Source organism: Arachis hypogaea, chromosome 19 (genome assembly GCF_003086295.3).
Source record: "Arachis hypogaea cultivar Tifrunner chromosome 19, arahy.Tifrunner.gnm2.J5K5, whole genome shotgun sequence".
Classification (NCBI taxonomy): Eukaryota; Viridiplantae; Streptophyta; class Magnoliopsida; order Fabales; family Fabaceae; genus Arachis; species Arachis hypogaea.
The window spans coordinates 129,462,253-129,534,341 of NC_092054.1; the positions used below are offsets into that span (position 1 = coordinate 129,462,253).

At 36.7% G+C, this 72,089-nt stretch overlaps 1 long non-coding RNA gene across 1 annotated transcript; it reads right to left on the reverse strand.

The window, feature by feature from the left end:
* Positions 1 to 26,179: 26,179 nt before the first annotated feature.
* On the reverse strand, positions 26,180 to 28,803 carry LOC112780150 (uncharacterized). Its single transcript, XR_003191006.3, has 4 exons — positions 28,440 to 28,803; positions 28,297 to 28,352; positions 27,225 to 27,626; positions 26,180 to 26,396 (listed from the first exon to the last, which is right to left on the reverse strand). It is a non-coding gene; the product is annotated as an uncharacterized lncRNA (long non-coding RNA).
* Positions 28,804 to 72,089: the final 43,286 nt, after the last annotated feature.

Sequence of the window (72,089 nt, forward strand, 5' to 3'; positions counted from 1 at the left end):
CAGTTTATTTGGTAATAAGACTTGGGAGGATGACCCCCTGATGAAAGGATTTTTACCAGTAAAGAGATTTATAGAAACAGTTGCGTTGTAGATATAGTCTCTAAACCGACAAAAATTCCTTCATACAAACATTTTGGGTGTCACAAGTAACAAACCCCTTTAGAAATTGTTAACTGAGTATTCAAACCTCGGGTCGTCTTCTCAAGGAACTGCGAGGAAGTATGTTCTTACTATTGGCTATAAAGGTTGTAATCGGGGTTTAGAAGATGAGAAGCAAGTAATTTAAATGACAAGTAAAGTAAATGGCAATTAAAATAAATAAATACTATAAAGCATACTTTTGGCAAGGTAAGAGAAGTTGGAGGTCCAACGTAGTTATCTCTCTCAACTATAATGAAAGTTGAATCTAAACTCCACTTGATCAACCTGTACTAGGACAAGGGAAAGTCAAGGGACTAATTAAATTGACCTTTGAATCCTATTTATTTCCTAAGAAAAGGTTGGGATTACTCAAGTTCAGCTCAATTAGCAAGATAACGATTATCAATTATGTTGAGTTTAATAACTGTTGAGTTACTAAATTCTTATCCAGAACCAAAAGGGGAAAAAGTAAAATTGCTGGAATAATAAAAATATCCTTAGATGGGAAGCAATGGTAACTTAAATCGAAGAGAACAATCATGAACTGAAAATACCTCAATTATCATTAATTCAAATAACAGTCTGTAACATGGAAGAATTCTTAAATCAAATTATAATAATCAATTCAAATGTTTGAATAAATAAATAAAAGTAAAACTAAAATAAAAGAACATTAAACCTAGGATCCAGAGTTACTCTTAAAACAAGAAGAAATCCTAAATCCTAAAAGAGAGAGAGAAGATCTCCCTCTCAACTAAATCTAAATCATTGAAAAGTAAAATATGCGAGCTCTCTTTGAATGGGTGCATTCCCACACTTTATAACCTCTGGTCTATGCTGTCTGTACTTGGATCTGGGCCAAAAAGGGCTTCAGAATTCGCTGGGGGTGCATTCTGTAAATTCTGATACGTGGCCCCTGTCACGCGTCCTCGTGGGTCACGCGGTCGCGTCATTTGGAGCTTTTCCTTGCCACGCGGTCACATCAGTCATGCGACCGCGTCATATGCGTTCTGCTTAAGGCGCACGATCGCGTCAGTCATGCGGCTGCGTCGCTGCTAATTCGTGCTTGGCACGTGATCGCGTCGTCCATGTGATCGCGTGGATACCAGTTTCCTTAAAGCTCCGTTTTGCTTTCTCCTTCCATTTTAGTATGTTTCCTTTTCCATCCTTTAAGTCATTCTGCCTTAGAAAATCTGAAACTACTCAACACACTAATCACGGCATCGAATGGAAATAAAGGTAATTAAATTAATTAATTTTAAAGCTTAGGAAACATGTTTTTCACAATATGACATAATAAGGAAGGGAAAGTGAAACCATACAATTAATGTGAATAAGTAGGTGAAGGATTGTATAAATTACTCAAATTAAGCACAAAAGAACTCATGAAATATGGGTTTATCAACCCCCCTTGTTCACCAATGAACTAAGTGCATTGATAAGGCAGACATTGCCTCAGAAGAAACCAGATCCCGGAAAGTTCTTCATACCTTGTACCATAGGCACCATGACCTTTGAGAAGGCTCTGTGTGACCTTGGGTCAGGGATAAACCTCATGCCACTCTCTGTAATAGAGAAATTGGAAATCTATGAGGTACAAGCTGTAAGAATTTCACTAGAGATGGCAGACAAATCAATAAAACAGGCTTATGGATTAGTAGAGGACTTGTTAGTAAAGGTTGAAGGCCTTTACATCCCTGCTGTTTTCATAATCCTAGACACTGGGAAGGATGAGGATGAATCCATCATCCTTGGAAGACCCTTCCTAGCCACAGCAAAAGTTGTGATTGATGTGGACAGAGGAGAGTTGGTCCTTCAACTAAATGAGGACAACCTTGTGTTTAAAACTCAAGGATCTCCTTCTGTAACCATGGAGAGGAAGCATGAAAAGCTTCTCTCACTGCAGAGTCAACCAAAGCCCCACAGTCAAACTCTAAGTTTGGTGTTGGGAGGCCACAACCAAACTCTAAGTTTGGTGTTGAACCCCCACATTCAAACTCTAAGTTTGGTGTTGGGAGGTCCCAACAATGCTCTGAACATCTGTGAGGCTCCATGAGAGTTCACTGTCAAGCTATTGACTTTAAAGAAGCACTTGTTGGGAGGCGACCCAATGTTATTTAATTATATCTATTTATTTTCTATTGTTATTTTATGTTTTGTTTAGGTTGATGATCATGTGAAGTCACAAAAACAGAATGAAAAATAGCATTAAAAACAGCTCACCCTGGAGGAAGAGCTTACTGGCGTTTAAACACCAGTAAGAAGCATCAAACTGGCGTTTAACGCCAGAAAGAAGCATCAAGCTGGCGTTAAACGCCAGAAACATGCACCAGACTGGCGTTTAACGCCAGAACAGAGCATGGAATTGGCGTTAAACGCCAGAAATAAGCTGCAAGCTGGCATTTAACACCAGACATGCATTCTAAAGGCGTTTTGCACGCCTAATTGGAGCAGAGATGCTAAGTCCTTGACCCCTCTGGATCTGTGGATCCCACAGGATCCCCACCTACCCTACCTCTTCTTCTTTCCTTTTCACACCTTTTCATAACTCTCTTCCCCAAATACCCTTCACCAATCACCTCCATACCTCTTCCCTAAATATCCTTCACCACTCACATCCATCCACTCTTCCCCATAAATCCCACCTACCTCCAAAATTCAAATTCTTTTCCCTCTCAACCCAACCCTAATAGCCGAAACCTCTCCTTCCCCCCACCCCTATATAAATACCTTAACACTACTCCATTTTCACACATTACAACCACCACTTCTCCCCCTTGGCCGAATACACCTTCTCCCTCCATCTCCTCTATTTTCTTCTTCTTCTACTACTTCCTTTCTTCTTTTGCTCAGGGACGAGCAAACCTTTTAAGTTTGGTATGGTAAAAGCATTGCTTTTTATTTTTTCCATAACCATTAATGGCACCTAAGGCCAGATAAACCTCAAGAAAGAGGAAAGGGAAGGCAATTACTTCCACCTCTGAGTCATGGGAGATGGAGAGATTCATCTCAAAGGTCCATCAAGACCACTTCTATGAAGTTGTGGCCAAGAAAAAGGTGATCTCTGAGCTCCCTTTTAAGCTCAAAAAGAGCGAATATCCGGAGATCCGACAAGAGATTAGAAGAAGAGGATGGGAAGTTCTCTCTAATCCTATTCAACAAGTCGGGATCTTAATGGTTCAAGAGTTCTATGCAAACGCATGGATCACTAGGAACCATGATCAAAGTAGGAACCCGAATCCAAAGAATTGGCTTACAATAGTTCGGGGGAAATACTTAGATTTCAGTCCAGAAAATGTAAGCTTGGCGTTCAACTTGCCAATGATGCAAGAAAACGCACGCCCCTACACTAGAAGGGTCAACTTTGATCAAAGGTTGGACCAAGTCCTCATGGACATATGTGTGGAAGGAGTTCAATGGAAAGTTGACTCAAGAGGCAAGCCGGCTCAATTGAGAAGACCGGACCTTAAGCCTGTAGCTAGAGGATGGTTGGAGTTCATCCAACGCTCAATTATTCCTACTAGCAACTAGTCTGAAGTTACTGTAGACCGGGCCATCATGATCCATCGTATCATGATTGGGAAGGAAGTGGAAGTTCATGAGATTATACCTCAAGAACTCTACAAGGTGGCTGACAAGTCCTCCACTTTGGCAAGGTTAGCCTTTCCTCACCTTATTTGCCACATTTGCAATTTGGCTGGAATTGACATAGAGGGAGATATCCTCATTGATGAGGACAATCCCATCACTAAGAAAAGGATGGAGCAAACAAGAGATCATGGACCTCAACAAGAGCATGAGGAAATTCCTCACCATGAAATCCATGAGATGCCTCAAGGGATGCACTTCCCTCCACAAAACTGTTGGGAGTAAATCAATACCTCCCTAGGAGAATTAAGTTCCAACATGGGACAACTAAGGATGGAACACCAAGAGCACTCCATCATTCTCCATGAGATTAGAGAAGATCAAAGAGCTATGAGGGAGGAGCAACAAAGACAAGGAAGAGACATAGAGGAGCTCAAGAGCACCATTGGTTCTTCAAGAAGAGGAAGACACCACCCTCACTAAGGTGGACCCGTTCCTTAATCTCCTTGTTCTTACTTTCCTGTTTTTTTATTTTTAAGCCTTATGTTTTATTTATGTTTGTGTCTTTACTATATGATCATTAGTGTTTAAGTGTCTATGTCTTAAAGCTATGAATGTCCGATGAATCCATCACCTCTCTTAAATGAAAAATGCTTTTAATTACAAAAGAACAAGAAGTACATGAATTTCGAACTCATCCTTGAAATTAGTTTAATTATCTTGATTTGGTGACAATACTTTTTGTTTTCTGAATGAATACTTGAACAGTGCATATGTCTTTTGATATTGTTGTTTATGAATGATAAATATGTTGGCTCTTGAAAGAATGATGAAAAGGAGAAATGTTATTGATAATCTGAAAAATCATAAAATTGATTCTTGAAGCAAGAAAAAGCAGTGAATACAAAAGCTTGCGAAAAAAAAAGAAGAAAAGAAAAATGGCGAAAAAAGAAAAAGGATCCAAGAGCTATGAAAAGAAAAGAGAAAGAAAAATTCAAGGGTAAAAAGGATCCAAGGCTTTGAGCATCAGTGGATAGGAGGGCCTAAAGGAATAAAATCCTGGCCTAAGCGGCTAAACCAAGCTGTCCCTAACCATGTGCTTGTGGCGTGAAGGTGTCAAGTGAAAACTTGAGACTGAGCGGTTAAAGTTGAGGTCCAAAGCAAAAACAGAGTGTGCTTAAGAACCCTGGACACCTCTAATTGGGGACTCTAGCAAAGCTGAGTCACAATCTGAAAAGGTTCACCCAGTTATGTGTCTGTGGCATTTATGTATCCGGTGGTAATACTGGAAAACAAAGTGCTTAGAGCCACGGCCAAGACTCATAAAGTAAATGTGTTCAAGAATCAACATACTGAACTAAGAGAATCAATTACACTATCTGAATTCTGAGTTCCTATAGATGCCAATCATTCTGAACTTCAAGGGATAAAGTGAGATGCCAAAACTGTTCAGAGGCAAAAAGCTACTAGTCCCGCTCATCTGATTGGAGCTAAGTTTCATTGATATTTTGGAATTTATAGTATATTCTCTTCTTTTTATCCTATTTAATTTTCAGTTGCTTGGGGACAAGCAACAATTTAAGTTTGGTGTTGTGATGAGCGGATAATTTATACGCTTTTTGGCATTGTTTTTATATAGTTTTTAGTATGTTTCGTTAGTTTTTAGTATATTTTTATTAGTTTTTAAATAAAAATCACATTTCTGGACTTTACTATGAGTTTGTGTATTTTTCTGTGATTTCAGGTAATTTCTGGCTGAAATTGAGGGACTTGAGCAAAAATCAGATTCAGAGGCTGAAGAAGGACTACAGATGCTGTTGGATTCTGACCTCCCTACACTCAAAGTAGATTTTCTGGAGCTACAAAAGTCCAAATGGTGCGCTCTCAATTGCGTTGGAAATTAGACATCCAGGGCTTTCCAGCAATATATAATAGTCCATACTTTGTTTGAGTTTAAATGACGCAAACTGGCGTTCAACGCCAGCTCTCTGCCCTATTCTGGCGTTAAACGCCAGAAACAGGTTGCAAAGCAGAGTTAAACGCCAGAAACAAGTTACAAACTGGCGTTTAACTCCAAGGAAGACCTCTACACGTGAAAGCTTCAATGCTCAGGCCAAGCACACACCAAGTGGGCCCGGAAGTGGATTTCTGCATCATTTACTTATTTCTGTAACCCTAGTAACTAGTTTAGTATATATAGAACTTTTTACTATTGTGTTAGGGATCTTTTGGGATCATTTTCGAGATCATCTTTTGATTATTTTAGATCTCTAGACCTCCATGGGAGGCTGGCCACTCGTTCATGTCTACCCTATTTTCACTTATGTATTTTCAACGGTAGAGTTTCTGCACACCATAGATTAAGGTGTGGAGCTCTGCTGTTCCTCATGAATTAATGCAAAGTACTATTGTTTTTCTATTCAATTCAAGCCTATTTCTTCTCTAAGATATTCATTCGCACACAAGAACATGATGAATGTGATGATTATGTGACGCTCATCATCATTCTCACTTATGAACGCGTGCCTGACAAACACTTCCATTCTACATGCAAACAAGCTTGAATGCATATCTCTTAGCCTCCTGATCTACGATCAGAGTCTTCGTGGTATAGGCTAGAATTATTGGCAGCCATTCTTGAGATCCGGAAAGTCTAAACCTTGTCTGTGGTGTTCCGAGTAGGATCTGGGAAAGGATGGCTGTAACAAGCTTCAAACTCGCGAGTGCTGGGCGTAGTGACAGACGCAAAAGGATTACTGAATCCTATTCCAGTATGATCGAGAACCGACAGATGATTAGCCGTGCGTTGACAGCGCATTTGGACCATTTTCACTGAGAGGACAGGATGTAGCCATTGACAACGGTGATGCCCAACATACAGCTTGCCATGAAAAGGAGTATGAAGGATTAGATGATAGCAGTAGGAAAGCGGAGATTCAGAAAGAACTAAGCATCTCTATATGCTTATCTGAAATTCTCACCAATGAATTACGTAAGTATCTCTATCTTTATTTTACATTTTATTTATCTTTTAATTATTAAAACTCTATAACCATTTGAATCCGCCTGACTGAGATTTACAAGGTGACTATAGCTTGCTTCAAGCCGACAATATCTGTGGGATCGACCCTTATTCACGTAAGGTTTATTACTTGGACGACCCAGTGCACTTGCTGGTTAGTTATGACAAAGAATTAAGATTATGAACGCGCGTATTAAGTTTTTAGCGCCGTTACCAAGGAATGAACGATCACGATTTCATGCACCATAATTCAATCCATAACCAGCCAATTTATTAACAATTACAGCCCATCGGCTCATGGCATATAAGGCACTTCCACCACTATCCTCCGTATCTCATACGATTCTCTTTGATCATCATTGATCATTAATTCTCCCCTTTCTTCATTCACAAATTACCACATTTTCTAACTTCTTCCCATTGCTAGGCTTATCATAATGATTTAAGACATAAGGGGTGAGATCGGAGGCTTAGAAGTTTGAAATTTGACTTTGAAAACTCAAAAATCAACTTTGGAATGAAAATAGGGTCACACGTGAGTGTCGCCCACACGCATGCGTAGAATGCATCAAGGTACAGCGACGCGTACATGTCCCTCCACGTGCACGCGTCGATGGGAGAAAAGCCAAGTGACGCCTATGCGTCAGCCACGTGTATGCGTGGGTGCGTTTTGTGCCCCAAGCATAAAACCAGCAGAACTCAGGCACAACTCTCGGAAATTTTGGCTGGGCCAATTGAATTTGCTCATCGACGCGTACGTGTGGGTAGTGAAACTTTGAAAATGACGCGTGCGCATCAGCCACGCCTATGCGTGGGAGTGCATTCTGCCAAAAATTTTACTAAGTTAAAAAGCTGCATAATTCACAGTTTCAAACCCCAATCTTCCGACAGACATAACTTCTCCGTTTCAAATCATTTTTCACCAATTCTTCGAACGGCATAAACATCCCGGATCCAATTTCATTTCTAGACAAATTTTGCACAAATCGGGGATCAGGAGTTCAAGTTATGCTCCGTCAAAATATGCCCAAAATCACATTTTCATACAAAACCACAAAGTGCCATTTTCAAAACAAACCAATTCCAACCCTTTTTAAAATCAACCAAAACATACCAAAAATCACTTCAAGCCTCCTCAACTCATACATTAACATTTTTATCAAATTATAACCATCAACCCATCATGTTAACCAAGCTCATCAATTGATCCAATTTCAAACACAATATCATGTCATATGTATTTTTCCTCATTCCAATTTCCAACAACACCATTTTCAATCAACCACCAATACTTACAATCATTACCATCCTCACTCTCAACATGGTTTCACCCACAAATCTACCTCAACCAATCATTAGTCATATATCAAAACATGCATATCTTTCATACATCACACCATCAAAACATCAATATTCATAATCACATATATGACCACACAATTTTTTTTAACCATTCAACAACATTAACCATTCAAATCCTATCTTAGGGCCTGTAGCCTAAGTTTTTACACCACATTACATTTTAGATATAGGAAACTGAGACCATACCTTAGCTGCTTTTCCGTTTAACTCGGAACACCTCCAAATCACTTTTTCACAAGCTCACCAAGCTTTAACACCTCAAAGAACATATTTTTAGTACACCAAAGCCCTTTTCCAAGCTTTCCAAAACCTCAATCAATCTTCAATATTTACATACACACTACCTAAGCCACAAATATCACATTCAAACACAACAACTCAATACCCAACATCATAAACCAACAATTTCCACTAGGGTTGAGAATTTTACCACACCCAAGGATAAAGGAGACAAGATTACACTTCTCCTTCAAGCTAGTTGGGTCCTATAACATCAAAGAGCCCAAAATCTCAATATTTTTCTCTATTAATTAGAATTTAAGGCTGAGAAAACTGGACCAAAATCGTAGCTTGCCTCAAGAACAAAGTAGTGGGTTTTGTAGAGCTCGTCACGGTGAACGCATGGCCACAAACGGTGTGACAATCGGAGCTCCAGATCAAAAGTTATGGTGGTTTGAAGATCAAACAAGGGTAGAACTTTGGAGAAGTGTTCTTCCCCCTTTCATTCTCATTTCAGTGTGTTTTTAAGGATTTAGAGGAGAGAGAGAGTGCTGTTTTTAAGGTTTTAGATTTAGCTTGATTGGGCCAAGGGCCCAATATGGGTCCGGTTGGCCTAGTTTGGCCCGTTCGGTCCAATCTTGGACCGATTTCTATAAAATTGGTATCAATATTCTCATTTTAATCTCCTCTATCATGTTAAGCTATGAAAATCACATTTTTGGCTTTCTAGAATAAATTCTCATTTATGGCTAATCAGCCGTTAATTAACCGGGTTTTACACCATCAAAGGGGAGTTTTTCTAATCCTAATCCTTCAATTCAGTTTAATAATGTTTGTCATCAAGGGGGAGATTGTTGAGTTTGGAAAACTTATGTTTAATTAAAATTATGATCAAATATTATTAAAGTATTAATTAAAAAATTATTAAATTGTTATTTGCTTCCACTGGTTTGTTTGATGTGTTTGTTAGTGTGCAAGAAGAAGAAATTAATTTTCTATTGGGCCAAAAAGCTAGAGCAACACACTTTGATCAATAAATTAATTTAGGTTTGTGCAAAATTAATTTAAACATAAAGTGGCTGAACTTTGAGATTGAGACAAGCACAAGTCACAAGCCCATTTTGATAAGACAAAAGAATGAAGGAAATGGCCCAAGAGTTTCTAGCATGTTTCGGTTACTTTGGTAACTTGAAGTTGAAAATTCAAATTGGTTGAATCACATTAAAAGATCCATACGTTACACTATGCATTGGTTACGGGAACTCAAATTCCAATTTAGTTAAATACATGCATAGGTAATCGAAACTCAAAATTAAATTGAGTTTAATAGTGCATTGAAAGCTTTGTTTCTTCTCTCTCCTCTCTCTCTTTGCATTCGGTCATGTCAATCAGAGAAAAGAAGATTGAAAAAGTTATCAGAAGAAAAAGGAGTCACAGTGAAGCCTATGGAAGAAAGGCTATGAAGAAAGATCTGAAGAAAGGCAAAGCAAGATCTTTGTCATTAAAGGCATGATTTGAAGAAGAGCTTCAAGATTTTCGAAGCCAAAAATAGAAACAATCCGCCTCTATCAGAGAAGAATATATCAGTTGCAAAAATTCACTTCCATTCTTGTTCATCAAAGAAAGAAGGTAGCCGTCGAGCTACACATAGGAAGAAGCAAAAATGGAATGCAAGAAACTGTCCTAGGTCAGAAGATCATCAAGGGTCCGAATCCTTTCTTGGAGCCAAAGACAAGATCAAGGGTTCAGATTGAAGGAGCTTGATGAAAAGGGTTGAGAGAGGTACATGCATGTTGGTTTTTGGTTTTCTCTCTCTCTTCTCTCTGTCCGAACCGCTGCTTTTTTGGTTAGAGAAGAAGTTTCTTGGTTGAACCGGTTTCAACCTTGGAAGCTTCCCCTTCTATATTAAGGGTGAACGGCCAAGGGTTGAGATCAAGGAGAGAAAGTAAAAAAGCACAGAGTTCTCATAGCTACCCAAGCTTCCTGAGTTCGTCTCCTTCAATGGTGTGTTATTTTGTTTTCTTTTTTTTAGTATTGTCTGTCTGAGTCTAATGGTGAAAAAGGCAAATATGGTGAAGTTTGTAAGAAAAACTAGTGAGAGGAAAAAGGCAGTGATCAATATTAGAGAAAAAGTCATAAGATGTCTCAGAGTTTCTTTGTACATCTGTATGTTGTGTTTCATGATCCTGTGAGGATTCTCTTGCAAGTTGGGTTAGCACTTTGCGGTTGAAAGCTAGGTTTTGAGTCCTAGTCAAATTCAGATTGGGTGTAGAATCTGGATTTGTCCCAAATAGGAATGGGTAGTTCCTAGGGAGAAATTGGTGTCTGTAATATTGTGAACACATAGTGAAATTCCATCATTATTATGATAGAGACTGGATGTAGGCCACATTGTACCTAGTAGCTGAACCATGATATATCTGGTGTTAATTCTTCTTCCCTACTCCTTTCTCTGTTTCTATTTATCTGGAGACAAAAACAAAAATATCTCTCAACTCGATACGAGACAAAACAAAAGTGTCTCTCAACTCAACATGAGACAAAAAGTAGAAATATCTCCTGTAGTTACTTTAAAAGTCAGAAATTAATATTCAGAAAAAGGGATTAAGATTCAACCCTCCTTCTCTTAGCCACTGATTACCATCACTCTTGTTTAAAAATATTATTTGTAGGATGTAGTAAATTTTTTATTTTATCAAACATATTTGTCTAATACATAGACTAATTTCTTTGTTAAAGAAGCATTCATTTAGAACAAAGTGTTCTATTGCTTTTTTTTTCTGGATATTTTTCTATATCAAAAACGAAATTCAAATTATCACTATGTTAATTACAAAATAAGATAATAATTAATTTTTGTTAAAATAGTTCATGATTTTACACCGAACTAGCACATTATTAAAGGTTAATTATAGTGTAAAAATGTAAATTCATACGGAGAATACATATATTCATTTTAAACCATACAAATTATTATTTAATAATATTAGTGACACTGTTGATACACTGTTTTTAACCACAAAAACATAATCTGTATAAAATAAATCTTTATAGTAGTGTTTTTCATTATTGAATATTCAAACAATTCTCATTATGTAAGAATTTTTTTATTTTATATATAAATATTTTCTGTTAAACAAATTTTTTCATTTATGTTATCATTGGGTTATTTTTTTAGATATTAAAAAAATTTTAATATAACACCTAATTATTGAGTTATATGGTGTTTTACAAAATTTTGGAGACAAGACAAATTTATAGGAGTGAATTGTTGCAGCAGAAATTTTTTTATTTTTTGAATAATACGCAAGGAACGTATCAAATTTTTAGATATTACAACATGCAATACGCAAATAACGTATTGTATTATTTTAATATTAAAAATACAATACACGGAGATGTATTCACAATACACCTCCCGTATATTGTACTTTTTATTAAAAAAAATATATAACTAAAGATGTACAAAAGAAAGAACAAATTGTTAATTTACTAGATTCTGCTTGTATGGTATGAACTTATAAAAATGTATAAAAATTACAATAACAATCTTTCATTAAAAGGTCAATAACAATTATAAAAATTAATTAATAAATATTTTTTTCACAAGCTTGGTATATTTTTTAACTTTTTTTTTATATTCTGGAAAGGGTATATTTATTTGTGTTTTTGTATGATGGGTTAATCCTCAAGTTATATTCCTTATTATAGACATCTAGAGTATGAAAACTTTTTGCACTATCTACACTTTTCGCACCTTCTACACCACCTACATGACAACAACAACCACAATAATAAATACATTAATCCAGCAATATCAACATTAACAATAATAAATACACTAATTTAGCGGAATCAACCTTAACAACAATAATAAATGCATTAATTCAGCAAAACCAATCTTAACTAAACCAGTAAATAAGACTAATATTAACATAAATAATTAATGCATCATTACCTAAATTGTTATCATCATGGCTCTCATTGCCATTATCTTCCTCGGCTCCTTGCTATCATCATTATCCTCAGCCATTGGCGGTTGTACTTGAGGAAAATCAACAAGAGTACTACGACCAATTTCTCTAGCGACACTCTAGATTGAGTCAATAAACACTTTTGGCCCAAAGCGTAGAGAGGGACTACGATGTCGTAGTCTCAAGTCCACAGATGACTGACCCAAAACAATTCAAGAAATTGCCGACTAGACTGTAGATCCTGCTCGTCAACTTTAGAATGTTATGATTAAGATTTCTGCACTTGCAGGTGAGGGTTAAAGAACAAATCATTCACCCATTGCAACGTGTCTGTTTCAGACACCCACTAATACATCTGGTGGTTTAAGGATTGCTCAGCTACGTTCCTTCACTTTGACATAGAGGATCAGTAATATGGTTGGTAAGACATCATGTAGAGTGAGAGAGTCAGAAAATAATTGTGTAAAGAATGATGAGTTAGGCTCAGTGTATGGGTATGCCAGTTGGTATGGGTGCATGAAGGACTGTGGCTGTAGCTGTGGTTGTGGTTGTGACTATGGTTGTGGAACATTACTAGTCAACCACAGATGAACACTATATACCTCACTATACATTACGTATACTCATCAGATACTTGATAGTGCAGGAAAGAGTCACCAACTAGAACGAAGTTCCTACGATTTGTCCACATCATAATGTATATATATAGAATGCTTAGGTCTCTAATCTTTGTTCTTTAGTCCAATCAGAACCACATTGTGAGCTTCTATAAGATGAATGGGTTGTCCATGGGCTTCTTGTTGCAAAACGAACTAGCTCTTATCCTATTTGATGCATGTCACTCAATGCACTCAAAAGATATTAGTGACATGGTTGTGCTCCATATTGCGTGATGATAGAATGCCATTTGGAACTACAATGTTTCCCATACAATCATGATTATACGAGTTCTACATAAATTGCAAAAACATATAATTTCACAAACATTTCAATAACCTAATAATTTCTAAATTCACAAACAACAAGGTCTTTATAATTTTAAATTTCTAATAAACATAATCATCAAGCAAGTATTTTGTAACAAAATAATTCAAAAAACATTTTCCAAACTAAAATAAACATTGTTTAAGTTTTAATCAATCAAACAATGTTAAAGTTATAACTTAAAAGTAAAATGAATTATGTTTATGGGTAGGGTATATTATGCTGGGTTGATTTTATAATATTAATATTTATAAGAACTTAAAAACCAAAACAAAATGGAAGTCCCATTGGGCAATCTCTCCATGTCAAAACCCGCCAAATAAAGTTTATGGGTCAGGCGAGTTTTTTTTATTATAGCGGTCTAAAATTTCTAGTCCGATCAGCATTTTTTTATGAGTTATACAAATCGATCTGGTGAGTTTTAGCCCATTTGCCACACCTAGTGCGAAGTAAGTTTCTCAAATTGAAATAAGTAATAGAATCTACTATCTCGTAATTCTACTTCAACTTTGGAATCATGCATATTTTGGTAGAGATGTTTTGATTCCAAATTTTTTAAACTTTAAAACAAATCAAAAAATCAATTCATCATCATCATCATCATCATCAACAACAACAACAACAACAACAATAAATAAATAAATAAACAAATATAAAAAGTAATAAGATATTGAGTAAAGTATCGTTTTTGTTCCCAACGTTTGGGGTAAGTCATATTTGTGTCCCTAACGTTTAAATCGTCCTATTTGTATCCCTAACGTTTATAAAAGTGATTCAATGTTATCCTACTATTAATTATACTAACAAATCAGATTATATTTTTCAATTATTCTCACTTGGATGTATTCATTCTCAATTAGGCCTCACTTGGATGTGTTCGATTTTAATATTATATCCACTATTTGTGTTTAGATTCAATTATGTTCTTAGAAAAGTGAATTACGTAAATGTTGTAGGAATTAGTTTTAACTTTTGATGAGTTATTTTTCGGAGTGGATCATCGATTCTATCCCAGATATTTGTATTCTAACTTCAAGAAGAGATTTTTAAAACTCAAACTAAAGTGTTCATGATGTTTAATTGACGGCAGGATAACATTGAATCACTTTTACAAACGTTAGGGATACAAATAGGACGATTTAAACGTTAGGGACACAAATAGGATTTACCCCAAACGTTGGGGACAAAAACGATACTTTACTCTAAGATATTTAATAATGTGATCTGCAGAATATATAATGTCATGAACCATTGTCTGATTTTATTCTTACCCGAAACCAAAATATAATCAATTATATTATAATCTATAATATATGTTTAATATACAATATAATATAGGTTTCTTCTGTAACATTAAATAAATATATTAAGATATATTTAAATAATAATACAAATTATGTTTCTAATTCCTCTACTTTCTAAAATTTAACATATTTAAATGTATTTAAATGTATGTTCAATTAAAATATTTTAAATAATTTAAATATTATACAAATATATTTAAATTCAAAATATATTTAATATTTGTGTGTTTGGAAGGGATAATGATAGATTGTTATCAACTGTCTTTATTTCTGTAACTCTAGCCGACCTAAATTTCGTGGGTCGTGGCTAGTGGCTATTATACATATTTATATATATTTTGCCTTTACTCTATTCTTCCTTTAAGTTTTATTTTTACCGCACTTATCCAAACGTGATACTTTCGATACGTGTGTTTCGCCCGCGATTTTTTTTTATTCGTTTTCAAACTTCTCGTTTAATAATTCCTTATATATATATATATATATATATATATATATATATATTACTATTCCACCTTGAGTCGTACCACCTTAGTATCATTGACTTATGACTCGAGTATAAGAATTTGAATGTTAAGGTGTTACAAAAAATATCCTACAAAATATGTTGGGTGCATCATATAGGATAATGGAGACATTGAATAGGATGTAAATCATAGATCCAAGCAGGTTTGTTAAAATGGTGAGATGTGTCTGGTTTTATATGTGATAAAAAAAATGCCTTTAAAACTTAAAAGTAAATTCTATCACACTGCTATCAGACCGGCTATGCTTTATGGTACAGAGTGTTGGGTGGCCAAAGAGGAGCACAAACATAAGTTAAGTGTGGCAGAGATGAAGAAGTTAAGATGTATAAGTGGTTATATGCGATTGAATAGAATAAGGAACGAACGAAGATATAAGAGAGAAAGTTGGAGTAGTACCTATTGTGGAAAAGATGGTAGAATCGCCTCTCAAGTGGTTTGGAGATGTGAGAAGGAAATTGATAGAGCACCCAATCAGGAGGGTGTATGAGATGGAAGATGGATAAGGGGTGAATGACAGAGGAAGACTTGGGAAGACCATTTACGAGGTGGTCAAATAAGATCTACATGTAAATGATCTCTCTGTAAACATGATATATAATAGAATTCAATAACGTCGTTTGATCTATATAGCCAATCCCACCTGGTGGGATAAGATTTCATTGTTGTTGTTTGTTACATATCATATTAATTTAAAGAAAAAATATAAAAATAGCTTTGATGTTTGTAATAGTTTTGCGCTAAAGTTTAAACATATTTTATTTGCCATCAATAATTTAATATTGATTCATTTCTATCCAAAAATTTAAACAATTTTAATTAGAACTAAAGTTTTAGGGACAATTAAAATTTCTTACAAATACTGGTTGAACCTTTGCACTTTTTCTCTTTATTTAACAACTAGAGATTTATAAATTTCATTTAGTGCTTGAAGAAAAAAATAATTTTTTTAAATTAGCCAAGTGTTAGATTCTTCTAGACAAATGATTTGTGAATTATAAATTGCATGACCTATTGATATTTAAAATCAATGCAATTGTTTTATTGAAAAAGATAAAAGATTTAATTGTCAATATAACCTAGTTTTTTTTTTAAGAAAGAATCTACATGTCCTTCCTCTAATTTTTCTTTCATACCCTCTTAATGAATATATATAAAATTGATCAACATTTCTCTGACCAAAGTTCTTATGCTTTAACTATTTTTAATTTCAGTAGGTTGTTTTGCCTAGTATTCTTTTCAAATAAAATTGTGAAGATTATTATCTTTTGTTCATCTATCTTTTTATGTATATTTAATTAAATTTAGACTACTTTGGTAAATTCTACTCTATGGTTACCATGTCTTGATGCATAATTGTTACCTTATTAATTTTTTTTTCAGAACGTGACTCATAATCATAACTTATCAATGGCCAAGGAATTATTTTAGGCCGGTAAACATTGCAAGTCTTGTATTGTTTATGCTGCTTTATATAAACACTGATAAGTGACTAGGATTACTTAATAATTTCACCGCTTAGTTAGCTCAAGAATTATGGCTATTGATTATAATCCTTAGTTCAAATACTTTGTATTTGTTCTGCTACTTTAAACTGCTTCTTATGCCAATGCCAATTTCTTGACTTTTCTCTTTCTAGTCATTATGGAAAGAAAATGTAGTATGCATAAAATACTTGCAGTATACAGTATGTTTCATTCTTTTTAATTCAGTTATTAGTCGTTACATATACACTAGGGGTGCACAGACCCGGCCGGCCCGAAGGCCCGGCCCGGTCTCGAACACTTTAGGGGATAATTTAGTGTGATTTCATCGGGTTTAGGATCGGATAAGGGTCTCAAAAATAGACCCGGTCATTATTTCGGGTCGGGTCCGGACCATAGCTTGGGTCACCCGAAGTCGGCCCGGTAGCTCGGTCATCATACACAATTAATATTTTGTGTTATTAGTGATGGATCATAACTATTCTTATGTGGAATTTAAGTATTGTAAATCTTAATATTTTGTGTTATTAGTCATTATAAGACTATAAGTTAATGTTTTATGTTTAGAATGCATAAGACTTTAGACTAATGCATAATATTGTGTTATTTGTATTGATTTAAATATTTGGTATTATTAGACAATATTAGTATTGATTGTGGTTATACTTTAGTATTGATTGTAGTTATACTTTAATTTTGAAGAAGGGTTGGTTCTTGTTATATTTTTCTAAGTGAATTTTACCATGTTAAATAATGGTTGGAGTCTTGAAAATTTGGATATTTTTACATGCTAACTTACAAGAAGGTATTAACGTAATGTAATGTTAATGGCCCGGTTTTCACCCAGTATAATTGTGGCCCGAAAGTGTATTGGTTTCATCGGGTCTAGGGCCGGGTTCGGGTCTAATAAATAGACTCGGTGTATATTTCGGGTCGGGTCTGGGTCACATCAAACCCGGCTTCACCCGGCCCATGTGCACCCCTAATATACACTTCAATTTTCAATTAATATTTTCATATATTCCTTTTCTTAAAGATAATTTGTAATCATCACTATACTTGTGGTTTCATCTTCCTCCAATGTCCTAGTGGTGCATTTTTATATTTGTCAAAGACCTTAATATGACAATATTTATAAGTCAATTTGTGCTCTACATTTGACATCCTTTTTTTTACTAAGATCAAATTTTGAGCACACATGTAGAAGGATGAACTATATCTATATGTAAGATAATTTTGAACCTTGTAACATCATTGGTGCAATGATGTTCTTTATTTTCGATACTTGTTTTCCTTTTTACTATTAAGTAATTTGAATTAGTACAACTGGATGAAAAGAAAGGGAAAATGATGGGTTGTTAAACTTCAATAATTGAACTGAAAGTATATTCTTTTTTCTTGGTATTCTTATTCTTTTTCAGTGATTAAAGAAGAATGCAATAACTTATTAGTCAGTTATAGATTGAATCTTGCTTTGTGAATGCAACAACTTATTAGTCAGTCATAAATTCTTAAATGGAATTTAGATCTGCGATAAATTATTCCTTACTTATCGAATTGAGAGATACCGTAAAAAAAAACTTAGTAATTTAGTTGAGAGAGAAAGAGGGCCTTTAGATTTGTCTTTCATGTTTGAGGGTTTTTTTTTTATTTAGCATAGTTTTATTATATTGTTTGTATTTATGCATTTTGTTTTAATTTGAACTTTATTAATCATGGTCAGAAGAGAATTGGAGCTGTTGGATATTGTGTAAAGGCAGGTTGGTGGGAGTGAAAAGAATTGGACACTTATCGAACTAATGAGATCCGTGCTATATATATATAATGGGTTACACATTTAAGTATTTTTGTCAACTAAATTTAATTAAATTAGTCTAAATTTAATAAAAATTACTCACAATATGTACGTAAATTACACACTTTTTTTTGAATATTTTCTCTTCATCGTCATTCTTTTATTGCTACTGTTGTTGCTGTATTTTTTATTTTTTCTCCTCCTTTTTTTCCTACCTATAATTATTGCAGTATTTTTTCTTTTTTTCTTTTTTTTATTCTTATTAAGAAGAAGAAGAAAAAGTTTTGACTTTATCAGAAAAATAGCATAAAAAAATTTTAAACATCACATAGAAAATTTCTTTGTTTTCACACCAAAATTTTTTATCCGTGATATAGGTTCTTGTTAAGAAAGTGAAACAAAAAGAATTATGAAAATATCAAAAAAGAGGAGGAAGGAAAATTTTGAATTATGTGAAATTTATTAGAAATAGCACCAAAATTTTTAAATCGTGACAGAAAAAATTTCTTAGTTTTGACACTGAAATTTCTTAACTATCATATGAGTTCTTGTTAAGAAGAAGAAAAGGAGGAGGAGGAGAAAGAGGAGGAGTTTTGAATTGTGTTGAATTTATTATAAATTTAATACCAAAAATTTTTAACCATAATAACATAGAAAGTTTCTTAATTTTGACACAAATTTCTTAACGGTGACATAGGAAATTTCTTAACCAAATTTTCTTATCATTGAACTAATTGATTATTATTGAACTCATATATAAGAGATTTAATAATTTATATGTCATTTGTAACAAATTAATATAGTTTTTTATTCCAAACACATTTGAATGTATTTTATTAGTTGAGTGAGTTAAGAGTTTGAATTTGTGAATCTTTAAAAATTTGAATTAATAGCCAAATTCATTTCTGAAAGATTAATCAATCTCTATTTTAGTTCCTAAAAGATAAAATTAATCAAAATAGTCCTCGAAAAATAATCACGTTAGTAGAATTCGTCCTTCCGTCATCTCAGTTGATGACGTGGCTAATGCTCGTAAACGTGGCACACCCCAAACCTAGCTTTGATTTTTTTGCCTCCAAGTGTTGAGACGATGTCGTTTGATGTATTCAAACATCTCTCCCATGATCACCACTTATAACAACCATGTCTCCTCTGTTCTCTCTGACGCTCTTCCCTGATACACTCACCTAAGCTTTGAACATCCCTATTTACTTCACATTCTGTGAGGCGACACTTACGCACGAGTTCGCGTGACCAGAGTGCAAAATTAACAAGTATAAGCAAACTTTAATTCTCTAGATATTAGAACTAATATTAGAACCGTAATCCGAATCTCAAGCATAAATAACTCTTCTCCTCCATGTTGACGGTAGTGGCGGTTGTGGGAAGTACTACCATGTGGTGGGGTTGAGTCTTCCAGAGTTATTTCCATGTTCGTGTATTCAAATTTCTAGATTTTAGAGATGGATTTATCAGTGATCAACTTCTATATCAAGTTACCTCAATATGGGTTCTATCTATGATGCAAAGAAGCTGTTTAATTTGGTGAAATACCCAACAAGAATTTTGTGTCGTGAAACTCCTTGATTTTTAGGTTTTCGAAAATGGGCCACCTTAGCAAGTGTATCAGTTTGTTTTCTATGATGAAATCTAAGTTTGCACAAGAATTGAATGAGCTTATACATTACTATTTGTTATCTCGGTTTGTGTTTCTGTTAAGGCTAGGGATGAAGTTCAGTATCTTCATTGTTGTGCATTGAAGTTGGGTATACTTGCTGAAGGAACGTGTAAAGATATCCAACTAGAGAAGAAGAGTTATTTATGTTTAAGATTGGGATTAGGGTTCTAATATTGGGATTGATTTGACTTAATTTAATAAACTTATCTTGTCAGCATCAACATTATAACATTTAAGGTGTGCCACGCTGTCAGTTAACGTTCTACCTCAACGAACGTTAGCCACCTCATCAACTTAGATGATGGAAGGACGAACTCCATTAATGTGGTTATCTTTCGAGGTACAATTCTTTTGATTAATTTTATCTTTCGGAGACCGAAATGGAAATCAGGTAATTTTTCAGGAACAATTTTGACTATTAACTCTTAAAAATTTATTGTGTCATTTATCAAAATTTCAATATCATTTTTAACAGATTTTTTGTGTCATTAACTAAAAATATCTGTGTTACTTTTGTTATTGTTAAACTAATTATGTGATTTAAACTAAGAAGAAAATGATGATATGATAACGACGATGACAATGAAGGAGAAAGAAAAAAAAAAGAGGAGAAGAAATCAAACCAAAAAAGAACATAAAAAAGAAGAGGAAATGGAAGAAGAAGAGATGGTGATAATGATGATGATGATAATAAAGTGAAAGAGAAAGAGAAGGAGGACGAGAAAAAAAAAAAAAAAAGAACGTAAACGTAATAAAGTAATAAACGCATGTATGTAAATTTGACTTGATTAAATTTAGTTAAAAGAAAAAACTTGGTTTGTCTAGCATTTTTGGTATATAAATTACTTCCATGTTAATTTGTTTGGTTGTGATATGATTTAAGTTCAGAAATTTTTTTTCTCATTGATTCCCCTCTGATGCAATTAATTCGGCAACTATTGGTGCAGTTTAATTCATTCAAAACAGAAATCTATAGTTTAATTCATTCAAATTACTAATAATGGGATCAATCTCACAAAGGAGAATTGCGCAATATTACCTTTTGTTTTAAAACAAGATAGAGTTAGTGGAAAAGGGATACATATATTTCAGGAAAAGAGATACATTATTTGCCAAAAAAATAAAGGAAAAAGAGATGCATAAATGCATATCGTTTTGATATCTTAAACATAATAATGGCAAAAGACTAAAATTAGTGTAGAATAAAAAATATTTATAACCAAAAAAATTATAAAAAGAATTAATTTTTAGTTAGTTAATATCAGTCAATTTTTTTAGAATTTATAATTTAAAATTTAAAATAAAAAATTTATAATTTATGACTTAAAACATATAATAAATAAATAGACTTTAAAAAAATTGACTAAATATTAGTTCTTAGCATTTTTCTTTTAACTTATTTTAGATTCTGTTGTCAGAGGTCTCGCTTACTTCTGCTCCAGCGAGTAAGCCACACACTTCCACCACCCGACGTCATCGTCCCGTATCTGAGGGATGTTGGATTCGGGAACACGGTGTCTCTCAAGAATTTTGTATTCGACAACTCCCTGATCACGACATTCGTGGAGCGATGGCGTCTGGAGACCCACACGTTCCATGGTTGGAAACTACTCAATATATAGCAATCTTAAATGAGTAAGTATGCTACAATTAAACTTGAACTCACCAGTATCCGAGGTTTTGTCGGAGGGCAACACAGAGACTCCAGAGACATTCATTTGCAGCTTGATGGCAATGCACATGGTACTTTAATCGGTCCAATTCGACCATTCGGTACTCAACACTTCTGTGAATACTGTAGTTCTTCACCCCCTGCATTACTGCATCTTTACATTTGAATCTGTGGCCGACTCGAAACTCTACCTCATCGTTTAGGTTGTAATCCTCTTCTCCAATGTTGGAAAACGGAAATTTCTCATGCATGGCGTCCAGATCCAATGTATGATAGTGACTTGGTACATCCAAGAGAGTTGGAATCAGGTGGGGGAGAGGAAAAACATAGTGCATTGTTGTCTCAGCCGGCGTCTCCAGTACAAACTCCTCCTCATCATCATCTTAAGAGGAATCACTATCGTTGCTATCTGCAACGTACTCTTCGTTGGAGTCTTCCTCACCCACCTCCATGTCTCCACTGGACTGGCAACATGAATCAATGGTGGTGCGAGAGGTGGGTCATCTTGCACAAAGGTCGAGTGTACAGAACCACCACCACCAACATCACCAACTTTGGCAGAAAGCTCCATCACTTGTTGTGCCATGATTCTCCCATAGATGTCAAACATAAGTCGCACATGCTCGTCGCCCTGGAGCCGAAACAGTCGAAACCGAAAAACTCCATTACCCGACGGTGCTAGCAACATATACCCCACCCTTCCGATCTCTCTTCTCCCTATACCACCAAAGTTGCTCAATATCAAACTCTTCAACTCGGACAACGAACTTACGCGTTGAGCGCGCAATAGTAACGGATTCTCACATTCAAATATCACCCCATTTTCGCTGTTTCTCATACGACAATTGGAGCATACACAGACAACCACATATCCACTGCTATTGGACATTTTTGTCTATTTTTTGGAAGAAAAACGGAGGAGAAGAAAATATGAAATGTATGTGGAGAATGCCAAGGATTTCATATCCTTTTATAACAGTTAGAAATTTGTCTTAATATATATCGTTTACACTGTAAACGCTTTAATTTAATACGTATCTCGTTTATACTGTAAACGAGATATACACGTGTCATGTACACTGATTTTATCTCATACAAGTTTATCTCATTTACACTGTAAACGAGATAAAATTGAGAGACGTATTTTCATAATAATTTTTATAATTATTTATTTTAGTAAATAAAATATTTATTTAATTTATTTAAATAAAAAATCTAAACAATATGTCTTCGTACCATTTTTTTTCACTCTCAGAGCCACTTAAGCCAAAAATACATTTCACGTGAAAAACTCGAAGTAAAGAAGCACCGTATGGGTTTACGGTTTACCTATCTTTATTAATTAGTAGCTTTATTTTTTTTATGTTTAATTTTTTTTTGAGAAAGTAGAGAGAAACAATGATAATCGTAAACAATATAAATAATAAATTAAAAAAAAATAAAATTAAAAATAAAAATTAGATTATTAATTAATTATTTAATTTTAAATTTTAAAATTTAAAAAATTAGAATTAACAATTAAATACATTCACATACACTGCATACGGTTACTCCTAATCTCACCATAACCTCACAATCTTTGGTACACGTCCAAAACTCGCCGTCGTCGATCTCCGGTCCACGGAAAAAACTAGTTGGCGTTGCTGGTTACAGCCGTTCCGACGGAGCATAAAGTCGTCGTTCTTCTCACGCCGTTCAGACGTAGCCAAAACACCGCAGCCCATACACGCCACTGTAGCCTCATCCCGCGCCGCTGCACTCCCGCCGGCCGTACTGATGCCACCGCAGCCTCACACTGAAGCCTCACCTCACGCCGCTATCCCTCCGTAACAAAGGCAGATCCCTATCTGTAGCTGCATCCATGCATCTCCCTTGCTGCTGCACCCCCTCCCGCCGGTCGTGCCAATGCCACCACAGCCCTCGCTGACACCGTTGCATCCTCACAGTGCGCAACAGTTCCCTCCGCAGCCAAAGGTAGCAATGAATGATGTTTGTGCAATATTTCAAGAAGAAAAGAAGATTATCGTTTCTTATACGGTCCAAATTGGAAATGGCAAGGTGTTTAACAAATTAATAACTTGGATATCTTGAGAACCAGGATTGGAAGTAGTGTTATGGAAATGTTTTTCTTTTTTTCTTTTTTTTTAGGCGTGCCTTCCCCCTCACGTGCCCATTGATGGAGTCCTCATTGGGTAAAGAATTTTGTAATGGTCCATTCGCATTCAACAATGACAATACTACTCATTCAGATGACAACCTTCTCAACTTATGCGATGTGAAGGGTAAACAATCTAACAAGGTAAGTACCGAAAGTTCTTGCATTGATAATGAATTTAAGTAAATACAAGTCAAATATGCTGGATGTTCAATTCACTAAGTTTGCAAATTGTTATTTTAATTCTTAATTAGATGGTTATTTTGTTCGATTCGGTTTAAGTATATACAATTAATAAATACTGGATGGTCATTTCATTAAGTAGCTGGATGATTATTTTAATAACTACATGGATGGTTGTTTGAACATTAATCAGCAGCAGCCACATGTTTTCTTTCCAATTGAGTCCATTTTATGCGACAAGTTTCTCCGGTGATAGGGAGCACCAGTGACAGTGGATGGTGAGCTAAGCACCGTCAGTGAGGGGGAGCACGTAAGCATCGTTCGTTTCTGGTGTGGTGGAGACCGACACTGAGGAGGAGCCTGGCTGACAATCCCACGACGATGAGGAGAAAACCTGTGGCGACTTCGGTTTCTGGTGAGGGAGAAAGTGGCACCGGCGAATGGGGTGGTTGGTGAAGCGGCAATGGCATGATGAACCTAGGAGGCGACGATGATGTTCGGTGAGGGGGAGATTGATGCCGGTAAAAAGGGATGATTGATGAAGGGGCGACAGTAGAGGATTTGGAGAAGAAGATGTTGATTTGATAAATTGATTTGCTAAATTAGAGTATAGGAGATGGTTAAAATATTGGAATAACTGAATAAGATTTTTTATTTGGGTAATTTGAGTGTTTTTTTTTTTTTACTTTTATTGAGCCAAATTTCTAACCCATTATTCATATTGTTCACAATCTCTATTATCTATCTAGTGAAGCCAAGTTTTTTTCTAAATTGAGAACTATTATTGAATATTGTATTGATGTTTTATTTGTTTTTTCAGATTAGATAGGACGAAAAGATCATCCCAACAAGTGGAAACTTATTGCTGAGAATTACGTTAGAAGTAAAAGTAAAGAACAAATTGCTAGTCATGCTAAAAAATACTTCATACATCTTAAGGAGAAGAAGTGTTCACGGGTTCAAAAGAAAAAAAAAAGCATTTTTGAAGACGACAATAGGCATCTTATCAGCATGATCATGATGATCATCAGCATCAGCAACCGTCTCAGCCTATCCTTCTTATTCCTCCTCTTCAGTCTCAACCTCAACTTCAATTTCAGCATCTGCACCAGCAGTTTCAATTTCAACCTTAGCTTCAGCCTCAACTTATCTCTAATAATGTCTTCACTTACCAGCAAAATATGATTTCTTACTCAAATATTCATAGTGTGCTTTATCATCCTGTTCTTGAATCTCAACCTTAACTTCAATTTTAATTTCAGTTTCGGCCTCAACTTCAACCTCAGCCTCAACTTCATCATATCTCACTACAAAAAAAGGTCTATGCATAGCTAGTGAAAAGGGTGACCATAGGTCTATGGTCACGGTTTTTGACCTATGGTCACGGTTTTTCCGCCGTGGCCTATTCTCTCGTAGCCATAGACCTATGGTCATGATTTCTATGGTCACGGTTGTAATGTTCAAATTCTGGCACTTTAGGCCACATTTTTTTACCGTGACCATAGGTTAATCTATGGTCATGCAATAAAACCGTGACCATAGCCTTATCTATGGTCACGGTGAAATCTATGGTCACGGTTTTCACCGTGACCATAGCCTCTATAGTCACCCCTTTCCAAAACCGTGACCATAGCCATATCTATGGTCACCCCTTCCCAAAACCGTGACCATAGCCTTATCTATGGTCACGGTTAGCCGTGACCATAGCCTCTATGGTCACCCCACCAAAAACCGTGACCATAGCCTCTATGGTCACCCCACCTAAAAACCGTGACCATAGCCTTATCTATGGTCACAGTTTTGGCCGTGACCATAGCCCCTATAGTCATCCCTCCTTAAACCGTGACCATAGCCTTATCTATGGTCGCCATGACCATAGTGTCTATGGTCACCCCACCTTAAAACCGTGACCATAGCCTTATCTATAGTCACTGTTTTCACCGTGGCCATAGCTTATCTATGGTCACCCCTCCTTAAAACCGTGGCCATAACTTATCTATGGTAACATGTTTTATTTTATGAAATTTTTTTAAAGCATACTCACATCCCAAAATGATGATAATCACAAAATAAATCTAAGAATGAGAAATTTAATTAATGTAAATCATAAAAGTTTCATTAAAAACTAGATATCCATTACAACACTAATCAAAATAGGGTGTAATTTATCCATTACATGTAATATCAGATAAAGTCTCTTATCAAAATGTAAAGAACACATCAAAATAATACATTTAGATAACCAAAATCATTATAAGACCCATCCCATCTTATATTTGTATAGAACATATTTTTTTCATATCATGTACTCCTGCTAGCAAAAGAAATAAAGAAGTTAAAATAGAACAAAAATATTTTTGTTGATGCATGCAGTACAGTTGAGTAATGAATATGGAGCACAAGTTAAATAAGTCAATCAATATGAAAATTTCAATCACTAAATAACAAAGAGCATTTGCTAAGGTTTTGAGCCATTTGGTAATGTGTATATGTTTTTAATCTATCTTTGAGTGGAACTTCAACTCCCCTGTTGAAGTCGCTTAAAACTGAAAAAAATCCAGCACAAAGAAACAACCACAACCAAAATAGAAGCTTAAAAAATAAGGTAATACCGAAATACTATTATTAGCTTCCAATCCATCAAACAAATCAAGTAATCAACACTAGCGAAACAGAAAAACCAGATCGAGTGTGAAATCAGTAGACAAAGTCAAATTTAAAATAATAATAATGCTGATTGCTATATATTACTGAGTACTGATTCAATGCTGATTGCTATCCCTTCACCTTCATGTATTATTATTGCTTTATCTATTTTTCTATACCTTCTGAAAAAAAATGATGGTAGATTATGCATCTTAGTTCGTAATTAGTTTCTTACTCTTCTATTCAATAAGTACTCATGGAGCCAATTAGACAAATGTCCAATTTGATGACCATGTAACATATTTTTAATTTGATAAAATAGTGTAATTATTTTATATAGTGGTTAAAATTTTTAATTTGATAACGAACTAGATTCTACTGTAGATTCGCTTAAGGCCAATAAAATCAACAATAAAATTAACATCAACAGCAATCAGCCACTATTAAGCAATCAACCACTATTAATTTAACTACTAATTTTGATAGTACTTACTTCCATATCTTTTGACACATGGTTCGATCCCAGTGAAAGAGGAATGCTTCGCCTCGCATCATTTGGTGCACTACTTGCATCAGGCGGATATTGTTGGGCAGCTTCTATCATTACTTGCACTTGTTCCGCACTCATACCAGGATTAACTTGTTGCAACAATGTTTTGATCAAGCTCGTTAAACCATCCAACTTAGAAGTTAAGTTATTTTTATTTTTCTCCATAGTTGAAACCACTTCAGTATGTTGTTGTTGCATTTGTCAGATTTGCTTATCCTTTTTAAGAGAGGATTTTGTGACTGATCGACCATAAAAACGAACTCTACCATGTCTCTCCTTTCCAAAAACCGTTTGAAGCGCTTCATCATCACTGTATCCAGCTTGTTTCAAATTTTGAAGATGATCCTATTACACAGAAGTAAAATTGAAATAAGTTCATGTGCGCATATGCTGAAAATAAAAAAAAAATTATTTACACATTTCTTTTAGTGTATATTTCTACGAAACTAAACATCTCACAATTTTCTATACATGAATTAATTCAAACCAGCAGCATAACAAATAATCACCCCTAAATTAATTCAAACCAGCAGCATAACAAAATTACTAATCACAAATCACTTATCATAAATTCAAAATTCAAAACACTCAGTGCCATAAGTCCATAACAAAATAGCAACTTAACAAGTCACTAATCAACATTTTATTATTACTTTAAAAGTAAGTAGTTATAATTACTTTTGAAACATACCTTAAATATACTCCAGACACATATATTAGTGATATCATGTAGTTTAGTATATTTAGAGTCTCTCTAGTCTCTTGATTATTGAGAATCAAATAATACTCTCCTACGTACTTATCTAAGTTAGTTACTTCGTATAAGATAAATTGAACTTTTTCTTTGAATGAAGTTTTTTTAATACATCATCATTTAGCTTTCAAATTATACGATTATTAACAAGTCTTGAAGAATACGTACGAGCCAGTTTGATTTGAACTCTGTTGGTACAAAACTTATTAATAATTTCCATAGTTCAATTTGCAACGATTTTATTTCATATATGACTCGTACCTAATGAGATTCGTGGAAGTGATTCGGGGAGTCTTGATTGCAGCACGTAAATCCCCCTTCTCAAATCCAAAAAGAAGATTATCAGAAATTGGTTACGGAAAATAAATTGAGAAAATCTGAAACGGAAAAGAAAAACGGCGTACCAAGCAGCACTGAGAACTGAGACACCGATGGAGACGCTGATGCCGACGGCGGAGAAGGTGTGAGGAGAGATCTTAACGAGCGCAGTACCCCAAAAGCGGACGCCACTAACCTTTGACGAACAGAGAAGCCAACGAAGATGAATACGATGTGCTGAGCTTTCTAGGTTTTGTAAAACAGGGAAGAGGAAGAAGCGACCGCATTGAGGAGCTTGGGACAACGGCAGCGCTGAGGAGCTTGGGACGACGGCGGCAATGAGGGGCTAGGGTTACGAATTGGGGAAAGAAAGAAGGGGAGTTTTAATTTCCTTCGGTTCTTGTTCACGGTGTTACGAATTGGGTAATTAGATTTTTTTCTTTTATTAATGTTAAAATAAAAAGATCTATCACTATTTAATAATTAACATATATTACTATATATACATATCAGATTGATTCACCTAAAATAAAAAAAATAGTAAACTAATAACAAAATGAGTGTTTAATTTTTTTAAATTAAGATAATAAAATTGATATAATATAAATTACAAATTTTGTAATAATGAGCTTTTTATTTTTATTTTTTACAGTATTATTTTATCCAACATACCAAGAATTAATTTATCCTACGCATTTAAATAAACGAACAAAATTAACCACTCAAATAATTTAAATTAATTACGATATGATGAATCTTTCATTTTAATGTTCTACAATCATTTTAATAAGTTTTAAATTATTTTTTAATTTAAAATTATTAATAGTATTCAACCTAATTTTATATTTATAAAATTAGATTTAAAATTTTAATATTTAAAATAAATTATATAAAATTATTATTAGTTTTTAATTAGTAAACTTTTTTAATTTTAAAAAGAAAAATATTTAAAATAATATAAAATAGTAAAATACATAAAAATCTTAATTAATTAAAACTCAAATGATTAAAATTGTGACCATAGACCCCTTTAGGTCACTCCTCAAAATCGTGACCATAAGTCTTTTTAGGTCACCCTTCCGAAAAACTGTGACCATAGATCCTTTTTTGTCACTGTAAAAAACCGTGACTATAGACACCTTTAGGTCACCCCAAAAACTGTGACCATAGACCCTTTTAGGCCACCCTTTCGAAAAACCGTGACCATAGACCCTTTTTGGTCATTGTAAAAAACTGTGACAATAGACACCTTTAGGTCACCCCCAAAACCGTGACCATAGACGCTTTTAGGCCACCTCCAAAACCGTGACCATAGACACCTTTAGGCCACCCTCCAAAACCGTGACCATAGACCCTTTAGGTCACCCCCCAAAACCGTGACCATAGACCCCTTTAGGTCACCCCCAAAACTGTGACCATAGACCCCTTTAGGTCACCCCCTAAAACCGTGACCATAGACCCTTTTAGGTCACCCTTTTTTGAAAAATCGTGACAATAGACCCTTTTTGGTCACTGTAAAAAATCGTGACCACAGACTCCTTTAGCCCTCAAAACCGTGACCATAGACTCTTTTAGGCCACCATTTTTTAAAAAACTGTGACCATAGATACTCTATGGTCACCCTTTCCAAAAAAAACCATGACCATAACTTTTTTTTGTCACCCTAAAAAACCGTGACCATAGAGGATCTATGGTCACGGTTTTTTACCATGACAAAAAAACCGTAGCCATAGACCCAAAATATTGTAGTGTCTCCAACATAATTTTGTTATAGACCAACAAAATGGAATGCCAAATCCGTATACTTATTTTCATCAATGTAAAAATATTTGGTAACAAAAAATAATTAGTAAAAAATAACCAAAATTTACCTTATTTAGTATTTATTAAGTATTATAATAATTAATAAATATTAAATAAAGTAAGTTTTAGCTGATTTTTTTGTCTCCCTAGTATTGTTGTTTTCAATATAAATGACCATTGAAAAGACCCGAACTATACGTGACCACAAACAGCCAAAGATACATGATATTGATAATAAGGTTAATATTATTGTCAAAGCCGGTCATTATTAAAAAAGGTAAAGCACCAAAAGTGTACTTGAATCTTGTCGCTGACCAAAATATACTCAAATTTTGTTGTTGGCAAAAATATTTTCAAATAATTTAAAAATGTGACAAAAATGTCCAACAGTATTAAAAGGCACACATGAATATAATTAAGCTAATTATACATAGTGACTAGTGAAATGAAAAACATAAGATAATATTAAAGGAGTTTTGAAAAATTTCTTGAAACACAAAATATACACAGTATTTGTACAGAGAAGACGAACGAAGACTTTAAACTAAAATGAATTGATACTAAAAATAGAAGTATACATAGTAATGTAAGCCTAGGTTATTAATACTATATAAAACTTCTTTATATATTTACAGCTATAACAAAAAAATAGTGTTCAAAACTAAGCTAGCAAGCATAACAAAATTATAACTGACTTATACACCTAAGTCGCACTATCTTAAACTTTCTTGTTTTTAGTTTCCTTAATACCCCTCCCTCAAACTCGAGTGAGGTCTTTGAATCACTCGAAGTTTGAGTTTAAGCTTCTCAAATATAAGGGCTGACAATGGCTTCGTAAAAATATTAGCCACTTGCTCAACCCTATGTATGTGCAAAATATTGAAGAGCCTTTTGATTTGTTCTTGTCTCTAATAATCTAAACATCAAGTTAAAAGTGCTTTGTGTGATCATGCAAGACAGGGATGACAGTGAGCAACACTATACTACGATTGTCACAAAAGATTGATAGAATAGAGTGAAGTATGATTCTCAGCTTAGCAAGTAAATTTGTCAACCACACTAGTTCTCCTTTAGAAGATGCCAAGCTCTTGTACTCTGCTTCTAATGATGCTTTGCTTCCTACAACACTGAGAAATCAAGTTAAGCCCTAGAAAAACACATTATCCAGAAATTGACTTGCGATCTTCTAGTTCTGCTGTCCAATCAGAGTTTGCAAACCCATAGTTTGAAATCTAAGATTGGATAGAGCAATAAACTATGTTTTATGCCCTGCAAGTATCTTAACACTCTCTTCACTACCTTTTAATGTGCGAGCAAGGAACAGTATATAGACTGGCTAATATCATCATCATAATAAAGGATGTACATAGCAGAATCTTTTTTTTATGACAAAAAGGGGTCAAGGACCCCAAAACAAAACTAGAAATTAAAAGCCTCTAAACAAATGGATCAAAGCTACATCAGAGACTAAAATACAAGCAATCTCATAAAGTGTTGAATCAAAAGTGTGGATGCTAAGAGGTAGTTGTTGTTCTTTCTTTACAGAAGTAGCGGTCGCAAAATTTGCCTCACGAGGAATGTGATTCTATAGCACCTTAGGCATATGGCTCGCTTGAATCTTAATCTCCTCAATAAGGGAAGAGCAAGGGTGGGTAGTTGGGCAACCATGAGTTATAAAATTAAGAGTTGCAGCAAAGTCCGATTCCACAATCACAAAGGGGTGGCTTAGAGATGCAGCAATATGAAGACCATGAACTATTTCCTAGAGTTCTACATGCATGATAGAGGAGTAGCTCTCAAGGTTACAAGAAAAACCTTTCACAAATCCTCTGAGATGATTTCTAATAATCCGGTCGCATACCATATTATTAGTTGAAGCCATATAAGAACCATCTAGATTCAAATTGATAAGATCATTATTGGGAGGTTTCCAAGTAATTAATTAATCATGATTAGAATTGTGCACATTAAGATGCACTTTAGTTCTTGAGATATGAAGGAACTCATCAACTCCCACTCTAACTTGAGCTAATACCAAGGCTACGAGAGTGGAATTCTTTTCAAATATCAGCTTGTTATGGAAGAACCAAAGAGAAGATGTTACCACTCCAAAAAGGCATTGCCAATTTCTCGAATTAGAAATATTAGAATTCATCCAATTCTGAAGATTTAAGTTGAAAAAACTTTGTTTCTACACTGGTGGTAGAAAGGCATCTTAGACTCTTGATACAAAATCACAATCTCTAAGCACATAAACTATCATTTCACTATAATTATTACATTTGAGGCAAGAGATGAGGTCGAAAGGTGGCGTCGTTATCTCTCTGCATTGGTTAATATAACATTGTTAGAAACTAACTATAGAAAGGATCGAATACATTCGGACCCGCTCCAACACCAAACCAAGTTGGAAGTTCTATTAGATGGTAGAAGAGTGTCTTAAAGAGCTTGATAAGGCTAACAGAATCTATTTGAAATCTCACAAATAATGAATTACCTTATTTGGTGCTAATAAATCCAAAAGAGTTTAAAATTGAGCTTAATTTATCAAACTACTCCCTTAGATTTTATTTCAAGCCATAAAGGAATTTGATTAATTTGCAAACATAAGAATCTGAATTTACTTCAAAACCAAGTGGTTAATTCATATACATAATTTGGTGTAAGATACCACTAAAGAATGCAATATTAAAATCAAACTGGTGAATTATCTAGTTCTTAGAGAGAGTTGTACACAACACAAGTCTAATGGTAATAGGGTAGGCCACTAGACACTATAAGAAAAATACTGAGTACCATTGGATTTAGCGTCACAAAGTAGCGGCAAATTTACCGGTGGTAAAGGCGTCGAATTTGTTAGGCTAAATTATTACCGGCGGATTTACATTTCCGATGGTAAATTTGCTGGTAATAATTGGAGGGAAATAAAAAAATAGGTGCGTAAGTTAGTAATAAATTTACCGTCAGATAAATCCGCCGGTAAACCCATTTAGTGAAAACGCTGCGTTTTGGTGACCCCCAATGGTTTATCGTCGAAAAAATTCGACGGTAAATCCGATGGTAATTTTGCCCTAAATTTAAAGAGCGAATGCCCTCCTCATTCATTTAGAATCTGTCTCTCTCTCTCTACCCTTTCTTCTTCCACTCTCTCTCTAACCCTCTCCCTCCCTGCCACTCCGTCAGCTCCGCTGCCGCATCTCTGGCATCCCCTCTCCCTCTTGCCGCCACCAACAGTGCCGGCCACCACAATCAATCTCCCGTCCACCTGTGTGTCTGCATTCGCCAGTAAATAAATTTCTATTTTTGTTTTTGTTAAATTTAGGATTAATTTAGGTTTTAGTTGTTAATTAGTATTATAATTTAGTTAGAAATAATATTTCTGTTTAGTGAATTTATGTGGTTAAAATAGGATTAGATTAGGTTATTAGACTTTTGTGAGTTCTAATGTTATAATGATATGATATTGTTATTGTTGTATTGTTGGTTTTGAATTGGAATTGAATTAGAAAATTGGTGATGCTCAATCTTGAATGCATATATTTCACATAATTCAAGTTATTCTTGCTAAATGTTTGTGAAGTTGATTAAACTTACTTTTATACGGGTCAATTTTTTGTTAAACTAATTTTATCTATGTAATTAAATAATTAATTCTCTATCATTCTAGTAGTCTTTATTTTATGCATAGTCAGTACAATTAATTATATTATATTTTCAATGTGTTTTAAGAGTGAAAATGATAGTAAATTAAAAAAAAAAATCAAATATGAGATCATTTTAAATGACTTATGGATGACTTTTTATTTGCATACGGACAAAATTGTACATGTAGTAATATATATTGCTAAATATTTGTGAAGTTGGAATGTGCACTTACCTCTTTTATTTTATTTGATTTTCAATGGATAATGTATTTCTTTAACTAAGTTTAACATCGTTTATTTTGATTAAGCTTTTGAATGATATTGTGAATATGTTTATCACATTTTTAATTGGTACGCTCTTTGCAGACATGACAACAGGTAGAGGTGTTGAAGATCAGCTTAGTGGTCATGGTGGTGGTAGAAGAGGGTTTCTGCCGGTACCCATGGGAATTCTGGATCCTCTTCCTCTAATCCGACTACCCTAGTGATGTCACAAGTTACGGGTGCATCGGAACAGCCGTTCATCATGGTGCCTAACCTCAACTACATCCTTGTGTCTACGGTGACGACGACTCCATCCGCTCAGATGTTCACTATCTTGGCAATGTCGCCTCCAGCGACGGATACCACGACGCCGGAATCCTCTCACGGATGCCAGCCAGCTGATGCTCCTCCACCACCTCCCATCATACGAATGACAATTTGGTCTGATGGTGGAATAATGTAAGTACTACTTTAAGTCTTTTATATACTAAAAGTGTTTGATAGTTCATGATTAGCGATTCTTGATTATTAATTCTGGTTTTAGTGGATTTAGGGTTGTAGGTTTAAACTCATGAAAGTGTTTGATATATCGTGATGGTTTGAACTGATGAAAGTATTTGACATATCGTGATTAGTGATTCTTAATTATTGATTCTAGTTTTAGTGAATTTAGGGTTGTAGGTTTGAACTGCTAAAAGTGTTTGATATATCCTGATTATTAATTCTTGATTATTGGTTCTATTTTAGCAGATTTAGTGGATTTATGGATGTTACTTCTTGATTATTGACTGTTGTTCATTGATTGTTAATAATTAGTGCTGTTTAAGTTAACTGTTGATGGATAGAGTTTGTGGCGCATTTCAGTTATGGAGAAAACTCTACTGAAACTTTTAAAAAATATCTATATCTTATGGTTATTTACTTCTAAAGTTTTAATTTATATTGTCATATTGGTTTGTTTGTGAATTGTTGATAGATTTGCACCAAACAACAATGCATGTACTCAAGTGATGACCAATGTCATCAAGCTGATGTACGACCATCCATGGCCAAGCTACAAGAAGATCCCCTTTGAGACCAGAGAGCGATGGTTTTAGAAGTGAGCCATAAAAACTTATTATAGTCAAACCTTATTAGCTAGTTTATATATTCAATTTTGTTTAATACGATATATTTTGATTAACTAATTTTAAAGTTTCTTTATGAGGGTGAACTTTATACGGGACAAGAAGCATGATGCTCTCATCATCATGAAGATATACGAGCACAGATGTTGGAGGATGTATGTGAGAGGCGTGACGGCCTCACTTCTTGGCTCTGCCCGGAAATCAAGAAAGCTCTATACATTCACTGAGAGACCGATGAGGGGTTCAAGCATCAGCATCTCACAAACAGAACTAACAGGGCATTGGCTAGGTCGTCAAAGTATACCGGAGGCTCAACGACCTTTATGAAGACTAAGGCCATGCTGGTATGTAGCTTCTCTAATTTTGTTATTAACTTAGTTATATTCTTTGAGATATCATTAGTAGACATCTTAACATATTGTTTCAATGCAACATACGTAGTCAAAGTCGTTGGATTGTGATGCGACATTGGCGGAGACCTTCAAGGACACCCATACTTTGAAGGAGAACAAAGAGAGATTTGTTTATCAGCGGTATGCGGATCATTATGTGAGTAAACATTTGATCTTGTGATATAAAATTGTCAATTAATTGTACATCTGTCGTCCTAATCATAATAACATGTGTTACACAAGAGTCCTACACACAGAGATTAGAGGCCACAACTCAGCAATCTTAACAAAATGGAGAGGACGCCATTGGCTCTGCTGCTTCAGTCGTCGATTCTGATGTGGTTTGGTGCGAGACCGCCTCAGTGTCGTACAAGAACCGCGTATATGAGGTTGTTATTCGCCAACAGCCTCCATACCTCCATGTTGAGTCCATCGTCCACCTCTGCTAACAGTCAAGCCATCAGTTCTGAAGAAGGCATTAATTTGAGGTTACAGGTGGAGGAGCTCACCCGGAGCCTTCACGAACAGGCTCAGAAGCTAAATGAGATGAGACTCGGGAGAGGTATCAAAAGATCCTTATACGCGTGACAGACACGGATGAGCTCAGGCTAGAGTGGAGGGAGCAGTTGGAGTGGCTTCAGCGGATGGAGCAGCAGATGGCGGTATACCAGGCACAGATGTGCGTCAGTGACAGCAGCGCTGCTGGTGGGACACAGACATCACCGCCTTCTCCGCGGCCTCAGCATGGCTGATGCGTGAGCATCTTTTCTATCTTTTGCTAGTGAATTTTTATTTGAATTGTTAAGTTTAATGAAGATTTAAATATCTTTTAGCCACTATGGATGCTACTTTGAGTTGTGTGAAATTCTGCTTATTTTAGTAGCATTCGGATGGATTTGATGGAGTTTCTGTAGAAAAAGAGAAGAAAGTGAATGATACTATCAACTCTGACATCCTTGCACTCCAACGAGAATAACTTGAGATACAGAGGTCCAATCGACGTGATTTTAGTGGCATTGGAAAGCTAACTTTCAGAGCTTTCCAATGATGTATAATAGTATATACTTCTTCTCCAGCATGCTCGACCATACTGGCGTCTAACTTGGTTTTTCCCAAGTTAGGCGCCGGAAGAAGAACAACGCCTTACTTGCTTGCTGCCAGGGTGGCGCCTAACTTCAGAATTCTGAAGTTAGCGCGAAGACAAAGGAGACACGTCCAAGCTTGCTTCCATAGAGGCACCTAACTTGGGATTTTCCAAGTTAGGTGCCAGCTCAATAATTCACAATGGTCCCCAAGTCTCAATTGAAGCTGCACGAAGATCCCATTTCATTTTGATTAAAACTTTACAATTTATTTATAAATAGGAAAAGATATTATTTAGTTCTAGAAAATATATTTTACATTAATTAGGATTAGTCATAAAAGGAAAAAGAATCAGCCCTTCGGGCTCTTCTCTTCTCTTTTACCTGATTTTGCACTTTACAGTTTTTCAAAATCTTTGTTTTCTCTAAGGAACCATGAGCAACTAAACTTTCACTGTTAAAGTTAGGAGCTCTATTTATTGTATGAATTGATACTATTACTCTTCTATTTTAATTACTGTTTTGATTTTAATTTCAATAATTTGTTTTTGTTCTTCATCTTATGAATCTGGGTGGAACAGAATTATGACCTTTATTCTATTTGAGTTCTTGTGAATCTCGGGAGAGTTATCTCTAGAGGATCGTCTCGCTTGAACAACAGCCTCGATTGTGGTTCTCTAGAGAGTCTCACTTGAACAACAGCTTGAAAATAATTTCTCCTAAATTTCTAATTATCTGGACTTAACGGGATACGTGACATATAATCCTATTATATTTAGATAATTAGGGTTTCTATGACACATAAACTAGTTTTGAACTTAACCCTCTAATCAGAATCAAGTGACCAAAGAATTGGCAGTTGATGAAGGTTAGAGGAGACTAAAAAGGTCTAAGGAATTAGGGTTTAGTCACATATAATTTTCCATAAATTGAATCTTGCATAATTAAAATAGTTGGTAAGAAAGGTTAATTCGGAAAATAAACATCTCCAAAACCTTAACTGTTTTACTCATATATTTTGCAACCCTTTTACTGCTTGCTTTCTAATTTTCTGAATTTACTGTTTAATGAAATTGAGACCCAAACACTCTTTTCTGCTTGTCTAACTAAGGAAATCATTCAATCATTATTGCTTAGTCCATCAATCCTCATGGGATCGACCCTCACTCACCTGAGGTATTACTTGGTACGACCCGGTGCACTTGCTGGTTAGTTTGTGGACTTTAAATTCCGCACCAAGTTTTTGGCGTCATTACCGGGGATTGACTGTGATTGACAATTATTAGTTGTTTGATTGCTTAGATTAGGCATTTTAGCTTTAATTTTTATTTAATCTTGCCCTATAATTTTCAAAAATTATAGCTATTAGTTTTGCTTAATTTCTGAAATTAAGTTTGGTGTTACCTAGTTATTTTTAATTCAATTTTCCTATTCAATTTTCTTTAAATTTTGAAATTTTTTTTTTACTTTTATTTATAATTTTTGAATTTTTTTTGCTTTAATTATTTATTTGTTTTATTTTATTTCTTTGCATAGGTTACCTCATTGAAAATTCTCTGCACTCTGATGTAGGGAATCCCAATTTTCTTGTTTTCTGTTTGTTTATGAGCAGAAACAGGAATAAGGAACCTCTTATAGATTTTGATCCTGAACCTAAAAGTACTTTGAGGCGGTGCTTGCAACAAGCTAGACTTCACAAGGCTAGTGAAAATCTAAGTGAGACCTTTGAAAAGGAAGCTGTAGAGTCCACTATGGATCCTAATCGTGCTCTTAATGCCAATGTGGTAAATCCGAATGAGAATGAACAACCTAGAAGAGTGCTTGGCTCATACACTGCCCCCAATCCAGATCTCTATGAGAACAGTATTGTGGTGCCTCCTATAGCTGCAAACAACTTTGAGCTGAAGCCTCAGTTAGTCACTTTAGTGCAGCAAAATTGTCAGTATCATGGACTCCCACAGGAAGATCCAAACCAATTTATCTTTAACTTTCTGCAGATTTGTGGCATTGTGAAAACAAATGGAGTGAATCTTGAGGTTTACAAGCTCATGCTCTTTCCATTTGTTGTGAAGGATAGAGCAAAGCTATAGCTAGATTCTCAACCCAAGGAGAGCCTGGACACTTAGGATAAGGTAGTCACTGGATTTTTGTCCAAATTCTTCCCACCGCAGAAGCAGACTAAGCTAAGGGTAGATGTTCAAACCTTCAGGCAGAAAGATGGTGAGACCCTCTATGAAACCTGGGAGAAGTACAAGCTGCTAACCAGGCAATGCCCCCCTGACATATTTTTGAAATAGACCCAACTGGATATCTTTTAAGAGGGCCTCTGTGAAATGGCCAAAATGTGTTTAGACAAATCTGCAGGTGGTTCATTGCACATGAAGAAAATGCCTGAAGAAACAATTGAGCTTATTGAATTGGTTGCTAACAACCAATATCTTTACTCCTCTAACAGAAATCTTGTAAACTTTGGGACTCCTTAGAAGAAAGGCATTTTGGAAGTGGAGACCTTGGATACTGATACGTAAAAAAAAATTAATTTCACGTAATTACCGGCAAGTATACCGGGTCGTATCAAGTAATAAAACTCACTAAGAGTGAGGTCGATCCCACGGAGATTGGTAGATTAAGCAACTTTAGTTAAATGGTAGATTTAGTCAAGAAAACATGGTTTTAATTTCATGAGATTTGTGATATTTGGAAATAATTGCAAAAATTTAAATGGCAAGGAATTTAAAGAACTAGAAGAGAGAAAGAAGATGAAAGTGAATAACTAAAACTTAAAGTGCAAGAAACTTAAATGACATGGAAAATAAATTGCAAGAAAGTAAAGGTTGCAGAAATTCAAAGAACATAAGAGTAAATAACAAGAACTAGAGAAACAGAATCTAAATGACAAGAATAATAAATTGCAAGAATGTAGAAGGGAATTGGGTAATGGGTATTCAAACAACTAAAGAGCAAAAGAAATAAGAATTAATGATGGAAAGGATCATTAGGGATCAGAGATGCAAATTCTCATGAATTGATGGTGATCAATTCCTTCTCAATCATGGGTATAGATCCATGGCAATTTGTGGGTAATTGAGTCCCAATCTCTTGGTAACTCAATTTCTCTCAACACAACCAATTGCCACTCTCGTGATCTAATTGTTCATGAGAAGAGATGAAGTTCAATTTCTAATCCAAGCCACACAACTTCCAGAATCTCAACTAAGGAAGGTTACATCTCACATACCAACCAAAGTGTATTGATCAAGGAAATCATGAAAGGATGAACTCTAAACTGAATTATGTAGCTCCTTTATCAAATTCACCACATAATTCATGTAGATTAATCCCTCTCTCGATGGTGATTGAATCTTTGAAGAACAAGAGTTTCCTCTTGAATTAACCACTTGAATTAAGAAGGAGGAGAAGAGTTATCAATTCATTCAAACAAGCAGAGCTCTCCCCCCTAATGAAAGTGGGGTTTAGTGAGTCATAGCTCCAATTTCAACAACAATTGCAATAGTAAACATTAAAATTGAGTAGAGAAGAATGAAGAAGAAGAAGAAGTTTTTAAAACTGTAATTCAAAGTTGCAAGAAAAATAAAATAGAAAATCGGTGAGAAAAAGTAGAGAATAGAAATTACTAGTGTAATAGAAAATATCTAAGTGTCAAAAAGTCTAAAAACAAGTTCAAAAGCCAAAAGTTCAATCCCCCAAAATATCAAACTCTTCTCTATTTATACTACTCCTAAAACTCCTTCAGAGATCTTCAATTGGGCTAGCAATGTGGGCTTTATCCTTGTTGAATTCTTGGCTCAATGGAATGCAGTTGCTAGCCTTTGTGAGAAACAGAGGAAGCAGAGCAAGTTGTCATCAATTCTGGCCCATTGAGTGGTGTTACTAGCAAACACGCTAGTGTTGTAGCACGTTGGCAACGTGCTTTTGGTTTTCCTGGGCTGGGGCTTTGTAAGGGCGTTGCTAACTTGATTTGCAAGTTGGCAACGTGCTCTTGTGCTCTTTGGAGGTTCAAGTCTTTGCTCTTGTTCTTGGGGCTTAAAGATGACCATGATTTGAGCTTTAATTTCATACTTCAATATAGACTATTATACATCGTTAGAAAGCTCTGAATGTCAGCTTTCCAACGCAACTGGAAGCACCTCAATTGGATCTATGTAACTCATGTTATGCTCTATTGAAGGGGACATGGTCAGGCTGCTAAAATCGCAGGCGTTTTTGGCAAACACGCCTTTGTATTTCCAAGTTGCCAACGCCTTCAGATTCTGAAGCTCTAAATGAAGCCCGATTTTGAAGCTTTAAACGAATGTCTACCCCATACTATGATATATGGTTGGAAAGCTCTGGATGTCTACTTTCCAATGCCGTTGAGAGTGCATCATTTTAAGGTCTACAACTCAAGATATACTCCATGGAAGAGGGCAAGGTCAGGCTGCCAGGGTTGCTGCGTTGTTGATGAACACGCCCATGCAATCCCAAGTTGGCAACGTGCTCTCTCTCTGCCTCGTAGCTCTAGGCTTGCTGCGTTGTTGCCACACACACCCTTATAATTTCAAGTTAGCAACGTGCTAACTTCATTCTCCTAGCATCAAGCTTGCTGGCGTTGCCAATGAACACGCCAATGATATCCTAAGTTGGCAACGTGCTCATTTCTGAGGCTCCAGATAAAGCCAGATTTTGAAGCTTCAAATGAATGCTAACTCCATACTATGATATATGGTTGGAAAGATCTTGATGTCTACTTTTCAATGCCACTGGAATCACTTCCTTTGGAGCTTTGTAGCTCACGTTATGCATCCTTGAAGAAGGTAAGGTCAGGCTGCCAAGTTCGCTGGAGTTGTTGCTGAACACGCCCCCTTTCTTCCAAGTTGGCAACGTGCTGGCTTCTCCAGGGCTGCTTCCTTGCTTGGCGTTGCCTTGGAACACGCCTTTAGAACTTGGTGTTGGCAACGTGCTCGAGTGAGGGGGATTGCTCTCTAAGCTTGCTTGCTACGTTGTCACAAAACACGCCTATAGAACTTGGCGTTGGCAACGTGCATGCTTCTTCCCCTGGGCAAGCTTTCTTGCTTGGCGTTATCATGGGACACGCCAATGCATCTTCAAGTTGGCAACGTGCTCGAGTGAACTTCTCCAGGGCTGCTTCCTAGCTTGGCTTTGCTTGCTACGTTATTGCCAAGCACTCAAGTAGAAGTGCAAGTTGGCAACGTGCAAACTCCTCTAGGATCACTCTCCAGGGCTGCTGGCGTTATCACCAAACAAGCCATTGTTGATGGCGTTGGTAACATGCTTAGGAGAGAGCCAGGGCTGTCTTCCATTGTTGGGCGTTGTTGGCAAACACTCCAGCTCTTCCTGGAGTTGGCAACGTGCATGATCACTTCCCAGGGTTGCTTCCTTTGTCCCTGGCGTTGCCTAGGAGCACGCCCTTGTTCCTGGCGTTAGCAACGCCCAAGTCCCTTCCTCCTTGCCCTGTTTGCTATGCCCCCAATCTTTCTTGCTCCAATTCTTGCTCCCTTGCCTTCTTGCTTCATTACCTATCATTAACCCAAGAAATTGTCTCAAAGTATTGCCATTCCATGCAATCAATTTCAAGAGATTCATTCATACTCATTCATTTGTAAACTTCTTGAATTATTTGCATCAATATGGCCAAGTTCCACTTAATTCTTGGTTCATGAATGCATGGAGAGAAAGTTCATATAACTGCTTGTTTATTTTGATGAAAATGAATGAAATTAAGCTAAAACTACTTAAACTAACTAGCTAATATAGCAAAGATGCAAATACATCACAACACCAAACTTAAACCTTGCTTGTCCTCAAGCAAGAAAATAACTATGCACAAAGGTTTCTTTTAATTGGAACAAGTTGAGGGATAGCTTGTAATGCCTTTGTGAGTGAAGTAATTAAGTGATAGTGGGGTGAACTCTGAATTATATGCTCATGCAAGGATTCCAGTGCTTATTAGTCCCTACATTTTGGAAGTCTTAGATCTTAGGACTTTCATTCAAATGATATCATGGAAATCTCTCTATAGGTAATCACCTTGAAGCAGTCTTATAGTTTTTGTGTCTTGGCCTTGACTCTAAGTGTCATGTCTCAAAGTGGCTCTTTAGATAAGCTTTCAATCAACACTCCCAAACCAGTTGGTTTTAAGGTATTAGGTGTTGAAGCACCCCTTAGGATTTACTTGCTCAAGCCTCTCTCTTTGACACAATTCTACCACAAGCATTTAACTAGGATAATAACTCTTTGAGTTCTTATTTCTTTCTTTTTCTTCCTAGTAATTGATGCTCAGAGCCTTTTGCCATGTTCTCTCTCTTTTTTTTTCTTCTATTTTTTTTTGCTGCTTCTTGGATCAAAAGATATTTGAGAATCTCCACAATACTTCTTTGAACTCTATTTCCTGCCTATGAGCTCCCATGCAGGTTTTCACAAACATGCAACCTCAATACACAATTATACAACTAGAACCACCACTTCTCTTAATCTTTTGCTTGCCTCAAAACAAATTTTTGACTCCTCAATCATTCTTTTCAAAGAACTGTTCTCTGTTTGCAATTTATGGATCTTGAGTGTAAGCAGATTTTCAAGTGTATGGTACTAGGATGTATTTAGCATCTTAGTTATTGAACTTTCAAAGAGATTATGCTAAGCAGACAAGCAGGGGTGCAGTATTGCTTTCAATCATAACAGTTTTAAATAAAAGACAATCACTTAACAATACAACCTTTTAGAGTTTACTTGCTTTACTCCTTATCATCATCATTGTTGGTCTTTACATCCCTCTTTGTCTCTTTGGTTGATGATGCTTAATCCTTCCCAAGATTGAAGTGACTGCCTACAATAAACTTTGAAAGTTGCTTGTCCCCAAGCACTTGAGAGATGGTTAGCATGCAGTTATGCTTGTGAGTTCTTGAACTTAAGTTGGTGTGGGAACACCAAACTTAGTTCCTTTCCTACTTCTATATGCTAACACAGAATGCTTCTTTCATGCATGCATACTACATCATGTGCTTTAAGTCTATGAGTAAATAAAATGCAGGACTAAAAGGTAAACAAATGAAATTGCAGGCTTAGTCAATTTCTATGATTGTTTGGGATTTGTGATTATTCATAATTGTCTCAAGGGTTACTTTGTTTTTCATGAATGTTGGTGGAACACCAAACTTAGTACCATGCATTCACCATTAAATTTTTTTTGTTGATACAATCACATTGGTGTGGAACACCAAACTTAATTCCTTGCAATACATAGAAGTTGAACTAACCATTTATTCTGAGAAGAGTATAAAAAATAGTTACCTAAGGTTGGGTTGCCTCCCAACAAGCGCTCTTTAATTGTCATTAGCTTGAAGGTTGTCCCTCTTTAGGGAGGATGATGATCATAGTGCCTTAATCCTTCCCCTCTCACCGTGAGCTTCCTTCCAGTATCCTTCTTGATGATTTTCACATGTTCAAGTGATAGGATTTTGTTCACTGTGTAATATCCAGAAAAGTGTGGAGATGTTTCCATTGGTTGGTAAGTTAGCATCACTTTATCCCCTGGTGAGAAACCTTCAGTGGGGATTTTCTTGTTTCTCCATCCTCTTGGCACTTTCTTCTTGGGGCTCTTTTCTTTTTCAGGAGGTAGTTCAGGTTTCGAAGTTTCAATTTTTGGAATGTCTTTGCTGAGAATCTCAAATGCAGGCTTTGGTTGTAGCTTCTCCTCTATTCTTTGAGCTTTTTGCACCACTTCTACCTCTTCCTTTCTTTTCCAGCATGAGCTTAGGTGCATTGGAAGTGTTTCATCAGGTGCTTCTTTCAAGTTTGGATTTATGGAATCAATCTTCATACACTCCTCCTCTTGGGTAGAATCTTGCAAATTCTTGAAGACATGGAACACTATATACTCTTCATGCACCCTTAGCATCAATTCTCCTTTTTCAACATCTATCAATGCCCTGGCAGTAGCTAAGAAGGGTCTCCCTAGGATAATGGGAGTGTTGTCATCTTCCTCTATGTCTAGGATGACGAAGTCAGCTGGGAGGAAAAATTTGTCCACCTTCACCAATACATTCTCCACAACCCCAAGTGCTTGCTGAATGGATTTGTTCGCCATTTGAAGGGCTATTTTTGTGGGTTTCAATTCATGAATCTGAAGCTTCCTCATCAAAGATAGAGGCATCAGATTTATGCTTGCATCAAGGTCACAAAATACTCTCTCAATCATCATGTTGCCTATGGTGCAGGGGATATGAAAGCTCCCTGGGTCCTTCCTCTTTCTTGGCAACCCTCTCTGGATGATGGCACTACACTCCGTGGTCATCACAACCGTTTGTCCCTCTTTCAAGGATCTTTTCTTTGTCAACAATTCCTTCATGAACTTAGCATATAGGGGCATCTGTTCAAGTGCTTCAATGAAAGGGATGTTGATGTGTAGTGTCTTGAATATCTCCAAGAATTTGGAGTATTGCTTCTCTTTGTTCTCTCCCTTGAACCTTTGAGGGTATGGAATCATTGGTTGATATGATTTCATTGCCTCCTTCTTAGCTAATTTATCACTTTGTGTAGAGGTTTCTTGCTCCTGCTTTTGTTCTATCACCTCCTCTTTTAAGCCTTCTTTGTTGTGCTCTTCTTTAGTGATGGCTTCTGTCTCCACTTTCTTCCTACTTCTCAGAGTGATTGCTTTGCACTCCTCCCATTTTATGGCTTTTCCTGTGTCCTTTGGATTGGAGATTGTATCACTTGGGAGAACATTGGTTGGCCGTTCAGCTTGTTTGGCCAATTGTCCCACTTGTCGTTCAAGGTTCTTCATGGTGGCTTCATGTCTCTCTTGTCCTTTGAGCAAAATCTCTTGCCCCTTGGCTAAACCTTGAGTGGTCTGGGCAAGTGACTGTGTGTTTTGGGTAAGGGCTTGCAAGGCTGCTTCAAGACTTGAGATCCTGGTTTCATGATGGTCAATGGGTGGTATGGTAGGGTATGATTGTTGTGGCTGGAAATTGTTTGGAGCATTGAGGTGAGCATTTTGTGAGTTGAATGGTGGTGTGGAAAAGTTATTTTGGTGAGTTTGTGAATTATTGTGGGGTGGTTGATATGTGTTTTGTGGTTTCTTGTATTGGTTAGTGTTGCTAGATGAATGATTTTGGTTGTGTGTGTTGCGGGAATGGTTGGAGTTGTTATTTTTCTACCACTGGTTTTGATTATCACCCCATCTCAGGTTGGGGTGGTTCCTCCAGGATGAGTTGTATGTGTCACCATGGAAGTCATTTTGAAATGAACTTGAGGTATTTTGCATGTATTGAACTTGTTCTTGTTGTTGCTCAACATTGCCTGCTTCATTTTGACCCCATTCAATTGAAGCTTGATTTGTTGTGCTCACTGAAGCTAGTTGGAGGCCATCTATTCTCTTAGCCATCATTTCTATTTGTTGCTGGATCTGTTGGTGCATCAACTTGTTCTGTGCCAAGATTGTGTCTACTCCTTCTAGTTCCAACACACCCTTTCTTTGAATAGGTTGGCGTTGCCTCTGATGAGCAAAGAAGTATTGGTTATTTGTCACCATGTCTATGAGATTCTGAGCTTCTTCGGCTGTATTCATCAATTGTAGCGAGCCTCCTGCAGAGTAATCCAAAGACTCTTGAGATTTTTCAATCAACCCTTCATAGAAATTTTGAAGTTTATCCCATTCAGTGAACATCTCAGATGGACATTTTCTAATCAGGGCTTTGTATCTTTCCCATGCTTCATACAATGATTCCCCATCCATTTGAGTGAATGTTTGCACCTCTGTTTTTAACCTGATGATCCTCTGAGGCGGATAGAACTTGGATAGGAATTTATTCACCAGATCATCCCAAGTGTTGATACTTTCTTTGGGGAATGTCTCCAGCCATTGAAATGCCTTATCCCTCAAAGAAAATGGGAACAATAGCAGCTTGTAAACATCTGGGTGCACACCATTTGTCTTGACAGTTTCACAAATTCTTAGGAATACAGATAGGTGTTGATTTGGATCCTCAAGTGGACCTCCTCCATAGGAACAGTTGTTTTGCACGAGAGTGATGAGCTGAGGCTTCAATTCAAAGTTGTTTGCATGAACATTGGGGGCAAGTATACTGCTCCCACAGTGTCTTGGATTTGGGAGAGTGTAAGAAGCTAGAACTCTCCTTTGAGGTGGGTTGTTATTGTTGGCAACTCCCTCAGCATGGTTATGTGAATTGCCCTCCATGACTTGGTCTTCTCCTTCTGAATCCTCTTCTCCAACAAAGTTTTTCCCTCTTTCAGCTCTTCTCAATCTTCTGAGGGTTCTTTCGTCTTGTTCACAAAAAGTAGGTATAGTTCTCCTTGTACCTGACATGCAACCAAAGCATAAGAATCACATAACACCAGAAACGCAATAACACTTCAATCCATGGCTGAAGTGAAATGTTGATTGGTTTAAGTAAAAATTCAAACAGTTAGTGTGTTAGTTAAAAGTTAAAGAATAAAAATAAAAAGTGCTAGATCTAGATCTTCACTTCACTTAATCATTGTTAATCTTTGCCGATCCCCGGCAACGGCGCCAAAAACTTGATACGTAAAAAAAATTAATTTCACGTAATTACCGGCAAGTATACCGGGTCGTATCAAGTAATAAAACTCACTAAGAGTGAGGTCGATCCCACGGAGATTGGTAGATTAAGTAACTTTAGTTAAATGGTAGATTTAGTCAAGCAAACATGGTTTTGATTTCATGAGATTTGTGATATTTGGACATAATTGCAAAAATTTAAATGGCAAGGAATTTAAAGAACTAGAAGAGAGAAAGAAGATGAAAGTGAATAACTAAAACTTAAAGTGCAAGAAACTTAAATGACACGGAAAATAAATTGCAAGAAAGTAAAGGTTGCAGAAATTCAAAGAACATAAGAGTAAATAACAAGAACTAGAGAAACAGAATCTAAATGACAAGAATAATAAATTGCAAGAATGTAGAAGGGAATTGGGTAATGGGTATTCAAACAACTAAAGAGCAAAAGAAATAAGAATTAATGATGGAAAGGATCATTAGGGATCAGAGATGCAAATTCTCATGAATTGATGGTGATCAATTCCTTCTCAATCATGGGTATAGATCCATGGCAATTTGTGGGTAATTGAGTCCCAATCTCTTGGTAACTCAATTTCTCTCAACACAACCAATTGCCACTCTCGTGATCTAATTGTTCATGAGAAGAGATGAAGTTCAATTTCTAATCCAAGCCACACAACTTCTAGAATCTCAACTAAGGAAGGTTACATCTCACATACCAACCAAAGTGTATTGATCAAGGAAATCATGAAAGGATGAACTCTAAACTGAATTATGTAGCTCCTTTATCAAATTCACCACATAATTCATATAGATTAATTCCTCTCTCGATGGTGATTGAATCTTTGAAGAACAAGAGTTTCCTCTTGGATTAACCACTTGAATTAAGAAGGAGGAGAAGAGTTATCAATTCATTCAAACAAGCAGAGCTCTTCCCCCTAATGAAAGTGGGGTTTAGTGAGTCATAGCTCCAATTTCAACAACAATTACAATAGTAAACATTAAAATTGAGTAGAGAAGAATGAAGAAGAAGAAGTTCTTAAAACTGTAATTCAAAGTTGCAAGAAAAACAAAATAGAAAACCGGTGAGAAAAAGTAGAGAATAGAAATTACTAGTGTAATAGAAAATATCTAAGTGTCAAAAAGTCTAAAAACAAGTTCAAAAGCCAAAAGTTCAATCCCCCAAAATATCAAACTCTTCTCTATTTATACTACTCCTAAAACTCCTTCAGAGATCTTCAATTGGGCTAGCAATGTGGGCTTTATCCTTGTTGAATTCTTGGCTCAATGGAATGCAGTTGCTGGCCTTTGTGAGGAACAGAGGAAGCAGAGCAAGTTGTCATCAATTCTGGCCCATTGAGTGGCGTTACTAGCAAACACGCTAGTGTTGTAGCCAACGTGCTTTTGGTTTTCCTGGGCTGGGGCTTTGTAAGGGCGTCGCTAACTTGATTTGCAAGTTGGCAACATGCTCTTGTGCTCTTTGGAGGTTCAAGTCTTTGCTCTTGTTCTTCGGGCTTAAAGATGACCATGATTTGAGCTTTAATTTCATACTTCAATATAGACTATTATACATCGTTAGAAAGCTCTGAATGTCAGCTTTCCAACGCAACTGGAAGCACCTCAATTGGATCTGTGTAGCTCAAGTTATGCTCCATTGAAGGGGACATGGTCAGGTTGCTAAAATCGCAGGCGTTTTTGGCAAACACGCCTTTGTATTTCCAAGTTGCCAACGCCTTCAGATTCTGAAGCTCTAAATGAAGCCCGCTTTTGAAACTTTAAACGATTGTCAACCCCATACTATGATATATGGTTGGAAAGCTCTGGATGTCTACTTTCTAATGCCGTTAAGAGTGCATCATTTGAAGGTCTACAACTCAAGATATACTCCATGGAAGAGGGCAAGGTCAGGCTGCCAGGGTTGCTGCGTTGTTGATGAACACGCCCATGCAATCCCAAGTTGGCAACGTGCTCTCTCTCTGCCTCTTAGCTCTAGGCTTTCTGCGTTGTTGCCACACACGCCCTTATAATTTCATGTTAGCAATGTGCTAACTTCATTCTCCTAGCATCAAGCTTGCTGGCGTTGCCATTGAACACGCCAATGATATCCTAAGTTGGCAACGTGCTCATTTCTGAGGCTCTAGATGAAGCCAGATTTTGAAGCTTCAAATGAATGCTAACTCCATACTATGATATATGGTTGGAAAGCTTTTGATGTCTACTTTTCAATGCCACTGGAATCACTTCCTTTGGAGCTTTGTAGCTCACGTTATGCATCCTTGAAGAAGGTAAGGTCAGGCTGCCAAGTTCGCTGGAGTTGTTGCTGAATACGCCCCCTTTCTTCCAAGTTGGCAACGTGCTGGCTTCTCCAGGGCTGCTTACTTGCTTGGCGTTGCCTTGGAACACGCCTTTAGAACTTGGTGTTGGCAACGTGCTCGAGTGAGGGGGATTGCTCTCTAAGCTTGCTTGCTACGTTGTCACAAAACACGCCTATAGAACTTGGCGTTGGCAACGTGCATGCTTCTTCCCCTGGGCAAGCTTTCTTGCTTGGCGTTATCATGGGACATGCCAATACATCTTCAAGTTGGCAACGTGCTCGAGTGAACTTCTCCAGGGCTGCTTCCTAGCTTGGCTTTGCTTGCTACGTTATTGCCAAGCACTCAAGTAGAAGTGCAAGTTGGCAACGTGAAAACTCCTCTAGGATCACTCTCCAGGGCTACTGGCGTTATCACCAAACATGCCATTGTTGATGGCGTTGGTAACATGCTTAGGAGAGAGCCAGGGCTGTCTTCCATTGTTGGACGTTGTTGGCAAACACTCCAGCTCTTCCTGGAGTTGGCAACGTACATGATCACTTCCCAGGGTTGCTTCCTTTGTCCCTGGCGTTGCCTAGGAGCACGCCCTTGTTCCTGGCGTTAGCAACGCCCATGTCCCTTCCTCCTTTCCCTGTTTGCTATGCCCCCAATCTTTCTTGCTCCAATTCTTGCTCCCTTGCCTTCTTGCTTCATTACCTATCATTAACCTAAGAAATTGTCTCAAAGTATTGCCATTCCATGCAATCAATTTCAAGAGATTCATTCATACTCATTCATTTGTAAACTTCTTGAATTATTTGCATCAATATGGCCAAGTTCCACCTAATTCTTGGTTCATGAATGCATGGAGAGAAAGTTCATATAACTGCTTGTTTATTTTGATGAAAATGAATGAAATTAAGCTAAAACTACTTAAACTAACTAGCTAATATAGCAAAGATGCAAATGCATCAGATACTATTCTTGCTCAGAACAAAGCCATGTCCCAACAGATTAATATGCTTACTCAATACTTGAGTGGGATACAAGTTTTTGCTGTCAATGCTCAGAATGCCTCTTAAGTGGCTCCATATGACATGAATGGTGGCTTTAATCAAGGTGAGAATTATGATGCTCAATTTCCTCCTAAATAGGTCAACTATTTGGGAATGCTCCTAGAAACCCCAATAATGATCCATATGCCAAGACCTTTAATCTGGGATGGAGAAATCACCCAAATCTTGGATAGAGAGAGCAACCTCAGAGGTCACAGAATTTCAACAATTCTCAGAGCAGTTTCCATCCAAATAATCTCAATAACCACCAGTTTCATTCATATCAGCAAGCAACTCCTCAGTCTCAGAAGACTACTAATTTAGAATCTCTGGTAATAAGCTTTATACAGGAAACTAGAGCATCAATCAAGAACTTGGAGGTTCAGATGGGTCAATTAGCCACAAAAGTTAATGAAATTGATCAGAGGACTACTAATAGCCTTCCTGGTAACACAATTCTAAATCTAAGAGAGGAGTGCAAGGCTATCATTTTGATAAGTGAACAAGTGGCAAGTACGTAAGCACAAGTTGCTGAGGAGCCGGTTGAAAAAGAAGCTCCAGAGCAGACTAAAGACACAGTAGTACACACCCCTCCTAGGCATGCATACAACCCTTTTCCAGTTACTCTTGACACACATCCAACATTACCTAAAGCTCTTGAATACAAGCCTAAGATGCCATATCCACAGAGACTTCAAAAGGAGACCAAGGACAAGCAGTTTTCAAAGTTCTTGGAAGTCTTCAGAAAGTTACAAATTAATATTCCTTTTGCTGATGTTTTGGAGCAAATGTCTCTCTATGTCAAGTTCATGAAGGAGTTGTTGTCAAAGAAGAAGCCTTTAAAGGGATATGAGACAGTGGTCCTGACTAAGGAATGTAGTGCCATAATTTAGAATAACTTGCCAAGGAAGATGCCAGATCCAGGGAGCTTTCAAATTCCATGTACCATCGGGAGTACCACCTTTGAGAAAGCCCTATGTGAGGTGGGTGCAAGCATAAATTTAATGCCCTTATCTGTGATGAAGAAATTGCAAATCCAAGAGGCACAACCCACAAGGATAGCATTACAAATGGAAGACAAATCTCTAAAGCCTGCATATGGATTAGTGGAGAATATCTTGGTCAGAATGGGTAAGTTCTTCCTCCCAGCAGATTTTGTGATTCTTGACATGGGGGAGGATGACAATGTCTCTATAATCCTAAGAAGACCATTCCTAGCCACTAGGAGAGCTCTAATTAATGTGAAAAAAGATGAATTAGTGCTTAGAGTGCATAATGAACAACTGGTCTTTCATATTTTCAAAAATATGCACTCATCAGGTGAAGAAGAGAAGTGCATGTAGACTGAGCTTACTAATCCAAACCTTCAAGAACCCCCTGATGATGCACAACAAAATCTGCAGCTCAAACCTCCCTTGGTGACAATCAACAAAATTCTCCCTGACATCATACCTAAGTTTGGTGTCGGGAATGCATCATCTACCAAGGAGGAGGTTCTCAAAAGAAGAAAGTACCCAGGGGATAGAGAAATAAATAGATTCCCACTGAAGACTTCTCCCCATGAATGAAGGTGGTATTCACTACATGCCCAATTCTGCCTCATATAGTGAACAGGATCCTGTCTCTTGAGCATATAGAGTTGATCCATGAGAGCACAAGAAGGAAATTCACAGTGAGGGGTGAAGAGCTGAGCCCCTATGATCCTCCTCCTTAGAGGAGCTGACCGTCAAGCTAGTGACGGTAAATAAGTGTTTGTCGGGAGGCAACCCAATGTTTTCGTATCCTTAAGTTTGAATTTTACTTTGATTTTTCCTTATCTAGTTTTGTTTGAATTTCTATTATTTTTCTGTTGTTTTACGTATATTTTGATTATGCAGAGTGATTAGAACAGAAACAGATGCATTAAGACAGAGTTTCGAACACCCTGGAGGAGTTGGATGCAGATAGGGTGGCGCCTAACTTCACTTTCTAAAGTTAGGCGCCACATACAAAGCAAAAGTAAAGGAAGCTACTAGAGGGGTGGCGCCTAACTTCACTCCTTGAAGTTAGGTGCCAGTCATGCGTGCATTTTGGTGTTGTTCACTGGGAGGGTGGCGCCTAACTTGAGTTTTATGAAGTTAGGCGCCACATCAAGGCTATTGTCGAGGAATGCTTCAGGAGGGGTGGCACCTAACTTGGCAATTCTGAAGTTAAGCGCCACTCAAGTGAAGTTAGGCACCAGGAGAGGAGAACAGGCCAAGTTAGGCGCCACAATTCTCAAGTTAGGTGCTAGGAGAGGAGTCCAACGTGAAGTTAGGTGCCATGCTCATCAAGTTATGCGCCAGCATAAGTTCAACAACAAAGTTAGGCGCTGTCAACCTCAAGTTAGGTGCCAGCTTCAAATTGTTACCCTATTTCCAAATCGAATCACATGAGTTCTGTACCAAATCCCACTGATTTGGTCCCCATACCCTACCTGATTCTCTTTCCCAATTTTCTTCTGCCCAAATCCTTCCCATATCTTCCTCTATCACCCTTTGACCGAACCCCCATACACCCTTAACAATCCTTCTCTTCGTTGCCTATAACCCTTCCCCTCTTATTTTTTTTTCATTCTTTTTCTGTATTTATTCATTATTCAAAAAAAAGAGAAAAAGAAAAATTTTAATTTAATTTTATTTCATTATTTTAGATTCCTTTTTTTTTCATATTCCTCTTTGTTATTTTCTATTTTGCTCGAGGACGAGCAAAGTTTTAGGTTTGGTGTTGTCACTTTGCTTGTGGCTTTTCTGTTTATTTTAATGGCACCAAAGAGAGGCAAATCATCTTCACGGAGGAGCACATTCTGAAGAATGAGACGGCCACTAGGATAACTGAGGTGGTTGAGTTCCTTTTATTCTATATTTGCTTCCATTCTTATTATGTTATATTCCTATTTTCTGCTATTTTACTTGAATGTCTGTATGATCTCTAGCAACTATGAGTCCTAGGTTCTAGTTTAATTTTATTATTTTGAAATTTTAATTATTTATCTTTTAATTGAAGAGATGTCTCATGTACCGCTTACTGAGCTTGAATCTAAAAAGAAAAAGAAAAGAAGTGATGTATTGTATGAGAAAATGAGTTATGTTAAAGAGTAGTCTTATTTACTTAAATGTGGTGGCATTATTTGTGATTCTGAATGCATGATATGAACAGTGCATATTTGAATTTGAATCAAAGGACGTTAATGCATGAGAAACAAGAATTTAGAGAAGTATTATGAATTCTCTAAATTAAACAAAAGCTTAATCCTTGAAGCAAAAGAAACAGCAAAAGAAAAATAAAAGCAAGGTCCAAGGCTCTGAGCATCAATGACTAGGAAGGTCAAATATGATTAAAAGCTCAAAGAGTTTTTTTTCTAGTCATATGCTTATGGTATAAATGTGTCAAGTAATCCTTGAGACAGAGCACTAAGAGTCAAGATCAAGTGTATTTAACAAAGTATGCCAAAGGCTTTAAACACCACTGTCTGGGAGTAACTAAAGAAAAAATCAGAACTAAAGAGAGTTTCCCATTTAAGTGCTTGTGGTGTTTTTGTGTCAAGTAAAGCTTGAGACAAAGCATTTAAAGTCACGACTAGGCTCAAGGTGCACCAAAGAAAAGAGAATGAAAGAAATTTTTTGTGTTCAAGGATTAAACCAAAGTATAAAGGCCAGATAATTCATAATATTATCCGAATTCTAACTCCAAATGACAGTGACATTCCTCTTGTTCAAAGGATAGTGAGATGCCAAAACTATTCAGGATTGTAGTGTACAAACCCCACTTTAAGAAAAGACAGGAGCTTAATTGAACACTCACTTCTCATGCAAATTCACATCTTGAGCCTATATTAGTTTTGGTTGCTTGAGGACAAGCAACAGTTCAAGTTTGGTGTTGTGATGCGTGAGCATCTTTTCTATCTTTTTCTAGTGAATTTGTATTTGAATTGTTAAGTTTAATCAAGATTTAAATATCTTTTAGCCACTATGGATAATACTTTGAGTTGTGTTCAATTCTATTTATTTCAGGTAGCATTTGGATGGATTTGATGGAGTTTCTGTAGAAAAAGAGAAGAAAGTGAATGATGTTGTAAACTTTGACCTCCTTGCACTCCAACGAAAATAACTTGAGCTACAGAGGTCCAATTGACGTGTTTCTAGTGGCATTGGAAAGCTAACTTTCATAGCTTTCTAACGATGTATAATAATATACACTTCTTCTCCAGCATGCTTGACCATATTGGCGCCTAACTTGGTTTTTCCCAAGTTAGGCGCCGGAAGAAGATCAAAGCCTCACTTGCTTGCTGCCAGGGTGGCACTATTCTGAAGTTAGGCGCCAAGACAAAGGAGACACATCCAAGCTTGCTGCCATAGTGGCACCTAACTTGGGATTTTCCAAGTTAGGCACCAGCTCAATGATTCACAATGGTCCCCACGTCTCAATTGAAGCTGCACTAAGATCCCATTTGATTTTGATTAAAACTTTAATTTATTTATAAATAGGAAAAGATATTATTTAGTTCTAAAAAATATATTTTACATTAATTAGGATTAGATATAAAACGGAAAAGAATCAGCCCTTCGGGCTCTTCTCTTCTCTCTTACCTGATTCTGCACTTTACAGTTTTTCAGAATCCTTGTTTTCTCTCTGAACCATGAGCAACTAAACTTCTACTGTTAAGGTTAGGAGCTCTGTTTATTGTATGAATTGATACTATTACTCTTCTATTTTAATTACTGTTTTGATTTCAATTTCAAGAATTTGTTTTCGTTCTTCATCTTATGAATCTGGGTGGAACGGAAGTATAACCCTTATTCTATTTGAGTTCTTGTGAATCTCGGGAGAGTTATCTCTAGAGGATCGTCTCGCTTGAACAACAGGCTCGATTGTGGTTCTTTAGAGAGTCTCACTTGAACAATAGCTTGAAAGTAATTTCTCCTAAATTTCTAATTATCTGGACTTAACGGGATATGTGATATATAATCCTCTTATATTTAGATAATTAGGGTTTTTGTGGCACATAAAATAGTTTTGAACTTAACCCTCTAATTGGAATCAAGTGACCATAGAATTGGCAGTTGATGAAGGTTAGAGGAGACTAAAAAGGTCTAAGAAATTAGGGTTTAGTCACATATAGTTTTTCATGAATTGAATCTTGCATGATTAAAATAGTTGGTAAGAAAAGTTAATCCGGAAAATAAACATGTCCGAAACCTTAACTATTTTACTCATATATTTCACAACCCGTTTATTGCTTGCTTTCTTTTCTGCTTGTCTAACTAAGTAAATCATTCAATAATTGTTGCTTAGTCCATCAATCCTCGTGGGATAGACTCTCACTCACTTGAGGTAGTACTTGGTACGACCCAGTGCACTTGCCAGATAGTTTGTGGACTTTAAATTCTGTACCAATGACCACGGGAATGACGACGACGATGACTACCAAGATCTTTAGTGATTAGGGCTTTGGTTTATTGTTTTATTGTATTTGATTTATTTGACTTTTAATTTATTTGAACATTTGATATTTAATATTACATAATTAGTTTCTATTATTTATAATTTGACTACCAATTGTGTGAAAAATAAATTTAAATAAAAAATTAAAGAGTAAATTATTGTTTTTGTCTCCAACATTTGGGGTAAGTTCTATTTGTATCCTTAACATTTAAATCGTCCTATTTGTATCCTTAACGTTTATAAAAGTGATTCAATGTTATCCTACTATCAATTATACTAACAAATCAGATTATATTTTTCAATTATTCTCACTTGGATGTATTCCTTCTCAATTAGGTCTCATTTGGATGTGTTTGATTTTAATATTATACCCACTATTTGTGTTTAAATTCAATTATGTCCCTAGAAAAGTGAATTATGTAAATATTGTAGGAATTAGTTTTAACATTTGATGAGCTATTTTTCGAAGTAGATCATCGATTCTATCCCAGACATTTGTATTCTAACTTCAAGAAGAGATTTTTAAAACTCAAACTAAAGCGCTCATGATGTGTAATTAACGGCAGGATAACATTGAATCACTTTTACAAACGTTAGGGATACAAATAGGATGATTTAAACATTAGGGACACAAATAGGATTTACCCCAAACGTTGGGGACAAAAACAATACTTTACTCAAAATTAAAATTAAAAAGGAAAAAATTAAATAAATTGCGTCACAATATTTAAAAAAAGAATTGACATTACCATCAGATCTGACGATAATAGTACGGGAAATAGGATATTGTGGTGCCAACGTTATCGTCGGAAAAATCCGCCGGTAAGCAAATGGTTTTTCGGACAGGTAATCCGTTGTAGAATTTGATGGTAATTATCGTCGGACAAAAAAATCCGATGGTAACTGGTTACCGGTGAGGTTTATACCATCAGATTTCTTCTGATGGATTTTATTCATTTTTTTAACTGTAATTCCAATGGTACTCGGCATTTTTCTTGTAGTGGGACTGAAAACTTGCTCGAAGTCAAAGCCTGTAGATTGGTGAAACACTTGAGCAACCAATGGCTTTGTACTTCTCAAAAATCCCTTCAGGATGTCTTTAAACAATAAAAACCCATTTGGACCGAATCATTTTTACATTAGAGGGTGTTAGGACTAAGGTCCAAGTATTGGTTCTCATTAAAGTATTGTATTCCTCATTTATGACATTATGCTACTAAGGAATAACAAGTGCTACAGTGCTATAGTAACTTATTTTAAAATTTGTTCTAAAGGATTTTGAGGTAAAGTAGTTACTATAAGCACTTTTGGCTTTGAGGTACTAGTTGATGCCAGGGCATCTTGGCTAGTTTCACAAGCCATTTTTAGTTTGTTTTAGAGTAGTTTCATGCATTTCTTAGGCAATAAGTAAGTATTTGGATGAGAAATTCATGCTTGTCTTGATTCAATCAAATATTATTAATTTTGTGTATTTTCATGAGATTTATGCAAAGAATTGTTTAATGCTATGAATGATGCATTATCTTGTGATTAAGGCAATACTTTGATGCATTTTGTTTGGTTGATGATAGGTAAGAAGAAGCTAAGAAAATGGAAGGCAAAGAAGCAACAAGAAAGCAAAGGGAAGTAACGTTTGAGCCAAAGTTGGTGCTCCAACATTGTTGGAAACGTTGCTCCTCACAGCTTGAAGGGGTATACTTCAAACAAGAATAACTTAAGCTACAATGCTCCAAATGAGGTGATTCCAATAGCATTGAAAAGTAGGAATCGAGAGCTTTCCAAGAATATATGACACTACATGGTGGACACCGAAAATGAGGAAAAAAACTGCCCCGAAAAGTGCATAGACGAACATGATACCAACCTGTAGTAAGGCCAGCTGACCTCTGCACCTTCAATGGAGTATAACTCGAGCTTTGGAGCTCCAAATGATGCGATTCCAACTGTATTAAAAAGTAGACATTCAAGGATTTTCAAAAATATATAATATTATGGGGTGGACAATGCATTTGAGCTCCAGAATCTGACATTTTCGACCATGTTGGTGTGCCAACGTTGCCTCCAACATTGCACACCGAAGCCAGCGACCCTGTTCCCTTCAAAGGAGCATAAATTGAGTTGCAAATGTCCAATTGAGGTGATTTCTGTTGGGTTAGAAAGCGAAAATTCATAGCTTTCCAACCATATATAATAATCTATAGTGGGCATAAAATTAGAAATGTTGACAAGACGACAAAGTAACGGCTTGATGTGCAATTTCCACCAATGTTTTGCTTGCTGGAAATTGAAAAAAAGACCATCCACGCGTACGCGTACGTGATGCACATATGTGGATGTGCCAACATTGGAGGGAGCGTTTGTAGTCTAACGCTAAGGCTAACGTGCATGATGAGAAGGCAAAATCTGGAATTGAAAATTTTTGCATCCATGCGCACGCGTAGCTTACGCGCACGCGTGGATGCGTATTTTGGACCCAAATGCGCAAATGCGCAAAGCACACGTACGCATGGGTAGAAGAACGTTGGCACTCCAACGTTGTGTCAAATGCCAATGACAGCAACAGAATTGATTTTTTCAAGGGAACGTTTGGCTCAACGTTTAACCAAAAACGTTGACTCCAACTTTAAGACCAGAATGCACAATTGGCACCTGTCTTCATCCAACTGCTTCAGCCAAGGCCCACATCCAAATACTTGATCCAATTGAAGATGAGAAGAGAGTTATAAATAGAAGAATTGTTGAAGATTGAAGGAGTGCTCGGGAGGCCCTGAGGGGGGTTCAGGGAGTTCAATTCCCTGATTTCATTTCCTGCACTTTTCTTTAGTTTCTTTTGTACTATCTTTATTTCTTTCTGCAATTTTCATTTTCAATTCTGCAATGTACTTTTCAATTCTATTTTACATTTTGAGAGCTATGAATAACTAAATCCCTTTCATTGGGTTAGGGAGCTCTATTGTAATTCAATGGATCAATATTAATTTTCATTCTTCTTCTTCTTTTTTTTCTCTTGATTTTACTAGAAAGCTTTCGTTCTTCATCCAATTGGATAGTTGTCTTGGGAAAGAAGCTATTTATAATTGGATCTTCTCTGAACCTTGGAAGAGGAATGAGGAGATCATGCTAGAAATGCTTTCTCACATTGGAGTAGATTGGGGTTTGGATGGATATAGTGACCAAACTTCATCTCTTCTCATGAGCACTTAAATCAAGAAATTGGGCAATTGTTCATGCTTAGAGAGATTAGATTGCCAAGGAAATTGGATCTAATCACCTAAAATTGCCAAGGAGATCAATGAATGCATTGATTGAGGAAGAGATGAAAATGATTTGATCCGGAGAATTCAATATCTCCTGAAACCCAATGAATTCCCATCTCTGATCTACCCATTCTATTTACTTTCTGCTCTTTAATTTCAAGCTTAACCCCCATTCCCATTTAATTTCTTGTAATTTAAGATTCTGTCATTTAATTTCTTGCAATTTAAGTTTCCCGCCAAATTTACATTCTGCAATCTCAACCCAATTATGATTTCGCTCAACTAGAATAATTCTCCAATTAACGTTGATCAACCAACCAATCCTTGTGAGATTCGACCTCACTCTACAGTGAGTTTTTACTTGACGACAAACTGGTGCACTTGCCGGTAGAAAATTGTTGAGAGACAGTTTTCGGGGGAATCAAGTTTATGGCGCTGTTGCCGGGGATTGGTTTTGTATTGACAATTACTAAATTGGAGGATAACTAGATTAAACATTTTTCTTTTCTTTTGTTAATAGTTTTTGTTTCAGTTTGTTACTGCTATTTTTTGCACTTTGAGTTATTTTTCTTTGTTCATTTACTTTTTAGCACACTAACCACTAGCTGTTTGTAATATTGCCTCACTAAGATTTTCTCATTAATGACAATGGAGATTCCAATATCTTTTGGTGATTATTGTTTGAGACAGAGCATCTTGCAAGAAATAAGGGAGCATCCATTATATTCTGGTCAATCGAATTTCCTGAGAAGCTTCCCACCACCACGGGATGATTCATGTTATTATGCTCATGGTGGGTGGGAGCATCAAGAAGCTGAAATGGGGTACTTCCCAGAGGCACAAAATGGTCCATATTTTGGTGAAATTGATCACTACTCAAGTTGTGGCTGGGAAGATCAAAATCAAAGGAATTTCATTCATTCATACCCCATTTATCAAAATCCATCACCTCTTAATTATCCAACCTCACCTCCGAGTTTTACATGTCCAAGTTCTTCATCACTTGAGTATGCTTCAGCACAAAATTCCTTCCTAGATCCATACAATTCATTTCACCATTCACAAAATTCATTCCACTACACACAAAATTCTTTTCACAGTCCACAAAACTCATTCCATTACCCACAAGATTCATACCACTCTCAGAACACACAACCACAAAATAACCAATTCCATTCACAAGCCCACCCTAACCAACCATCACAACCTACACAACCCCCTTTAGATAAACTTGCTAGGATATAACTCCTCCTTGAAAAAATGATAAAGATAAAGGAAGAGGAGAAAATAGCAACAGGGGAGTTCATTCAATGGTCCAGAGCATGGAGGCAAGATCAAGACATTGCCTTCAGAAACATAGAAGCAAATTTAAACCATAGAGCAAAATACTTTGAAGAGATGCCTAGCAAGGAGGATGAGGACCAAAGGGTGAGTACAAGGGAAGAACCAGAAGAACAAGAAAAAGAGGCATTCATACCAAGTGAGATTCCTATAAAGAAGGAGGAGGTTATGAAAATATATAAGCCTAAGGCTCCATACCCACAGAGGCTACTAGGGGTGACAAAAGAACATGCAAACTCACTTCCAAAAGACTCAATGCAACATCATGTAGAAGAAAGAGAGGAAGCCAACCAAGGGAGCCCACACTCTAATGAAACAGAGAGTTGCATAGAGGGTGAGTTCAGTGAATCACCAATTCAAGAAGTTCTTGATGAAAAAGATGCTCCAACTATCCAACAATACCCAAGTCTTGAGATCAAAGATGTGAAGGCAGTAAATACAAGCACCAAAAGGAGAATTGAGACCGAGAAATAAAGGATCATATCCATGAAAAAGAGAAGGTCAAAGAACAATCTAACTGCTGACCCAACAAGCAAGTTCACTCAAGCCAATCAGAAAAGAAAGCTTGCTGGGAAGAAGCACTCAAAGCAAGGGGCATTAACTGGTCCCTCCCTCCACTTGAGGTCATTCCTCTTAACAAATTGGAAGAAGAGGAAGAAAGTCATGAACAAAGTGTCAAGCTAATGACAGTAAAAGAGCGCTTGTTGGGAGGCAACCCAACCAAAGGTAGTTCTCTTTCCCTAGTTAAATTCAATAAAAGTTAAGTAGATTCTCTGTATTGCAAGGAGCTAAGTTTGGTATTCCACACCAAAACAATTCAAGGGTGAATGTGTAATTCTAAGTTTGGTGTTCCACCAAAGATTTCATTAAAGAACACATTGTAACCCTCAGCATGACTAGTCACTAGCTCCAACCAATCAAGGAAACTACTTAACAATAGTTTAATTTCTAGTTCATAATTTGTTTTTCTAGTTCATAGTTGTTTTCTTAATAAAAGCACATGAGGTTCTCTGCATGTATTCAATTTGCTGCATTAGGCAAGGAACTAAGTTTGATATTCACACACCAACTTAAGTCAGAAAATTACAAGCATACATGCATGCTAACAATCTCTCAAGTGCTTGGGGAACAAGCAACTTCCAATAACTTTGCAGAAATTCAATCAATCTCATGGAAGGAATACACACAATCAGCTAAGAAGAAAAAGAAGGACACAAAAGCCAAAGATGGTGATGACAGAGAGGAAGCAACTGGACTTCAAGAGGTTGTATTGTTGTTTAACTATTTCTACTTTGGAATGTTTAAATTGGAAGTCTGAATGTGCCCATGTTGATAGTTATTCTTTAGTTTAAGTCATTAGAATTTATTGTGTTTGTTTTCTTTAATTTTGTCATAAGTGTGCTAGTCTAAGTACCTAGGCTATTGCTTCCTTGCTTGAATTGTATGCTGTGTCCTTGAGCTCAATAAAAGAAATTATGAGAATTTGCTGTGAAAGACAAGAGTGAAATCCAATGTGCAGAATAAAGTCCTAGTGTTATGGTGGTATTTGCTAGCTAAGTTGGTTTATCAATAAGGTACAAGGCTAAGATATCTCTTGAATTATGATCTTGAAGTGCATTCTATGAGACTTAAATGGATCCTAAAAAGAGAAAAAGAGAATGAAAAAGAAGGAAAAGAGCAGTAAATAAAGCTGCGCACCAATAGTTTGAATCTTGAGGCATGTGTCTGTGGTGTTGTTGTGCAAGGATCTGCTTGGATAAGTTCTTAGGAGTGCTTCATCACTTGACAACTTGGGTTAACTAACCCGGGATTGTCAACTGAAAATCACTATCAATAGCAACCTTGTCACAAGGCATTTAGCAACCCAAAGAGGTGCTAGACACCAAGGTCTAAGGAATGAATAACAAACCATGTGCCTGTGGTGTGTATGTGCTGAGGAGAGACTTGGGTAATTAAGTCCTTAGGGGTGTTTCAACACCTAGCACCTTGAACCAACATGTTCAGGAGTATTGGCTGAAAGCCTAACCTAAAGAGTTGCCTCAACACAGAACACTTAGCTACCAAAAGCAATAAGCTCTAAAGAAGGAAAGAAAACAAAAACAGAGAAGTTAATGATCAAGAATAAGAGTCTCATAGAAAGGCAATAGAGTGAGAATTTAAGAGTATATGAGAGCCTAGAAACCAGCATGAACATGAACCTAAATTGCCATGCATGAAACTCCATGAACCAAGGATTTGAATTCTCTGAATAAGGACTTGCATCTCTTGTATTTTCATGTTCTATCACTTGCTTGAGGACAAGCAAGATTTAAGTTTAGTGTTGTGATACCAGGGCATCTTGGCTAGTTTCACAAGCCATTTTTAATTTGCTTTAGAGTAGTTTCATGCATTTCTTAGGCAATAAGTAAGTATTTAGATGAGAAATTCATACTTGTCTTGATTCAATCAAACATTATTAATTTTGTGCATTTTCATGAGATTTATACAAAGAATTGTTTGATGCTATGAATGATGCATTATCTTGTGATTAAGGCAATACTTTGATGCATTTTGTTTGGTTGATGATAGGTAAGAAGCTAAGAAAAGGGAAGGCAAAGAAGAAACAAGAAATCCATGAAAGGAAGCAAAAGGAAGTAACATTGGAGCCAAAGTTGGTGCTCCAACATTGCTGGAAACGTTGCTCCTCACAGCCTGAAAGGGTATACTTCAAACAGAAATAACTTGAGCTACAGAGCTCCAAATGAGGTGATTCCAAAGGCATTCAAAAGTAGGAATCGAGAGCTTTCCAAGAATATATGGCACTACATGGTGGACACTAAAACTGAGGGAGAAAACTACCCCAAAAAGTGCATAGACGAACATAGTACCAACCTGTAGTAAGGCCAGCTGACCTCTGCACCTTCAATGGAATATAACTCGAGCTGTGGAGCTTCAAATAATGCGCTTCTAACTGCATTGGAAAGTAGACATTTAGAACTTTCCAAAAATATATAATATTATGGGGTGGACAATACATTTGAGCTCCAGAATCTGGAATTTTTGACCACGTTGGTGTGCCAACGTTACCTCCAACGTTGCATACCGACGCTAGCGACCCTGTCCCCTTCAAAGGAGCATAACTTGAGTTGCAGATGTCCAATTGAGATGATTCTAGTTGGTTTAGAAAGCTGACATTCAAAGCTTTTAAACCATATATAACAGTCTATAATGGGCATGAAATTGGCAACATTGACAAGAGGACAAAGTAACGGCTTGATGTTCAATTTCCCCCAACGTTTTGCTTGCTAGAAATTGAAAAAAAGACCATCCACGCATACGCGTACGTGATGCGCATGCGTGGATGTGCCAATGTTGGAGGGAGCGTTTGTAGTCCAACACTAAGGCCAACGTGCGTGATGAGAAGGCAAAATCTGGAATTGGAAATTTTTGCATCCACGCGCACGCGTAGCTTACGCGCATGCGTGGATACGTATTTTAGACCCAAATGTGCAAATGCACAAAGCACGCGTACGCGTGGGTAGAAGATCGTTGGCACTCCAAAGTTGAGTCAAACACCAATGACAGCAACAGAACTGATTTTCTCAAGCGAACGTTTGGCTCAACGTTTAACCAAAAACGTTGACTCCAACTTTAAGACCAGAATGCACAATTGGCACCTGTCTTCATCCAACTGCTTCAGCCAAGGCCCACATCCAAATTCTTAATCCAATTGAAGATGAGAAGAGGGTTATAAATAGAAGAATTGTTGAAGATTGAAGGAGCGCTCGAGAGGCCCTGAGGGGGGCTCGGGGAATTCAATTCCCTGATTTCATTTCCTGCACTTTTCTTTAATTTCCATTGTACTTTCTTTATTTCTTTCTGCACTTTTCATTTTCAATTCTGCAATGTACTTTTTAATTCCATTTTCTATTTTGAGAGCTATGAACAACTAAACCCCTTTCATTGGGTTAGGGAGCTCTATTGTAATTCAATGGATCAATATTAATTTTCATTCTTCTTCTTCTTTCTTTTCTCTTGATTTTACTAGAAAGTTTTCATTCTTCATCCAATTGGATAGTTGTCTTAGGAAAGAAGCTATTCATAATTGGATCTCCTCTGAACCTTGGAAGAGGAATGAGGAGATCATGCTAAAAATGCTTTCTCACATTGGAGTAGATTGGGGTTTGGATGGATATAGTGACATGTAATCCTACCAATAATTTGATCTATGAATTTGTGTGGTATAATCAGTGACTGGTGTACGAAATCACAATCACACTTTTGCAATTCTGCACAACTAACCAGCAAGTGCACTGGGTCGTCCAAGTAATACCTTACGTGAGTAAGGGTCGATCCCACGGAGATTGTCGGCTTGAAGCAAGCTATGGTTATCTTGTAACTCTTAGTCAGGATAGTAACAATAATTCTCAGTTTTAATTGGAATAAGTAAAAGAGCATGGATTAAATGATACTTGTTATGCAGTGATGGAGAACAGGTTGAGGTTTTGGAGATGCTCTGTTTACTGAATCTCTACTTTCCTATTGTCTTCTTCTTCACGCACGCAGGTCTCCTTCCATGGCAAGCTGTATGTTGGTGGATCACCGTTGTCAATAGCTACCAGCCGTCCTCTCAGTGAAAAGGGTCCATGTACATGGCTAATCATCTGTCGGTTCTCACTAATATTGGAATAGAATCCATTGATCCTTTTGCACACTGTCACTGTGGCCAGCATTAATGAGTTTGAAGTTCGTCACAGTCATCCCTTCCCGGATTCTACTCAAAATACCACAGACAAGGTTTAGACTTTCCGGATCTCAGGAATGCTGCCAATTGATTCTAGTTTATACCACGAAGACTCTGATCTCACGGATTTGATTGCTCTGTTGTCAGGAGAGGCATTCGAACTCGTGAGCCAAGTATCTAAGAGATATACATTCAATATAAGGTAGAACAGAAGTGGTTGTCAGGAACGCGTTCATAGGTTGAATATGGTGATGAGTGTCACGGATCATCACATTCATCATGTTAAAGTGAGAATGAATATCTTAGAATAGAAATAAGCGTGATTGAATGAGAAATAGTAGTAATTGCATTAATCCATCGAGACACAGCAGAGCTCCTCACCTCCAACCATGGGGTTTAGAGACTCATGCCATCAGAAATACAATGTGAAGTGTAAAAATGTCATCAGGTACATAGTAAATCTCTAAAAGTAGTTTTATACTAAACTAGTGACCTAGGTTTATAGAAAATGAGTAAACTAAGATAGATAGTGCAGAAATTCACTTCCGGGACCCACTTGGTGTGTGCTTGGGCTGAGCATTGAGCATTACACGTATAGAGGCTTCTCTTGGAGTTAAACGCCAGGTTGCAGCTTGTTTGTGGCGTTTAACTCTGGTTTGTAACCTGTTTCTGGCGTTTAACTTCAGAATAGGTCAGGAAGTTGGCATTTAAACGCCAGTTTGCATTATCAAAACTCAGGCAAAGTATGGACTATTATATATTGCTGGAAAGCCTTGGATGTCTACTTTCCAACGCAATTGAGAGCGCACCAATTGGGTTTCTGAAGCTCTAGAAAATCCATTTTGAGTGCAGGGAGGTCAGAATCTAACAACATCTGCAATCCTTTTTCAGCCTCTGAATCATATTTTTGCTCAGGTCCCTCAATTTCAGCCAGAAATTACCTGAAATAAAAAAAAATACACAAACTCATAGTAAAGTCCAGAAATGTGATTTTTGCATAAAAACTAATAAAACTATACTAAAAAGTAGCTAAATCCTACTAAAAACTATATGAAAATACCCCAAAAAGCATATAAAATATCCGCTCATCACAACACCAAACTTAAAGTGTTGCTTATCCTCAAGCAACTAGATAAATAAAACAGGATAGAAGGAAAATCAAGAGGCAATAACATTTCAGAGTTTTATATCAAGCTCAAATTCTCATTAGATGAGCGGGGCTAGTAGCTTTTTGCTTCTGAACAGTTTTGGCACCTCAATTTATCCTTTGAAGTTCAGAATGATTGGCATCTATAGGAATTCAGAATTCAGATAGTGTTATTGATTCTCCTAGTTTAGTATGTTGATTCTTGAACACAGCTACTTTATGAGTCTTGGCCGTGGCCCTAAGCACTTTGTTTTCCAGTATTACCACCGGATACATAAATGTCACAGACACATAATTGGGTGAACCTTTTCAGATTGTGACTTAGCTTTGCTAAAGTCCCCAGTTAGAGGTGTCCAGAGTTCTTAAGCACACTCTTTTTGCTTTGGACCACGACTTTAACCGCTCAGTCTCAAGTTTTTCACTTGACACCTTCACGCCACAAGCACATGGGTAGGGACAGCTTGGTTTAGCCGCTTAGGCCAGGATTTTATTCCTTTAGGCCCTTCTATCCATTAATGCTCAAAGTCTTGGATCCTTTTTACCCTTGCCTTTTGGTTTAAAGGGCTATTGGCTTTTTCTGCTTGCTTTTTCTTTTTCTTTTTTTTTTCTTTTATTTTTTGCCTTTTTTTTCGCAAGCTTTGTATTCACTGCTTTTTCTTACTTCAAGAATCAATTTTATGATTTTTCAGATCATCAATAACATTTATTCTTTTTCATTATTCTTTCAAGAGCCAACAAATTTAACATTCATAAACAACAAATTCAAAAATATGCACTGTTCAATCATTCATTCAGAAGACAAAAAGTATTGCCACCACATATAAATAATGTGAATTTTTCTTATTAAGAACTCGAAAATAAAACTGCCTCCTTATTCTAAAAATCTGCTATTTTATTCATGTTTAATGACGATGAGAAAAATAAATTATAGCTTACTTGGAGATAATAAAATAAAAACTAAAAATAAAGATACTAATTACTATTATTCATGTGACTCCTAAGGTAGATCTCTAATAGCAAAAGTTATCACAGAGTTAAGATTAGGACTCAACAACCTTTATTTTGGGAGATGGATGCTCTTTTAATCTGTGGGGTGTCTAGCCCTTCAAGAGACAGCTTCTGGAGCTTCAGCTCCTGTAGCTTATGCCCTTGCTTCTCATGTTCCTTCAGCATATTGCAGAGCATGCTATTTTGAACTTGTTGTTCTTCTTTCAGTTGATCCATAGCTTCTTGCAGCTTGGTGACAGAGGCTTCTAGGCGGGTCCAGTAGTCAATCTGAGGGATTTCTGGGAGGAACTCCTGTGCCCTCCTTTTGATGGAGTTATCTTGCACTTGTTGTCCTTCTATTGACTTTTTGGTGATTGAGTGCTCGACTAAGATATACTCATCTACTCCCATCTTTACCCCAGCATCCTTGCATAGCAGAGATATTAAGCTTGGGTAAGCCAATTTGGCTTCTTTGGAGTTCTTGTTTGCAATTGTATAGAGCTCACACAAAATCAGATGATGAACCTCCACTTTATTTCCCTATATAATACAATGGATCATTATTTCTCTTTGGAGAGTAACCTCAGAGCGGTTACTGGTGGGCAGTATGGAACGCCCAATGAAGTCCAGCCAACCCCTAGCGACTGGTTTGTGATCTCCTCTCTTGAGTTGATTTGGGACACCCTTTGTGTTGGTTGTCCACTTGGTTCCAGGGATGCATATGTTCTTCAGAACTTGGTCCAAGCGCTTATCTGATCTCACCATTCTCTTACTGAAGGAGTCTGGGTCATCTTGTAGTTGCTACAGCTCGAAGATCTCTCTTATTTTATCAAGGTGGAAGTAAATACATTTCCCTCTGACCATGGTTCGAAAGGTGTAAAAGGCGGTTCCAGTCCTTCTCTGCCTATCTGTTTGCCACACATTTGAGTAGAATTCCTGAACCATGTTTCTTCCCACCTTTGTCTCAGGATTAGCTAGGATTTCCTAGCCCCTTTTTCGAATTTGCTCTTGGATCTCCAGATATTCATCTTTTTTCAGATCGAATTTAACTTCCGGGATCACTGATCTTAGACCCATTATTTTGTAGTAATGGTCTGCATGTTCTTTTGTTAAGAACTTCTCTTGATTCCAAAGTGGTTTTGGATTATTCTCTTTCTTCCCTCTTGAAGTGGTTTGTTTTCCCTTGGGGGCCATGATCTTAATGAGTCTTGGCTTGGTGATCACGGAAAAACACACCAAACTTAGAGGTTTACTTGTCCTCAAGCAAAAGAAAGGAAAGGAGAGGAATAGAAGGAGAGCCAAATTCGAATGGTGGAGGAGAGGGGTTGGCCGAATGGCAATTTAAAAGGGAGGGGTGGGCACGAAAATTTTGAAAAAGATATGATAGAAGATATGATTTGTAAAAGATAAGTATGATATTCGAAAAATGCACTTTTAAAATTGAAAAGATATAAGAGATTCGAAAAAGATAAGTTTGAATTTGAAAAGATAAGGAGTTAGAAAAGATTTTGAAATTAAGTTTTGAAAAAAATATGATTGAAATTTATTTTGAAAAAGATTTGAAAAGGAAATTGAAAAGATTTGATTTTTCAAATTAAAGTTGATTACTTGACTAACAAGAGACTAAAAGATATGAATTTAAAATTTAGAGATGGAACCTTTCTTAATAGGCAAGTAACAACTTGAAATCTCTGAATTAAAACATTGATTGTTAGTAATTTTTCGAAAATCATGAAGCAAAATAAGAAAAAGATTTTGAAAATCAAAAAATTTTTTGAAATTGAACTTGAAGGATGATAGTTTGTAACATGTTTATGCAAGAAATTGTGGATGGAACCATGAAAATTTGAAAAAAAATTGAGTTGGAAACAAAACTTCCTCTCCTCCACAATCCTGGCGTTAAACGCCCAATTGTTGCTTGTTTTGGGCGTTTAACGCCCAGCTGATGCCTCTTTTGGGTGTTTAATGCCCAGCTGTTGCTTCTGGCTGGCGTTAAATGCCAGAAATCCTTTGTCATTGGGAGTTTTTCTAAACGCCCATGATGCTGCAATTCTGGCGTTAAACGCCCAGAATGGTACGCATTCTGGCGTTTAACGCCCAGAAATGTATCTTTACTGGCGTTTTTGTGCCAGTGAGCTCCTTTTCTCTGCTTTATGCTCTGAATTCTTCTGTAAATCTGTGAGCTCCTGCAATTGTTAATTAATCTTGAAGATAATTTATATCAAACTCATATAATTATTATTTGCATAATAAATAAACATTGCTAATGGCTGGGTTGCCTCCCAGCAAGCGCTTCTTTATTGTCTTTAGCTGGACCTTGCTGAGCTTTTAATCTAGTCTCAGCTTTGAGCATTCTTACTCAAAATTGCCTTCAAGATAATGCTTGACTCTCTGTCCATTAACAATGAACTTCTTATTAGAATCAATATCTTGAAGCTCCACATAGCCATATGGTGACACACTTGTAATCACATATGGTCCTTTCCACCGGGATTTCAGTTTCCCGGCGAATAATCTGAGCCTAGAGTTAAACAGCAGAACCTTTTGTCCTGGTTCAAAGACTCTCGATGATAGTTTCTTATCATGCTACCTTTTTTGCTTTCTCTTTGTAAATCTTAGCATTTTCGAAAGCATTGAGTCTGAATTCCTCTAGCTCATTTAGCTGGAGCAATCTTTTCTCTCCAGCTAATTTGGCATTAAAGTTTAGGAATCTGGTTGCCCAGTAGGCCTTATGCTCCAGTTCCACAGGCAAATGACAGGCCTTACCATACACAAGCTGGTATGGAGAGGTTCCTATAGGAGTCTTGAATGCTGTTTTGTATGCCCACAGAGCATTATCCAAGTTTTTTGCCCAATCCCTTCTACGGGTAATTACAGTCCATTCCAGGATTCTTTTTAGTTCTCTATTAGAGACTTCAGCTTGCCCATTTGTCTGTGGATGATATAAAGTTGCTACTTTGTGGCTAATTCCATATCGGACCATAGCAGAGTAAAGTTGTTTATTGCAGAAATGAGTGCCACCATCACTGATTAGTGCTCTAGGGACACCAAACCTGCTGAAGATATGTTTCTGGAGGAACTTCAGCACTGTCTTAGTATCATTAGTGGGTGTTGCAATTGCCTCTACCCATTTAGATACATAGTCTACTGCCACCAGAATATATGTGTTTGAGTATGATGGTGGGAAAGGCCCCATGAAGTCAATACCCCATACATCAAACAACTCAATCTCCAAGATCCCTTGTTGAGGCATGGCGTAACCATGAGGCAGATTACCAGCTCTCTGGCAACTGTTACAGTTACGTACAAACTCTTGGGAGTCTCTATAGAGAGTAGGCCAGTAGAAGCCACATTGGAGAACCTTGGTGGCTGTTCGCTCACCTCCGAAATGGCCTCCATATTGTGATCCATGGCAATGCCATAAGATCTTTTGTGCCTCTTCCTTGGGCACATATCTACGGATTATTCCGTCTGCACATCCCTTAAAGAGATATGGTTCATCCCATAAGTAGTACTTTGCATCAGAAATCAATTTCTTTATTTGCTGCCTGCTATACTCTTTGGGTATGAATCTTACAGCTTTATAGTTTGCAATGTCTGCAAACCATGGTGTTTCCTGAATGGCAAATAATTTCTCATCCGAAAAGGTTTCAGAGATTTCAATAGAGGGGGGGCGCCCCTTCTACTGGTTCTATCCGGGATAGATGATCAGCCACTTGGTTCTTTGTCCATTTTCTGTCTCTTATTTCTATATCAAACTCTTGCAGAAGTAACACCCATCTTATGAGCCTGGGTTTTGAATCCTGCATTGTGAGTAGATATTTAAGAGCAACATGGTCAGTGTACACAATCACTTTTGATCCTACTAAGTATGATCTAAACTTGTCAATGGCATAAACCATTGCAAGCAATTCTTTTTCTGTGGTTGTGTAATTTTTCTAGGCATCATTTAAAACACGGCTAGCATAATAAATGACATGCAGAAGCTTGTTATGCCTCTGTCCTAATACTGCACCAATGGCATGGTCACTGGCATCACACATTAGTTCGAATGGTAATGTCCAGTCTGGTGCAGAAATAACTGGTGCTATGACCAGCTTAGCTTTCAGGGTTTCAAACACCTGCTGACACTCTGTGTCAAATACAAATAGTGTGTCAGTAGCTAGCAGATTGCTCAGAGGTTTTGCAATTTTTGAAAAATCCTTTATAAACCTCCTATAGAATCCTGCATGCCCCAGAAAGCTTCTGATTGCCTTAACATTAGCAGGTGGTGGTAATTTTTCAATTACTTCCACTTTAGCTTGATCCACCTCTATTCCCTTGTTTGAAATTTTATGCCCAAGGACAATTCCTTCAGTCACCATAAAGTGACATTTTTCCCAGTTTAAAACTAGGTTGGTCTCTTGGCATCTTTTTAGAACAAGTGCTAAATGGTCAAGGCAGGAGCTGAATGAGTCTCCAAATACTGAAAAGTCATCCATGAAGACTTCCAAAAATTTCTCTACCATATCAGAGAAGATAGAGAGCATGCACCTCTGAAAGGTTGCAGGTGCATTGCACAGACCAAAAGGCATCCTTTTGTAGACAAACACTCCAGAAGGACAT